General features: G+C 38.4%; 3 protein-coding genes across 3 annotated transcripts; all 3 read right to left on the bottom strand.

The window, feature by feature from the left end:
- Positions 1 to 8,739: 8,739 nt before the first annotated feature.
- Positions 8,740 to 13,011, bottom strand: LOC122201743 (serine protease inhibitor Kazal-type 9-like). The gene is made up of 4 exons (XM_042907701.1): positions 12,935 to 13,011; positions 12,170 to 12,198; positions 10,055 to 10,182; positions 8,740 to 8,808 (listed from the first exon to the last, which is right to left on the bottom strand). The coding sequence occupies exons 1-4, from the start codon at positions 12,987 to 12,989 to the stop codon at positions 8,763 to 8,765; spliced, it is 258 nt and encodes an 85-aa protein (XP_042763635.1). The 5' UTR covers positions 12,990 to 13,011; the 3' UTR covers positions 8,740 to 8,762.
- An 11,346-nt stretch (positions 13,012 to 24,357) lies between these two features.
- On the bottom strand, positions 24,358 to 27,989 carry SPINK7 (serine peptidase inhibitor Kazal type 7). The gene is made up of 4 exons (XM_042907715.1): positions 27,929 to 27,989; positions 26,624 to 26,649; positions 25,783 to 25,907; positions 24,358 to 24,427 (listed from the first exon to the last, which is right to left on the bottom strand). Exons 1-4 carry the CDS (start codon positions 27,987 to 27,989, stop codon positions 24,382 to 24,384), a joined length of 258 nt encoding a protein of 85 aa, XP_042763649.1. The 3' UTR covers positions 24,358 to 24,381.
- An 18,015-nt stretch (positions 27,990 to 46,004) lies between these two features.
- On the bottom strand, positions 46,005 to 49,186 carry SPINK13 (serine peptidase inhibitor Kazal type 13). Its single transcript, XM_042907728.1, has 3 exons — positions 49,117 to 49,186; positions 46,798 to 46,835; positions 46,005 to 46,136 (listed from the first exon to the last, which is right to left on the bottom strand). The coding sequence occupies exons 1-3, from the start codon at positions 49,184 to 49,186 to the stop codon at positions 46,005 to 46,007; spliced, it is 240 nt and encodes a 79-aa protein (XP_042763662.1).
- Between the last annotated feature and the right edge of the window lie 22,903 nt (positions 49,187 to 72,089).

Genomic DNA, 72,089 nt, shown 5'->3' on the forward strand with positions numbered 1-72,089 from the left:
ATATGGAATGGGAAAATAAATGATATATTTTTACGTTCTTTAAATCTTATGTCAGTCATAAATGACAAGCTGAGTCAGTGCTGATTTCTACCCAGCAAAGTAAGAATATTCTATTGACTCAAATAGGTCGAGAATTGACTCTTTTTTGACAAGAGCGGTTTTGCATCAAAGCAGAAGGTACATGGTGATCACTTGTCAGAGATCTCACAGGAAGCTTTCTTATAGTTGTGTTAGGTGAGCTTTATGGCCACTCCAATTCTGAGATTATGTGAATCAATGATTTCTCGATGAAGAGTAAAAAATGCATTAAAACAAAAACAGACTTGTTTATCTTTAAGATGAAAAATTCTCAGAATTTCCTGGGGCACAGTTTCCAGGTTCATAAAGGGCTATTGTTCTCATGCTGCTGAAAGCAGTAAGGTGGGAGTCGAGAAGTGACCTGCTATTACCAGCTTAGCCCATTTGAGACTTGCATCATATCGTTAGATGTGTCATCTCTGTTAAATGTTACTTCCCAGAACAGTGCCCTAGAACAGGCTTAAAACATTCAATGAATCATGCGAAAAGTTTCCTTGTGAAAGGATTACTAATAAAACCTAAGTTAATGCTAATTTACATTTGGGTGGTTCATCAACAATTCCTAGTGCTTTCACATGTATTATTTGATTCACATATATGTCTGAGATGGATATTTCCATCTTCTTTATTTCATAGAGGAGGATAGTAGGTCTTAGCAAAGGTAGTAACTTGTCCAAGATCTCAGAACTAGTAAATGTTTAAAATAAGTCTTAAAGAAAGGTTCCTGGGATCAGGACTCATTTTTGCAAAAAATGCATTTTCATGTGAGTCTGATGCAGTGATCAGTATGGCTATCAGCACCAACTGTCTTAGCCCTTTACCCAGGGTTCTCATCAACTGAAAGCTTGCCAGATCTGGTTCCAGACTGAGCAGAAGAATCCATTCACTGATCTTGGTTGGCAAGGCTTATGCAAAAACCCGCACTCTGCAGTGATGTATGGCTTTCTTGGGAGCCCCAAATTTTATGGTACAAGGAGAGCTAATGGGAGAGTTAGCTGAATGTCTATTGGGAATATACCTGTTCTCTGTTGGAAGCTTCTTATTCAAGTTTCCTAAGGAGAAGATCCCCAGCATCCTCACACTGAAAATGAGGATCCATGAGGATATCTTAAGAATCCATTTGTGCAGAAGCTGGGCTGTCTCTGATGCTTTAGCCACGATTGCTTTGTCTCCAAACATAGTTTAGAGGCCAAGTAGAGCTATCTGGATCAAGAACTAGAGACCTCCATTGCAGTCAGTATCAGGGGCCTACTTAGCTAGTGATGCCATCAACTTCACACCATTGTCCAAGGGAAGGGCAGCATTTGCACTTCTTATTATGCCAAATATTAGGAAGTAAACTACGAGTTTTCAACCAACCATTCTTTATTTATGCTGTTTGCTAACTGCTTCAAGGACTCTCGACTATGCGAAACTATGGTTTCAAAGAACCATTCTATGGTAACAAGATCACTGGCAGCTCCTCTTGCCTTTGGAGTTCATGAGCTAGCAGGCATTCTCTACAACACCAATGGACATAGTACCCTTGACCCGGAAAGAGGTGCAGCAGAGAACTGACATTTATCTTCCTGTAAATGAATAAAAACAGCCAGAATCTATTCCAGATGGACTGGTCTGGGGACAGGGATTATGATATTGCCCAGGGATCTGAACTCTAGGGTCAAACAGAGCTCTTATCAATCATAACTCTGCCATTTCCTACTAGTGTTGGACCACATATCTGTCTTCATTAAACTTTATTTTTCTTAAGTGGGAAAAAAGCGGATTCATTCATTAACTTATTACTTTTTTTTCCCTGTAATACTCTAGAAATAAATTAGGTGCTAGATTTACCATGGTAAATACTATAAACACCTCATTTATATTCACATAAATTTATTACTAGGGTTGTTTTGTGAATAAAACCGGATCATGATGTAAAACAGTTAGTATAGGGCATGGTCCAAGGTTTTTTTCAACTAATATTAGTAAACTCAGAAGGTATAAAGAACTATCTTAAAAATACTGAAAGGGTTCTTAATTACACTTTTTCTCTAGGGATATATTTAGGACAAATGAGGGGGTAAATAGGATGGGAGTAAATCTGAGCTTGATAAAAATAAGAGGTTTTAATAAAGTTCCGCATTAGTGATGGCCTTCTCACTCAATAGGTCCAAGAAGCATGAATACCCATTAGGTATCCTGCAGAGGCAATTCCTCTATTGAGCGTAAGGATTATAGCCATAACTGTCTTATATTTTTTAACTATAATAATAATTCTTACTGAGTTCATTATGTGTTATGATTATGTACCATACCATGAACATTGAAAGCATATATTATCCATGAATTCATTGAATCCCTACAAAAATTTGAAGTGGGTAAGCAGAATCCTAATGTAACTAATGAGGAAGGGAAGATAAGCCAGAGAAATTCAAAACTTGCCCAAGTTCAAACAGGTATCTGGTGAAGGAGCCAGAAAATCTTGCTGTAGCCCCAAATAAGAAATAAAAGAGAAATGTCTCTGAATTGAAGAGGGAGTAGAGGGTTCTCACTTGTTGTGCCTGCTTTCGTGCTGTTCAGGCAACCCGGAGAACTTCCCAGAGTTCCTTAGAATAACATTTAAAGACCATTTAAATGCTACTACCTACTTCAGATGAGACTTTTAAGAAAAAATAAGAATTATTTAGTAATAAAAACCGTACATGGTTACAACAACAGCTTCGTGTTCTGAAGTAATTATGAAAGTAGATTATGATTTTTATTAAAGTTTTTATATAACAAAATTGGCAATGCTGTTAGTCTTCCAACAGTGACTTTCTGTTTAAAGGTTGCTGTGTAGGGGCACCTGGGTGGCTCAGTCAGTTGAGCATCCGACTTCGGCTCAGGTCATGATCTTGCGGTCTGTGGGTTCGAGCCCCACATTGGGCTCTGTGCTGACAGCTCAGAGCCTGGAGCCTGCTTCTGATTCTGTGTCTCCCTCTCTCTCTGCCCCTCTCCCACTCATGCTCTGTCTCTGTCTCTCTCTCTCTGTGTGTCAAAAATAAATAAACATTAAAAAAAAATTTTTTTAAAAAGGTTGCTGTGTATGCTGGTTACTTCAAGAGATTATGGAGGAAAGAAAAAAAGAAAAAAATACATATTCTTATGGCATAATGGAGCAAAATGGAACACAAGATTATATTTATGACATTACTGCCAACATGTGAAACTGCATCAATGTGTATGGGTAATGGATAAACTAACGAGAAGTTTCCTGAAAATTGTGGGTGACAGTTTTTGTTTTGGATTTCTATGGTGATTCTTATTTTATTTTTCAATAAATAATTATTAAAAAGCAATGTAATTGGCCTGTGATGTCCAGAAATCTCTGAATCACTCATTCAATATGTGACACTTTTAACCAATGGTTTCTGTCACAAGATGCCCTTGATTCTGTGCTTTGTTCTTCATGGGAACTTTCAATGACAAAGTGGAAATGCTCAGGACAATTGAGTAAATGCCCTCCAGCCTGCATCCCTTTCTCTATGATTTGGGCCTGTATATGGGCTAGTTTCCTGGTCAGTTTAGGACTATTTTAGGAGAAGAGTAAGTCTCCATCCTTGAGGAAAATGTGTCAAAGTGACCTATAGATATTGGAGAAGGAAGAGAATGCCCTAGAGGCAAACTTATTGCATTAATGCTTTTCACTTAGCAAATCTCAAATTCATGGCCAGTTTATACCTGAGAACAACTACTACTTCTCTCCTTATCCACCTTCTTATTTTTTCTCTATTTTGTATATCATACATACAAAAGAGTATATATAATACACATGTACAAGTTAAATAATAATAGCAACACAAATGCTCATATGTCTATCAGATAGTTTAAGAAATAGCACAAGCTCTGTCTTTGAAACCTTTTATGTGCCTCTTCCCTAGCTCCCATTTTTTTGCTGCAGCTTAGGCTGCCTGGTCCCACCTACTGCACCCCCTTTTTCCTCTCCTCCTGCAAAGACCCTCATGCAACCACAGACTAGGCACATTTCTTCAGCCGTGGAGGAATTACATTTGTTCTTCCATTCTCTGCCCTTTGCTAAATAACACTGTTTTCTTTTGTTATTTTCAGGCAATCCAGAATTTAGTGTGGGACTCTTAGTGCCATTAGGATGTTGAATACATGGTCTTGAATATATTCAACCTGTTTGTTTTTATTTTTTTCTCTCACAGTTTAAAAGTTACATATACATATCAGGCCGCCCACTATATGTCAAGCAATGGAGAAACAAAGAAATAGATATCAATATTGTTCTTTTGAAAGAATGGAATCTTGCCATTTGCAACGACATGGATGGAGGTAAGGAGTATAATGCTAGGTGAAATGAGTCAGTGAGAGAAAGACAAATACCGTGTGATTTCGCTCATATGTGGAATTTAAGAAACAAAACAAACAAGCAAAGGTAAAGAGAGAGAGAAAGGGAGAGAAACCAAGAACCAGACTCTTAACAATAGAGAACAAACTGGCGGTTGCCAGAAGGGAGGTGGGTGGGGTTTTGGGTGAAATAGGTGAAGGGGATTAAAAGGGCCCTTATCACGATGACCACGGAATGATGTGTAGTATTGTTGAATCACTATATTGTACACCTGAAACTAATATAACACTGTATGCTAACTCTACTGGAATTAAAATAAAAAAAAAAAATTGAAAAAACCCAGATATCCATTTTAGACACAAGGATCACCAGGACCCAATTCTTTGCTCTCAGGGGGCTCCAAACCAGAAGACATATATTTTTTTCTTTTTTTCCCTCCTTTCTTTTCTTTTCTTCTTTCTTTCTTTTTTTTTAATCCTAAAATGAGCATACCTTCAAAAAACTCTTTCCAAGGTCCCTGATGGGAATATATTTTCGTTGCATTGTGATCAAGCCACTCTGCTGCCTTCTGTGGCTGTAAAAGTGATGGTCTGCTCTAACAGGAGATTTATAACGCTCTCTCAGGACCGGGTCAGACAGGGGTCAGGCAGGGGTGGGCTAGTGCTCGGGTGGAATTGGGGAGAAGACAATGAGAAGCTAGAACCTAAAATAGAACTACCCATTGTGCTTAGGGAACAAAGTTAGAATGACCACAGACTTTTGTTGTTATTGTTTTTCCAATCATTCATTTACTGTTTGCTAATTATGTGCCAGGCACAGCGTTGTGTACCGGATGTATACGTAGACTCAGGCCATTCCATTAGGAACTGTTGCTGCCCCCATTTTGAAACGTCAGAACCAAAACTCGGGCTCAACCCGTAACTCAAGTTTACTCAGAAGCTGCAAAACTAGGTTTAATCCCAGGACTCTCTATCCCCAAAGCCCCACATCGCTCTCATTTTAAAATTTCTTTAGGGTTTTTTTGCCTTCAGTTTTTGGAATTTAAAGAATTTGAGATATAATTGACATATGACATTAATTTCAGATACACAACATAAAGATTTGATAATATATATATTGCCAAATGATCGCTATCTTAGCCATTATATTACGAAGGCTGCACAAACAATTTCAGCTGACACGAGGACATGTTCATGTCTCAAGAGCGTGGCAGCAAACAGATGGTGGTTCAGGCAACCCATGGACCTCATAGATAAACATGGAAGAACTGAAGCCCAGACAGCCCAAACCGAGGGCAACCAGCGATATGACCGACACAACAGACGTACACCAATATTGTTGGGTGTCTGCCACTGGGCTCCATTTCTGGAACAGGTAGGGTTGAGAGGAGGAGAGCAGCAAAGAGCATACCCCACTAGGGCAAGGCCAGAGGGTTGGGCTACTGGGCAGGTGACAGGGTGGGGGCCTCAGGCTGGAGAAGCTGCCTTGGTCAGAACAGGGATCTTGGGCTTGTGGAACGAGATTCAGGAACAATGAGGTACAAGAAGAATGAAACCCAGAAGCCAGTCTTATTCTTTGATGAGTCAGTCACCCAGGGCTGGGCTGGGCCACAGAGCCTATTTTTAAGCATTAAATGGCTCACATCCCAGGAAATCAGCGCCTGGGAGTCTGGCAACTGGAAGGATCGGATAGTTTCCTGAGCTCTCTAGAGGCATCTTTCACAACTTCGGTAGTTCTCTTCCAGTGTTGAAACAGGTATTCACAAAAAGCTTAACTTTATATTGACTCAGAGTTCCTTTTCTTAAGAAATTCTGAAAAGTTTTCAGCATGTGTCCATGTGGATGTGTTTTGTTAAAGGAACGTTTTTATTGGTCTGGCTTCCACTTCCTTGATCTGTACTATTATTATTAATTAAAATTGCAAAGTCAATGCCTCAGCTTACCTTTGTTCTCTCAGAGAGACAGGAGTGACCTGCCCCAGAAGGACTGGGTATATTGGCTATAGTAATGCCTACATTGCTGAAGTATGGAGAAGAATTTAAAATGAAACAGGGTGAGATTTCTTAGAATGTGAGTAGGCCTCAGTTCTAGAACAGGTTTTGGCCACATATTTGTTTTTATTTTATTTTATTTTATTTTATTTTATTTTATTTTTATTTTTTATTTTATTTTATTCTATTTCTTATTTTATTTTATTTTATTTTATTTTATTTGTGCATCTTTAAAATTTTACAGCAATTTTCTTTTCATGCTACAAACGACAAGCACTTACAATAGTGTTGCAGGAGATGACTGTAGAGGAAAGGAAAGTGGTGGGGAGTTTCCAGCTGTAGGTAAGCAAGGTACCTGCCGTGTAAGTCACTCCCCCACAACCTCTGAAAAAGCAATCATTGCTCTCTATTATTTGTGTGTCTGGATCCTTTTCATGGGAACTTGGAAAAGCATTCAGAGTTTGGGTTAGTGAAGAATCCAAACAGTTGCCATACACATTCTAGTGCCAGAGTTGGATCAGGGAGTGACACCCGACTTCAGGCTTATCTGGGGTAAGACACCATGGTTTCCTTGCTTACTTGTTGATAGAAGTCAAATTCAATTCATTTTCATTTAATTCAGCTCGTTTATTAAGCATTAACCGAATACCCGCAGCATGTCAGCTATGAGCTCACAATGTAGCAAAAGAGATGCTTGCAAATTAATGAGAATCCAATATGATGTATGATAATCTGGGAGGATTACATGAATGAATGAATACATAGGAGAAGCTTTTTAGAGAATACGTAGTGATGTGGTTTGAAGTGTTGGAGTTTGGAGTAAACAGCCAAGAAAGAATTCTTGAAGACATCGTCAGTGCAAAAAGGTAGTTTTATTAAAGGACCCATGGGCAGAAAGAGCTACACTGGGGTTGTGAAGAGTGACTGATTATATACCTTCAGGTTAGAGGAAGTTAGGGATAGTGTAAGTCTCTAAGGAATTTTGGAAACAAAGGTTCTAGGACCTTGAGGGACTAGCTGCAGTTAGGAAAAGGTCATTTGTTACTGTTCAGTAAAAACTCAGTCATGAGACCCTTAATATGTATATCAGGTGGCCATAAGCTTGGAATATGATTGCCAACATATATCTTGGGGGGTAAAGATAAAGGAAGTTTCCAAAGGAATTTTTCAATGTTAAAGTAGGATCCTGGGGGGTCGGGATAATGTTAAGCTAAGATTCCCTTTTGCCCTTAGCAAAGTGTCATCATTGAGGCAGTTGAGCTCCTAGAGGAATGTCACTTTGCCTGTTACAAGGACTTGTCAATGGACATAGGCAGTAAGGAAATTTAATTTTTTTTTCTTTTGCCTTTGGTTCCCATATAATTCATAGAAATTGTCACAAAGTAGGCATTAACAGATATGTGTTAATTGCATAGATGCACAAATGGATTACAAGATGTGCACAGGCATACTCTCTGTTCTTTGGAACTGATAGTATGATCTTTGGAACATATAATAATATTTTTGGAACTTAGAATGTAATAGTGGGGTAAGGTAAGCTTGGGGTCCTAGACCTGAGATCACACTTTAGCGGGGAGAAAACCCATGGAAGACATCAACTAATTCATGGGAATTTGCAAAACTTTACCGGCCATGTTTGACCAGCCACATTTTACAGACATGTCTTCTGGTAGGAAATAGTTACACAGCAGTCTCAATCCAGGGCAGCTTTCAATGTCTTAAACAAGAAATATCTAGCAAAACAGTATTTCCTGATTCTTGTGCTTGAAGGCTCCCCCTCTTTTTCTGTTCATGTTTTAGGAATACACAAGAACTAAGTTATCCACTGGGTGTTTTTCTAGCTTGGGCAAGAAGAAGGATCTGCTTCAGTTTCTTTGCTTTTCTGATTCCCACTACTGTTCTTTTTTTTTTTTTTTTTAATATTTATTTATTTTTGAGAGAGAGAGCGTGAGAGGGGGAGGGTTGGATGTAGGGGTACAGAGGATCCAAAGCAGGCTCTGTGCAGTCAGCAGAGAGCCTTATGTAGGGCTCGAACTCACAAACCATGAGATCATGACCCGAGCAGAAGTCGAAATTGGACACTTAATCGACTGAGCCACCCAGAAGCCCCACTACTGTTCTTAATCAACACTTTTCTCCCAAGATGTGGCCCTAAGATGGTCTATGAGACATCATCAAAAGTAAAACAAATCTGGAAGATTCAACTCCTGAACAAAAAATGTCAGACCTACATTTATTTCCCATATGTCTACTTTATTTCGCAAAGAAATCAAGACACACTGGTGACAAGATTAGGCAGTATGGCATAGGTTATATGGGAGAAGAAATATGTTTCATGTGCCTTGGAATCAGAAGATAGATTCAACACTTTCCAAAATGTACAAATTTCAGTTTGTTGTTAGTTTTCCTGTGGAGAGAAAATAGCAACAGATGAAAATTGCTGAGGCCGTAGACGTTTTATTAGCATCCAAACTTCGCTAATGAACCCCCCAGTAATGTACCCAAGTCTCTCCACTTATTGGTGTTTTTAAAAGGGGTGGGTGACTGCAATTTAGAAATACTTGAGCAACTGGTGCTGGTTATGTGAGGATGATGCTCAAAATATGTCACAATCAGTTTATATCCCTGAAAACATATTTAATGAATTTCTAGTAAAAGGAGACTCGCTTAGAAACCTTTTTTCCATAAATGATTTTGTCTTAAAGTCACATTTTGCACTTTCCATCAAATGTAACTTTTCATAAAACTATTTTTTCTGATAAGAAAAAAACCAGGACAGTATGCCACATATATTAGGTGTTTGTTTTCACTCATGTATGTTTTGAAAATACTTAAAAGGATGTATATGTTTCTATACATTCTAGTATATCATACACCATCTTATATTAAAAATTTTTTTAAATGTTTATTTTATTTTTGAGAGACAGAGACAGAGCGTGAGTGGGGTAAGGGGCAGAAAGTGGACACATAGGATCGAAAGCAGGCTCCAGGCTCTGAGCTGTCGGCACTTAACTGACTGAGCCACCCAGGCACCCCTTATATTTTTTGATCTGACACTAACACATCTTTCAGATGATTACTTTGTTACCTTTAAGCTAATTTTGGCTACCTGATTTTCAAATTCAATTTTTATTATAGCTCCAAAATATATTTTGTTGAGAAGTCACCCTCTGAAACAGAACAATTTCTTCAGGATTTTTAGTTATTGTCGCCTTTTGTGCCAATAATTAGGGGGCTCTAACATATCTAAACTTAATGGTTAAAGCTGAACAAGTAAATCTGGTTCATTCTAACATATGACTGGACTGGCATGCCTAACAGGAGGGATGTTCCTTGTCCCTGGAAATAATCAAGCATAGACTCTGAGATGACGTGAATTATTTGCAGAGGGAGTTCAAGCAATAGATTAGTAGGTGGAAGTTGAATGAGGCGCCCCTCCAATTTCCTTCCAACTCAAAGATTCTCGGATTCTTTGCTTTACTCTTAGTGCCAGAATATGTAGAGATCCAGTGACACTAGCGACCCCAAATTTTACATATTCATCATATTCACACATTCATTATTCCCCAAACCACTTTCTCTAGTGGACATATATTTGTCGTAACACACAATTACACCTTAAATACAGAAAAGAAAAACATTTCAGTACTTACCGAACTTCAGAACAAAAGAAGCAATCATTGGCATAAGTTTTGCCGTCAGATCCACAAATTGGTGCATATATTTCATAACAAAATCCCTCTTCTCTCCGTGGGAACTTCTCATATTTACTGCAGTCAACCTGGAAATACATATTAAAAGCCTTCAACTGAATCTTTATTCCCAAGATTTAGGATTTCCCAAGCAAGCTTAGAGGGCTCGCCAATCGTTTGTTTCCTAGTCTAATGGTCATTTGTTTCCTATTCCTCATCAAACGCCTTTGAGATATATCAAGTGTGAAGATTTCTTACATCAGATATAAAATCATGAGTGATAAACTTCTTTATGGCAGCTTGTAACCAAATCACTATTTATTTAAAAATTAAAATTTAAAAACATCCACGGCCAATTCACAGATGTAACCATTCCCATGGGGTTAGTGTTCTACACATCCTGCTATTCCTCTCTTTCGCTTAAAAAATTCTATCTGAATGCAACAGTGAGATGTATTATAGGGATACCTACTATAGTTTTAAGAACTAGCACATCATTAGTGACTTTTACCATTAATTATTGGTAACAAATGACTTGTTATACACTTAACCAGCACACAGACAGTCACATGTATTTTACTCTTGTAGTTGAGAACCACTGTTCTATATGCAGGAGCAAAGCCAGCGTATAAAGCTCTCTGCAGGAGCAAGGATGCAATCACCAAGAAAGAATGTTCTGGGTTTTTCATCTATGAGCAAGCTGAAGAATGTGAACAGTGAAAGTCAAACACATCAGGATTCAAATCCTGATGTGCTCTGGGATATGACTCTGGGACAATCATTTTACTTCTTTAAGCTTTGATTTCTTTACCTGCAAAGTGAGGACAATAATAACTACAGTGTAAGGTTAAAGCAAAAAAAATATATATAAGCAAGAAGATACATGTAAAATGCTTAGCACTTTGTGACATGGAAAATGCTGAGTAAATAATAGCTATTATCTTTATCCCTTGGCCTACACAAACTCCAGCTCTATTCAGAAGACTCTACATTTCCAGTTTTTCTGACTCTGAATTCCACATGTAAGATTTTACGATTTGATTGTCTCCACTTGGATAGCATGAAATATGGTCAAACTTCAAGTTAAATTCATCTTCCCCTTCAGCTATGTTCCGTTAATTAATCATTTCATTCCTTTGGTTGCTTTACACCACGCACCTTCTAAGTTTTAGGGCTGAGCTGAGAGCTGGCAATACAGAGATTAGTATGCGTGACAAAATGGCAGAAGGACCACAGGGCCTAGTGGAGTATGGTGGAGAATGAGAATTACAGGGCTCCCTGGTGAGTATATTTCAGCATGACTTCACTTCTTGCCTGCTCAAACCCCAGTACCAGGACTCAATGTGATATGTACAAGGAGACTCCCAAGGCTTCCTCTTCATGAATCTTTTTCATTCTCAAGCAACCAGTAAATCATGAGAATAGAATAGAGAATCCTATTATTCTCTTTAATAGGTAAAACAAAAGATTCAAAGAGATGAAAGGAGCTGCCTGGGCCCCAGAATCACACAGCTGAAAAGTCACGGAGCTTGGTCTAGAACCCAAAATGCTTGACTCCTGGTTTAAAGTTTTTACCACCACAGCTAGAATTTCTCAACAATAGTTATTACTTAATATGAGTCATAAAGGGAAGGTTCAATTAAAATCTTCATTCTCTAAGATAAAGAAGAAAGATGTGTCTGACCCATTTAACAATTACAACAATCATGACTTGTCCTTATTGAGCTTTACTACGTGCCAGGTGCTTACGCTCACCTCTCTTCAAGCGTTGTGGCTTTAAGTCTCACAATAAGCTTATGAACCCAGTATTAGTGCCCATGGCCACACAATCAGGGAGCTAGAATACAAACTCAGGACTTTATAACTCGAATGCTAGGTATCTAACCACTTTGTTCTATTATGTCCCGTTCAGAAAGGTCTCTTAATAGTTTTTTAAATAAAACCAGTTTTGATACTTAAAAACTTCTTCAAACATGTAGCGATTTAATTAATGTATAGTAGCAAATGTTTCCTTATTGATACTGGCTTTAAAATTACATAGAAGTAGGACCTTTATATCAAGATGGATGTACTGACCTGTTGAGGGCGTGTGGCACATTCTACATCTGTAAGAAAAACAAAGACAAGAGAAACTAAATTAAACTTTGGAAGAACCTCATCTTAGTAGAAAAATGATCTTTTATTTATGTTTCAGCTCTCAGACTGTCAAAAATATGACTCTCTTCAGAGCTGTGTATCAATATAATATCAAAGGTTGAAGCTTAGCACATATTTTTTTTTCTTTTTTTGGAGTGGGATTAGAGCATAGCCAACTACTATAATAATGAAGAGAAACTACTATAATACTGAGAAGTTCTTTCCTACATCATAATCAGAGTTTAGGAAATATTGGGGGAAAAAAAACACCAGAGAAGTGGTTTTATATTTAGGGAATGTCTGCTGTTATGTAGCAGGAATACGTGGCAGTTGAAAATTCTAGGGAGGCAAAGTTCAACTCAATGAAAAATAATAATAGTTCATGTTGCCAAACAATGGATGAGACTGTTTTATGAAGAAATGGCATCCCCATAAATGGTGATATCAAGTCAAAGCAAAGTCTGGATGTACACTTACCAAAGAAGTTATACAAAATATTTATATGGATGAGACTTTGGCCTTAGCTAACCATTTAGCCCCAGAGATAGTATCATTTAGTGATTTATTGGTAGAGACAAAATAATGCATTTCAAAAAACCTGCCTTACTATCTATGTATCTGTGTTTATCCCAGAATTCTGTGAGCAGAAGACAACGTGAGCTATTAGTATCGGGGAAGGGTGGGTATAATAAGGGAGATACTCACTGAAGATGGATGTCAAAGCCAAAGCCAAGAGCAGGGCAAAGGCTGTTGCTTTCATGCTGCTGAAGTGGCCAAGGGCAGTCAGAGGGAGGCAAAACAAGTAACTTTCTGCCGTCTGCTCTGCCCACTTGGGTTCTACCTTATATATTGACAAGAGTTCCTGCCTCAATTGTGAAGTAACTATTTCCAGAAACAGAATCCTGGGAGGAGGTCAGAGACATATGCTAGTATGGGAATTCTTTTATTGTGAAATCAGATGGTTGCTCATGTTTGCTCATTTTAATAGACCATAGAACCCAATAAAACTGTTATTTCTTTGTTTCTTTACATACTTGAAAGATGGAGTGCTTTCACAGCTGTTATATGATTGGATCTTCATAACAAATCTGTCAGTTACTACAATTTTCTTTGTTTTACAGATGAGAAAGTGAAGTCAGAAAGAAGTTAAGTCATTTCACCCAGTTTACTACATATTCTTGGTTGCCCTACTTTTCCAGGAACACTCACCAGCATGGCAGCTTTCTGTGTTTCCCCTCTTTTGACACTTTCCCAGTTTCCCCTCTTTCCTCCTATCTTCTCCAGCACCAAATGGGAAATATTGCCAGTTGAGACTCTAGACTGGGCACAGAGAAAAGGTATCAACACCCAAGTCTTTATTCAGCAGTAACAAGCAATGATTTATGCTCTTAGCAGGGGGATCATTTCTCCAAGATTCTAAATTTGAGGAGATGGTAAGATGGGTGGACTTGTTGAATAGTCACTCCTCATTTAATGCCAGATCTCTGGTGGAATTTCCTTATCAAGGAACCTTGGAAGAAGGGATTCCTCAAAGGCAATAATAAAGAGCTATGTGACCATCTTAACCAATAATGGATTTATTGGCTGCAGTGGCTTGACTGTACCTGAAGCACAGGCTCAAGGTTCAAGAATGAGATGTTGGGGTGCCCGGATGGCTCAGTCAGTTAAATGTCAGACTCTTGATTTCAGTTCAGGTCATGATTTCATGGTCATGAGATTGAGCCCCATGTTGGGCTCTGCACTGGATATGAACCTGCTTAAGATTCTCTCTTTCCCTCTCCCATCTCCTGCTCATGAGTGAGTACCCTCTCTCTTTCTCTCTCGAAAAAAAAGAATGAGATGTTGACTTTTCCATGGGCTGTAGGTACATACAAGTCCAGTGACATCTTATGCTAATACAATAATTTTTAATAGACAAGCCACCAATCATTTGGTCGTGGTTTAAATACATTTAATTGCACTTTATCAAACTATTTTTCATTTGAAATCTTTGATAAAGGCTACAAGGACACTTATTTTGAAATGTGCCAATTTTCAAATAGAGCAACTCTATGAGAAGACCTTGCAAGCAGCTCTTGCAGTTTTGGTAGACAGTTGTAAGACACTGTTTATACCACCAATGGAAGTGGTGTCAAAGACTGAGAGACTGAAATTCACAGTTGCTTCCCTTCAAAAGGATGAAGACAGCTGGAACCTATGCTGGTCCGGGGGGTCAGACATCTTAATACTGCTGAGAGTTGAAACTCTAAGAGTCTTGCAGAGCTAAATTCATTGCCAGCTTCACCATTCCCTACATGACCTTGGGCAAGTTCTTTATCTCCTAATAACTTTAGTTTCTTAATGTTCATTTAATCATTCAGTAAACATTAATGAGCATTTACTCTTAGAAACTATATTACAAATTAAAGAGCCCAAATGTCCATCAACTGACAAATGTATAAAGATGTGGTACACACACACACACACACACACACACACACACACAGTGGAATATTGGTATTCAAAAAGAATGAAATCTTGCCATTTGCAACATAATGGATAGAACTAGAATGTAGTATGCTAAGTGAAATAAGTCAGAGAAAGATAAATACCATATGATTTCACTCACATGTGGAATTTAAGAAACAAAACAGATGAACATAGGGGAAGGAAAGGAAAAATAAGATAAAAATAGAGAAGGAGGCAAACCATAAGAGACCCTTATATACAGAGAATAGAGGGTTGTGAGAGGGGTGTTGGGTGGGGGGATGGGCTAAAAGGGGGATGGGCGTTAAGAAGGGCACATGTTGAAATGAGCACTGGGTGTTATATGTAAGTGATGAATCACTAAATTCTACTCCTAAAACTATTATTACACTGTATGTTAACTAACTTGGATTTAAATAAAAATAAAAACAAAACAACAAAAAAAGAAATGGGTATATTTCAACTTGGGTATAGCATGAATAATGAGAAACTTCCCCACTGTCTTCATTATAGCTTAACAAGGACTCTCTTCTTCCAACCTTTTTTTTTTTTTTTTTTTTTTTTATTTTTGGGACAGAGAGAGACAGAGCATGAACGGGGGAGGGGCAGAGAGAGAGGGAGACACAGAATCGGAAACAGGCTCCGAGCCATCAGCCCAGAGCCTGACGCGGGGCTCGAACTCACGGACCGCGAGATCGTGACCTGGCTGAAGTCGGACGCCTAACCGACGGCGCCACCCAGGCGCCCCAAGGACTCTCTTCTTGACTAAACTTTAGTTAGGCTCCTCTGAGTCCTTTTCTTGACTAGGCCTTAACCTTGCTCCCCACCTCACCTCCATCTCATGCCTTTTGCCTTCCCCTTTCTTTTTTTTTTTTTTTTTCAACGTTTTTTTATTTATTTTGGGGACAGAGAGAGACAGAGCATGAACGGGGGAGGGGCAGAGAGAGAGGGAGACACAGAATCGGAAACAGGTTCCAGGCTCCGAGCCATCAGCCCAGAGCCCGACGCGGGGCTCGAACTCACAGACCGCGAGATCGTGACCTGGCTGAAGTCGGACGCTTAACCGACTGCGCCACCCAGGCGCCCCTGCCTTCCCCTTTCTGTATTAGCATAGAATCCTGCTTAGTCATTGCTCTACCCTTGATATCTGATCAAGTTATTTTCCCCACTTTTAATATATAAATTCTTGGCCAACCTTTAGCAAGAATCCTCCCCGTCCTTGATAACTAATGTTAGTAATTTTCCATCTACTGACTCCCTCAACTTGCTCCTTGGCTATAAATCCCCACTTATTATATTCGGAGTTGAGCACTATCTCTCTCTTTCTTATTGCAATAGGAGCATTCAAGACTATACCTTGAATGGCACCTTCCCTACCATTTTAATAAGTGCCAAATAATTTTTCTTTAACAAGCTTACAAAATAAAGTTAATGACACCATTATCATAAGCTTGTTGTAAGTTTCAAATGAGATGTATATGTAAGTACTTATCCAGGGTCTGGCACAAAGTAAGCTCTTAACAGATTTTGGTATTTGATGATGATCAAGATAGCGAAGACAATAACAGTGACAGTGGTCTGAAGAAAAGATCAGGAAGCACTTAGGAACTGTCTTAAAATATGCAGATGATGTATCTTTGTGGCCTACTGGAAATAATAGATTGGCACTGATAGCAAAAGAAACTTTGTGATGATCAGCAATGTTTGATAATGACTGCAGGTAATGAGGATCTTATCATTTTAATCGTCTCATTGGAAGTCAAGTGAATACTTGTCAGGGACCCTGTAGAGGTAATTCCTTTATTGAATGTGAGAATGATCTCTATCCACATTTTTGAACTTGTCTTTTTTAATGGCAAAATACTTTGTTTAATGACAATAACAATGACAGTAATAATATTTACTGAGCACTAAGTATGTGTCAGGTAGTTTTTGGAATTGTTGTATGAATATTAACCTATTTAAATTTTAAAACTATATGAGATAAACACTACTACTATTAAGACTTTACAAATAAAAGAAGTGAAGCTCAGAGAACATAAATAACTTGCCCAAGGTCACAAGAGTGCATAGTGGAACTGGAAAATATTATATGGAAGAATAATACACTAAACAGATCACAGAGGCTCTCTGTTACTTAAAGAAGGAATGTGGCAGCTTGGTTTCCTAATCCCCATCTTCCTATAGTGGCCCTCGAGTCACTCTCATGGAGACCCTAGGGCTCCACAGGATAATTTAAAGATCACTGGTCTAGGTGAGAAGTTCCCAAATTCCACCCTCAGGCTCCAGAAGGTGGGATAGGGGTTTAGTGAGGCAAGTACTATTTGAGGGAGAGTTTGTCTAGATCAGAGCCTGATACTTGGCTTTGGTTATAAGAGTGTGAATGCAGAAGGGAGAAGAGAAGGGAAAGAGGATGATCTAGAAGGAACAAGTTCACATACAGTTACAGGGCCATAAAGAGAGAATCTCTAGGGAATAAGGCAGTCATCTAAATTGAAACCCAAGAAGAGACTTGAATCTCAAGATTTTAGACACAAAATTAGAAGAGAACTAATATAGAGGTGACTCTGTGGAGGGTGTTGGAAGGCTGGGCTGGGTGGGATTATAATTGCTTAAACCTCTTCTGCTTCTGGGGAAGACTGGCCAGAGTTTAGGACCCGTTGATGTGCACACATGCACAGGTTAAGGGGTCACCTCTGGAGGAGAAATGTTGCAGGATCTGGGAATCAGGAAAGCTTTGACACTAAGTCACCTGAGCTTTTCAGAAATGTCTTTCAACACAATGGTAGTACTTTCCTCCTAATAAGCAAGACTGTTTAGGCAGCACTGAGTTATAGTGGAATAGAAAAAAAAAAAAAAAAAGACTAAAATGTCACTATGAAGTTGAGTTCCGCCCCCCACCCCCAAGGAATTCTGAACTATTTTCAGTATGTATTGGGGGTGGGAGAGGCGGGGAGAGCCTTACGGTTTATTTGAGAATTTACTTAAGAATTCAGCCCAGTGTAGCATATCCTTCCCATATTCTCTTGCTATTTCACATTAGGAAGTCACTTCTCTGCCTGAACTTTGCATTCTCAGAGGAACAGGTTTATCAGGTTACTGGTATCTGCTTTGCATAACAATTAGGAAGAACATTTTTAAATTTTAACTCTTTGTTTTGAAATAATTGTTGCAAAACTAAAACAAGGAACTTCTCGAGTACTCTTTACCTCAAGACTCCATTCAAATTTTGCCATTTGTGTCCACAATGCCTTTATAACAGAACGATCCAACCCAACCTGATTTAATATTGTTATCATGGCAGTAGTCTCTACCAAAGTCTTAGCTGCCCTTTTTGGAAAAATGAATAAGTCCATCCTAAAATTCCTATGGAAATACAAGTTACCTAGTATAGCCAAAACAATCTTAAAAATGAAGAAGGCTGGAGGACGCACACTTCTCAATTTTAAAATTTACTACAAAGTTATAGTAGTCAAGACAGTGTATAACAATTGAAGATCCAAAAATAAACTTTTTTTATTTATGGTCGGTTGATTTTTGACAAAGGCAAATTGCCAAGACAACTTACTGGAGAAAGAATAGTCTTCAAAAATTCATGCTGGGACACTAAGGTTGGACACTTACTTCATCTTGTATAAAAAAGTATAACAGAAATTAACACAAAATGGATCAAAGACTAAATGTAAGAATTATAACTTTTGAAGTCTTAGAAGAAAACATAGGCATGAATCTTTGTGACCTTTTAATGGGCAATGGCTTCTTAGATATGCTACTAAAAACAATAAACAAAAGGGAAAATAAATAAGTTGATTTTATCAAAATTAAAAACTTTTGTTCTTCATTAGACAGCCCAAAGAATGAGAGAAAATATTTGCAAATCATAGTTCTCATAAAGGACTAGTATTCAGAATATATAAACAGAATATATACAGCTCAACAATACCAGACAAATAATCCAGTTAAAAAATGAGCAAAGGATTTTGAATAAACATTTTTCCAAAGAAGATATACAAATGGCCAATAAAGGCAGGGAAATGCAAATCAAAGCCAAAATGAGTACAATTTCACATCCATTAGAATGTCTAAAAAAAAAAAAGACAAGGTGTTTAAGATGTAAAGAAATTGGAACCCTCATACATTGCTGGTGGGAATGGCAAATGTCATAACAGCTGCTTTGGAAAAGAGTTTGTTAGGTCCTCAAAAAGTTAAATGTAGAGTTACCCTATGGCCTAGAAATTCTACTTCTAGGTATTTACCCAAGAGAATTGAAAACAAAACAAAACAAAATCTTGTATGTGAATGTTCATGGCAGCTTTATTCATAATGGCTCAAAACTGGAAACAATCCAAGTATCCATTGATTGATAAATGTTGAATGTAGTCTAGCCATAGAATGGAATATTATTCCGCTACAAAAAGGAATAAAGTACTGACACCTGTTACCACATGGATTAATCGTGAAAATCTTATGCTAAGTGAAGGAAGTTAGACACTATATAATATGACTCTGTTTATGTATGATGTCCAGAGTGGTAAATTCATAGACAAGAATTAGATTCATGGTTGCCAGGGGCTGGAAAGATGGGGGAATGAGAGTGGCTGCCAGTGGGCTTGGAGTTTCTTTTTGGAGTGATGGAAGGTATTGCAATCGGATGGTGGTGATGGTTGCACAATTTTGTGAGTAGACTAGAAACCACTGAATTATACACTTGAAAAATGAGGGCGTTTATAACTAATAGAATGCTGCATGTTAATTATACTTAAATTTTAAAAATTAAAAAAAGTAAAAACATGAATTTTTTTATGTGGACTCTCAACAACAATAATAAAAGATGCATTCAGGATCATGAATTGTCATGTTCTTTAGTCTCTTTCAATGAAGAATATTTAAAAGGCCGGTTCTTGGTTTTTGAAGGTTGTAGATGAGTTATTTTACAGCAGGTTTCTGAATTTGAGTTTGTCTGACATTTCCTAGGGGCTATGTTCAAGTTGTGCATTTTTGGCAGGGAAATACGGAAGTTACTCTATATTATTTGCACTGTATACTTTGAGATAGTTTACGTGATGTTACCCCATCACTAACGATGCTAAGTTCGATCACTTGTGCAGGTTAGTGTCTGCCAGGTTTCTCCACTCTATGGTTACTCTTTTTCCTTTCAAAATTAGTAAATATTTTGTGATGAGGTCCTTGAGATTATTCGAATATCTCATTTTTCATCACAGTCTTACACTATAAAGTGAGGCCATATCCAATGGAGTAAACTATATACATAAATTCATGTACTCTTATTTGTTCACATTGTACATTTGCCTTTTCACTTTCTAGTATCAATTTCTATGGAACTGAAATGTTCCCATTTATCTCAAACCAAGAAAAAAAACAACCCAGAACGTTTGCTGATCATGGGCCTTTACTTCCAACATGCCAGACACATTTCCAAGAATGTGGTCTATGTTTTGGGCCTGGGTAAATGTTGGAGAAGGAAGGCATACAGGTCGTAATCAACCCTTTCATTTCTGTAGGACTTTTCAGTTTACAAAGCGTGTTTGCATGCATATGTCACCTGACTGTCACAATAGACAGGTTAAATTAGGGATTATTATTCTCTTGATTTTGTCAGTAAGGAAAGTGCTATCACACACATGAATAACCAACCCACGGCCACACACACCAGTGAAAGTTCAGGTTCGCATAAACACATAAGTCTCCTGTCCCAAGTTTTGTTGTGTTCTCCTGAGCTGTTTGGTGAAGTTGTATAATGAAGACAGAGGACGAGGATGCCAAAGACCTCAGTGATGCAAATGCCGATGAGTACACAGAGAAGCAAGTTAAACTGAATAAAACCATTTTCTCTTCCAGGTCTAAATTTGGAGAGGTAAAAATTTAAAAATAAACCTCCTTTACATTTGCATTTATGGTTATCAGCTTCCCTGTGGCAAAGATTTACTTTCCCTGGCAGGGAAAAAGGGAAAGAAAGGAAATTAATTACATATGTGATAGTAAGATACATATATATATTTAGTCCATTGATGTTGACTAGCTTACGATGAAAACCAAAGTCTTCATTGCCAATATCACACTTCAGTGGGAGATAATTTTAACCATTTCTATTCTAAGGTTGCTACCATAATAATTCTCAATAGTATACTTGTAACCTTGTTTCTTGATTTCTTAACTAAAAAGAGTTACTTATTGACCCCCATCTGTGAAGGAAAAATTGTTAATTTACATTACCTTCCCATCTTTAGTTCTTCCCAATTTTTGATGACTATATCATGACTTTTAGCTCTTCCCAATTTTTGATGAGTATATCGCGACTTTTCAGTCTTCATATTACCTTTATAACTTTAAATAATATATTTTAGTCACGTTCTATTATTCTCATCCTTAGATAGCATCTCGTAATTCTGCAAGAAAATTACTTGCCTCCACACACTTACCCCAGCCAACTTTTTTCTCTAAAGATTTGTCACCTCTATGTTAATTTTTACATTTCATACATTAAAAATATACACATTCCATTCTGTATACTGTAATTCATTCTACTACCGGTTAACCATAGATTGATTCTAAAATTTAAAGAGCAATAACTGTTTTTAAACATCATTTATAAATATTAAAAGGATTTTACAGATGTATCAATTGTAGGCCAAATCTAGACTTCAAATTAAGAAAGATCAGAAACCTCCTTTTAGGTGGTAAGTTTTGGTGAATGTTGGCAGAAAAGGGGGCAGTGTCATCAACGGTTAGCATCTGCTTTGGATGCAGTATAGACTGAAGAACTAATGTGGCTCAGGTCTGCAATAAAGCGAGATGTTTCCTAACTTTCTTTATGCAGTGTGGTGTGTACAACAGACGCTAGATAGATCCTGAGCAAGCAGAACCATCCACCATTCCCGGTTTTGCAATTCTGCCCATCATTTTACTTTGGGAGCTTCTTTTATATCACCTGAAAAGTTTGGCTGATAACGTTTACCTTATGATGTTATGTGGGGATTAAACGAGACAGGAAATATGAAAGTATTTTGTGAACTCTAAGTGCTTTATAGATGTTATTATACATTGGGTCATTTCATGGTAGAAGGAATTTGATTCTCAAGAGTATTGAGGTATAATGGATGAAATCCTGGAAACACTGTTTGGGCCCTGGATTGGGAGTAGCAAATCTGGGTTCTTGTCCTCGTCTTCCATGTGAACAATGAGACATTTCCAATTCTGGGAATTCAGAGTTTCCATCCATAAAATGAGGCGGTTGACTGGCTCTCTTTCATCCTTGACGATCAGGAATTCTAGCGTAGGTGTGTATTTGCCCATGTTTTGTATCATGGTTTTTTGATATGTTTCCCTGACCTTCACGCACAGTTGGCAGGGATTGTCATAGGTTTTTCTATCTGTACCATACACCAGGGTGAAGATGAGCTCACGGGGTAGGGGTATGCCCATGCCTTGGTCTTTATCACAATCCAACTTCAAGGAGAAGGGAGCTTTTGTGTACTCAGAAATGAGCTTCTGAGGATTCAGGTCAGCCGAGAAGTTGTGAATGAGATCAGAGGAAGAATGGGAAGGACTGAGGTAGCCAAAAACTTGATAGCAGCAGAGGAGAAAGGGGTGAGGCAAATGGAGAAATACAGAAATCAAGGCTCCTAAGAAGGTAGAAGCAACTGAAGATACGTAAGAAAGATTGGTGAGGAACACCAGGAAAATGCAGGTGTTTGTTTAAGACAGAGCAAACAGTGTTAGATGCAGGGATAAATCAAAACTGGGAGAAGGAAAAACAAGAGAAGCTGAGGATATGAGAAGGTGGGAGGAACTGGCATGATGAGAAGAGCAGCACAGACTGGGAGACTGAGGGGGTGTGTGCCACTCAGGTGAGGGGATGCTCTACACACACCAGCAGGTGTGAGCAGTTCAGGAGAGGATCACACCGGTGTGGGAGGGAGCTCAGAACCGGGAGGTGAGAGCTGCTGAAGGTGGCAAGCAACTCAAGAGAGCTAAGCCAGCAAACCCATCTGACCACCTGTTCTAAGCCCTTCACTGTCCAGATCACGACTTCTCCCTATCTGCTACTTTTACTTCAGCAGCTCTGTTTTTTTCTGAGATACTTCCCTATCCTTGCTCTTCTTCACAGTCTCCGTAGTTGACTTGACCATGATCTGGCTTGGCTTTAACTTTGAACTTGATGTTGAACTTGACTCTGGTTCAGACCCATATTTTATCCCAATCATCTCGACCATGTTACGTGTGTCATGATCATGGGGACAGAGTCTGTACTTAATGTGATTATATAGCAATTTAGAGGTAGGATATAAAGGCGGGAGTCAACTGCTTATAAGCCTTTTTTATACCACTTTTATGGAGTCACCAGAACTATGAATTCCCTCTCTACTTGAGTTTGTAAGGAGATAAGGTTTCCAAAGGCCTCCTTTTATCTTTAAGGCAGCCTATAGGTGGTGGGCAGGACTATCCTCTTTCAATCTCTGGGCCAAGAATAGTTCTGGAGCAAGTGAGGGAAGAAATGAACATGGGGACGAGAAAATGACCCATGAAAGTACACCAAGGCCCAAACTAGGTCACAAATGTTTTGTGAGCTACACGTAGCACTGAGACCTCCTCAAAGCGTAGTGGTCACATAAACAGCCTCTATGGAAAGAACTCCAGCTTCACCACTTGGAGGGAATTATATATCTCTGTATTTAAAGGAAAAATGCACAACTTGCCAATACTGTCAATGTTGTCTTGGTACATAGCAGTATCTACATATTACAGGTATGGAAGACAGGTGTTAGAGAGGAGCTCAAGCCATGTTGTAGTCAGTGCCAGGGATGTTCTATTAAGGCGACAGTAGGAGGTTAGTAAGGTGAGAGACAGGAAAAGAGAAATTATTGAATACTCATGGAAAGAAATGGGCAGGAAAGTCTTCCCTCCGGGGATGACATCTTTTTTTTTTTTTTTTAATGTTTCTTTATTTATTTTGAGAGAGAGAGTGAGGAGAGACAGAGAAAGAGGGTAAGAGAGAATCCCAAGCAGGCTCTGCGCTGACAGCATGGGGCTCCATCTCATGAACCGTGAGATCATGACCTGAACTGAAATCAAGAGTCAGACACTTAACAGACTGAGCCACCCAGGCACCCCATCAGGGATGACTTGTTACAACGAAGGAGTCTCCCTTCTGAGGCACTTTGGAAAAGAGACTAATATAAAGGACCAGTATGGTCCACAGACTAGTTCCCAGTGACAGGTACTGATTAAGGAAAGTAAAGACTCCAGGAGAGGGTAAGATGTTCACTGGTCTGTGTGTGGGGGTGGGTGTGCATGCGTGTGCGTGTGTCTTTTTGAAGTCACTTGGAATTCTTCATACAGGATTTTCTCCTAAAGGAGATTTATGTGTCCTTCAGTTTTATTTTTAAACTGATATGCGACATCCCAACCTAAGAAACAAATACAAGCAGAAGTAGAGGTAAACTATGTAAGGAGATTGTTTTACTGAGGTACAAAAGGAGGCCCGGAAATCAGTGAGGCATGAGGAGGACCGCAACAATTTTCTCTGCCCAACAAAGATGCGTCGCATTCCGTCTCTGCCCTTACCCAGAGCCCCGGCTGAGATGAGGGAGAGGGCAGTCAGAGCCCAGGGAAGATGAAGGTGATGGTGAAGATGTCATCGCTCTGTATCCATGTCTGCGGGGAAGTTAGCATGCTCCTTCATGAAGAAACTGAACTTTTCCGTTACTTTTCCTATGAGAAAACACACAAGATTCATTAAGCAAGAGGCCATGTTATATCATGTTAGAGCCAAAAGGAACTATAGAAATTAGGAGGCAGAACTTAACGTTACAGATGAGGAAACTGAATCCCTGAAAAGGAATGTCCCTGCCACAGGCAGTTTCTGACAGAAGCCAAGTTTCCCTAGTCCAGTGATACATCCAGCCTGCCCACGGCCCCCACTGACCCCAGAGCCTGGGGTTACCCTGCATCTTACAAAGAAGGAGGGCTTCTGACAAGGGGAGTTGAGGTGGCCTGCCCCTCAGCTTTTCTTGCTCAGCAAGGCCTGTGATGAAGCTGGATCCTGCAGTGGTAAGAACTGCCACCACATGTCCCCTTCAGTGTCCTTGAACACAAGCTAGTTGCTAGGCCAAAGGCCCAGTATGTGTGCATCTTCTCTTTTCTGAAGATTCCCTCTTCCTGAGTAGAAATAAAGATGCAGACATATCTTTGTGGGCTAGAGGCCTCACCTGCTATTCCAACTTGTGAGATAATCATGGAGATGAAAAATATTAAGATTGAAAATGGATGGCCAAAATCCGGTGGTCTAAAAAGACTTAACAATGAGCAGAGCGGACTTTGTGTAAGGGAATAAATGCTTAGGTGCCTGTTTTGCATTAAAGAAGTGGCAACGACCTAGTTATATTGCCTTCAAAAATACCATGCAGGCTAAACGAAATACCTAAACAAAACATGCCCGTGGGACCCAGGTGGAAGCACCGAGAGCTGCATTCCCCTCTTTTAGATAAAAGAAAAAAAATTGCCATAGCCTTATTCCCCTTTTCCCCCTTAAGGCTACAGATAGAGCTGCTAGGAATTTGAGGAGCGGAAAGGCTTTCCAGCCAGTTTGTCTAAGAATCAAGCAGTATGGCCATAAGTCTCTTAGAAGTCATGTGGGATAGTGGGTTTCAATGATTTCTTAGTGTGGGGTTTAAGATCCTTCTCTCTAACAAAATACTGTGTGGAACCCCATTACCGAAAACAGCCAAAAGCTGAACTTGGGGTTGGAGATCACCCCCAAATGATCCCCTTAGCTCCTCTGGTGCCTCTGGTGCCTCTGTAGAACCTCTAGGCTCCTGGTCTTATTGGACTCCCTCAACTGAGACAGGAATTGGCAGTTGGGGGATGGATGGAACGAGTTCAAGCTGGCAGAGCAGGGGGCCAAGCCTAGCCTGACCACAAGACAGTCAGTTTTCTCTCTCTCCCAGATGCTTCTGGGTGGGAATAAGCACAGCTTATGGAGAGTGAAACAGGCTCATAGAAAGAGGAGAAGTTTGCTGTGGAGGACACTGGCCGCAACTTCTTTTTTCTTCCCATGAGGTACTCACAAATTCTCAATGCATAGGTGGCATTCATTCCCATAGGTGATGTAATCAGAACCACAGACAGGCAGGTACATGATGGGGCAGGGGATGGCCACCACTGGGTACTTCTTGTAAATGCTGCAGTTCCCCTGTGTTGGACACAAGAGAATGTCCTGCTGTTTTCAGGCCCCCAAGCTAGGCTACGCTGGCCACTGTTGGGCAGGAGGCAGAATACCATCCTGGGAATCCCAGATCAGATATTCTGATGCTCCTGTGGCTACTTCTATTAGTAATAATATTACCACCATGACAAATACTCGTACTGCTATCACCACTTCTGTGACTGCTAGGATAGTCTGCTATTATTAATGCCTGAGAATTTCCATGCTAGGCATTAACCTTGAATTGTACATGAGTTTTTTTTTTTTGTTTACTGAATAAGGTAGGCTCGACTATGATGCCTGTTTATAGATGGGGGGAAATTATGGCTTCAAAACAAAGAACTTGTATAACATAAACGCAGTTAATAATGGGTTTGGGATTTGAATCTAGAGCCCACCCAATGAACCAAGGTAACTGCCCTGCCTCTCACATGTTGCCCTTTCCATGAAGACTTTACCAGTCTCTCAGCTGGAAGTCATCTCTCTCTCCCTTAACTTGGGATTTTTTTTTTTTTAGGCTACAGTTATTTATATGTATATCCCATTGCTTCAACTGCCTTCTGGAGAGCAGAGTTTTTAATCTCTGTCTGCCTCCCCCTTCTGCCCCCCAAACACGCTTAATTAATTCTACATATATATTGCAAAAATGTTTGTTGACTAAATGTCAATGGAAATTGAAATTAAACGTAATTCAATATACTCACTGTTGTTAAAGATAGGCTAGCAGCTTCTGAAAGAGAGTTAGAGATGGAAACGTTAAAAATAAAGCAAAGTCTTGAAGTCTCATTGATTAATGTAAAATCGGGCCTATAGATTAAGACTCTGTATTTGCTATGGCAAGAAATCTCAGCGCACGCTTTGTTCTTATATAAAACTCCAGCTGTTTGCTGAAGAAGCCAAATGGCCAATAAGGTAAGCCCTGTATTCAGTCAAGAGAATTAGCCAGTTTCTTCCCTTTATTGACCACGAGATATTTTCTGGAGCTCATGATGATGGTTCAAAGTCAGATAGCAATAGAAGGTATTGCAGTCACCCCTCCTAAGAGCATGAAGTGCTGCCATCATTGATATTCTCTCCTCCAAAGTGACATAAAAAAATGTAACAGAGGGGCGCCTGGGGGGTTCAGTCAGTTAAGCATCCAACTCTTGATTTCGGCTCAAGTCATGATCTCGTGGTTCATGAGATCGAGCCCCGCGTTGAGCTCTGCCCTGACAGTGCAAATTAGGATTCTCTCTCTCCCTCTCTTTCTGCCCCACCCCCGCATAAATAAATAAACATTAAAAAAGAAATGGAATGGAATATTGTTAAGGTGTTAGAATCTTAATTTATTTAAATAATTTTCACCATATAAAAGTCTAATTGTCGACTCCTGGGCTTTGGAGAATTGGGTTTTATTTTGATCCTCCTGGACTGATTTGGGGAGATATCCAAGTTTTTCTGTGTTGCTACACTGAGGAATCGTATCTAATAACACCAACCACTTCCAGTGTTCTTATGAAATTAGGTAGACTTATGAAGAAATTAGTTCTTTTTTTTTTTTTATGATTCCATGGATGAAAATAAAAAATCCTTAAAAGCAAAGACCCTGGAGCCAAATCCCCCAATACCAGCTAGTACACAAGATCCTCCCTTCCCAGGCCAGGGCTGTTTGTGTTAAAAACCAGTACACTTTATCTTTTTTAATATTTACTGATTGATTTTGAGAGAGAGGGAGAAAGAGCACAGGCGGGGAAGGGATGGCGAGAGGGGGGTAGAGAGAGAGAGAATCCCAAGCAGGCTCCGTGCTGCCAGCTCAGAGCCCAACGTGGGGCTCAAACTCACAAACCGTTAGATCGTGACCTGAACCCAAATCAAGAACCAGCTGCTTAACCAACTGAGCCACCCAGGTGCTCCACAAACCAATACGCTCTAAAACCACATGACCAGACATTTCTCTCAAATGCTGAGAAGGGGTTATTTGAGAAGACACGCTTAATGACTCTACAGGGTACTCTCTACCCTTAACTCACCTGAGCTGCTGAAGAAATGGGTCACTGTGCAGAACAGGAGCAAACTCCCAATGATCTTCATGGTGGAGAGGGCTGTGATGCGGACGCTTTCTAGGCTGTCACACCCGCTACATCAGCCATACCCCAGGGAAGGGGTCATGTTTATATGCCAATGCTTGGTTTCTCCACCTTTCCTGTGAGGTCACCCAGAGTCAGTGCTGGCTCTGAGAGGCTCTCAAAGTACAATGTCACACCCTGGGTGGTTGCGGTTCTTGTCACTTAATTGCTACTTAATACCTGACCGACAAATTGATTATTTGAGGTGAGAAGAATTTTCCTGTCTGCACCAGAGGTGGGGACTGTTATTTAGAATTCTAAACTTCACATAGTAGAAGAAATTAAGTATAGGCTGCTTGGCCTGGTTATGAAATAAGTTAACACATCAAACTTTTTTTCACCAAATGAAGAATATTAGACTCAGATTAAACCGATCACACTTAGTTTTATATTTTGCGTCCTCAGAAAATACTGATTATTTTTGAAGAAATGAACATCATAATTAGAGTTTCATACATGGTAGTTAGAATATGGAATGTGAGCTTCAGGACAACTCATTGAGGAAGGAATTCTTATTACCCTAATTTTACCAGTGAGTAAGTTGAGACTCAGAGTATTTAAGTAATCCTCACGAGATCATGAAACTAATTAATGGGGGAGCCTATGATGAGTTCAGTAATGGAAAAGGAGAGAAGCAAATGCCCTAATAAAGAGGGTTCCTTATGAGTTTTATTGTTTGCTATGAACATCTGAAGAGAATGAATACTGAGAAAAAGCCATTATGTCTCAAGAATGGGTGTCTTTGTTGAGGTTTGAAAATGCATTTAGCAAAGGAAATGAGAATGGGTTCAAAGGGAGATGAGGATGAAGTAGAGAATAGCATTATAATGTTTTTTGGACATTTGATAATCAAAGAGAGGAGGGGAGTGGAAGAAGCCAAAGCTTCAGTGAAGTCTAGGGAACACTGAACATGCCTCATAGCCAAAGGGAAGAAGAAGGAATTTAAGATAGATGGTGGAGGGTGGCTAATTGGAGCAGGATAGAGAAGTAGTAAATAAGGTTAAGAACACAAGGTGAAACACCATTCCCTCTGTCATAGGAGACAGAGAAGAGCAGGTAAATGTAGAGACATATTTCAAAGGGAGAGGAAGAAAGATGAAAGGGTACCCATTGTAAGGTTGGCTCAGACTGTTAAATTCTGGGGTTACCGTTTGTAGAAAAAACTGTGTTGGTCTGGAAGCTGGAGAAGGATGGAGAGGCTTGGTACAGACGTCCATGGGAGAATGTCAGACAGTCAACAATGGATATAAAAATTAATGGCCACTGGGGCACCTGGGTGGTCCAGTCGGTTAAGCATCCGACTTCGGCTCAGGTCATGATCTCACAGTCTGTGAGTTTGAGCCCCACGTCAGGCTCTGTGCTGACAGCTCAGAGCCTGGAGCTTGCTTCGGATTCTGTGTCTCCCTCCCTCTGTGCGCCTCCCCTGCTCATGCTCTGTCTCTCTCTGTCTCAAAAATAAAAACATTAAAAAAAAAATTAATGGCCAGTGAACAACACTAGCACTAGATTTTTGCAGCACTGGATTTTGTCTCCCAAAATATGTTACAACACTGAGTGAGAAATGAAAAAAAAAAAAATGACTTTCTGGATAGGAGGTGTGTACGTCAGAGACTGGAGGGGAACCATAAAGAGGGACATAGGCCCGGAAGAAAGTCAAGTGTTCAAGAAGGTTCTGATAGACTATGCAAGATGTGAGCAGTTATGAATTTAGAGGTCACAGTTCAGAATACGTGTGAACTTAGTAGTAGCAGTAGGTGTAGGAAATATGAACAATTGTTTACGGAGGCTATGGCTAGTGGGCAAAATGTCAAATTAATCTCTCAGGGGTGGGGCTGACATAATAATCCTCAAGGGTGTATCCAGATGTAAAGCAGATAAAAGATTGGTGAAAAAAAGAGTTCTTTGGATTTAAAAAGGTCAGGAAAAGTGAGATAAAATGATCAGACATGGGTTTCTTTGGTTTGGACAGCTGCTTACAGGAAGAAGAAAATTTTAAGTTGTACAATGAGCCATGAATTATAGAGGGAGGATCCTTTGAAGGTGAAAGATGAAGGCCAAGAAGACAAAAAGCAGTCCCTTTAGGCTCAGGGAAGTTTCTTTATTCCTCCTGACTTTCCTGTAAGGGGAGGGGAAACTTGAGGCCTTGTCAGACTATGACCATGGCTCCATTTTAGGGAAGGCAAGGTAGGACTAATGCAGAAAAACATAAAAATAAAACGAGAGAAAAATTTGAGAATATTAGGGCTCTTTCCCCAGTGGATGTAAGGAATCACAGGGAAGAGAAAGGTGACCCATTAGAAGGTTAGTGAACAGTGGTAGAATTCATTTGGATCAGGACCTGAATAAAGAGTTTCTGGGTCAGTTAGCTGGAGGGAACTAAGCAAGCCAGCACCATGGCTGGGCAGTAATCCAGGTATAGAATAATGGCTGTAGGAAGGGAAAGGTACAATAAGAAAATTAACCACATGTTGTGTACTTGCTATGTGCTAGAACTGTTGTTACACCTGGTATATGCACTATCTAACTCAAAATAATCTTATGATCTGTGTGGTTATTTGTCCTGGTATTTAGCTGAGGCAACAGGGACTTTGAGAAATACCTAGTTTCAGGTTAAAAGCCAATGTTTTTTTAATCACTCTGGTGTATGGCCTTTAAATGTACATCTAAGACAAATCAAAGATGAGTTGGAAATTGGAATCATAGGAGTGAAGCTGATAAAATCAGAGCAGTTAGGAACAACAGCTAATGTTTAAATGAGCAGGCAGAAGGAGCTGAGTGCTGTATCAGAGTACATGGCCTTTTCATGTGTGAGGATCAGATGGAAAGAAGGAGGCTTCCAGAGGGGACAGGGAACCTCTAGAGTCAAGGGACAAGGGTTCCTTCTCTGTCCCCTCATCCTCATCTAGCCAAGGTGCAATGCTGTGACAGTCCCTTTCCTACTTTATGCTTTCTGCTTCTCTCACATCTAGTGACGTTAACCTAGTTGGGGTTTCAGGTTTTCAAGTAAAACCCTTCCTTGAAACACTAATATGTACAACCGATAAATAGAGCTGAGGATTGGAGGTAGGTGAGAGGCACTTGGGACTCTACTATTTAATTCTGTATTTTCCTCCTAATTGCTGCATCAGCCCATTTCTAATCCCCAGACTCCCATCCTTCTTGGCATCCATCACAGGCTCCACCCAATACCCTTAAGGCCTTCTTGGGATAGTTTTAAAATCGATGACCTAGATTTGGGAGGACCAGTTCTTGCCTCTTGTCTGCCCTCCTCTCCCTTCCCTGTGTGGCTCCTTCACATCCTAGCTCTTTTTCTCCATCTCTCTCTCCTCCCTCTCCTCCTTCTCCTCCTTTGTCCCCCTCTCTCCCTCCTCCTTTCCCCTCCTTCTCCTACTTCTCCTGCTTCTGCTTCTCCTCCTTTCTCCTCCTCCTCCTTCTTTTTCTCTTTTTTTCTCCTTCTTCTCTTTCTCCTTCCCTTCTACTCTTCCTCCCTCCTCCTCCTTCTCCTCCTCCTTCTCCTCCTCCTTCTCCTCCTCCTTCTCCTTCTCCTCCTCCTCCTCCTCCTCCTCCTCCTCCTCCTCCTCCTCCTTCTCCTCCTTCTCCTCCTCCTCCTCCTCCTCCTCCTCCTCCTCCACTTCCTCCTCCTCCTCCTTCTATGTAGCCCTCACTGTGTTCATGCCCTTTTGTGCACTGGGGCACAGTGACATAGAGATCTGGCTATTTGCATTTTGATCTTGTGTCTGGCAGGACCTTGTTCCTTGCTTCTCATGGGAACAGGGAGTTATCACATCCAAGGATCCTGTGCTTTGGTTCTCTTTAATTTCCTTTGAATTGATGAGGTCAGATAGTTTTGATTATGGGACAAGATGGTGTGAATGAAAAGTAGCAACTCTTTTTCCTGTTGGTTCATGTTGCTCCTAGGTTATCTCATGCTATCTGGATTTAGATTTTACACACACATGGAGTTTCCAGCTCCTATTGACAAAATCGTGTCTACTGTGCTCAGTGCCAAAGGGAACACTATTTCTTTTGGGAAGATACACAATGAGCTTTATTTTATTAAAGACTCTATTAAAATTTCTGCATTACTCTAATTCAATTTTCTTCAAACTTAATTCTTCATAGTTATTATTTTACAAACATTAGATAACATCTAACGAGATGTTAGAGTTTTCTTCAACACTGAGAACTAAGAATTTACTCCAATTTCATATAAAGTCATGATGTCCAATATAAAGATTAGTTACCAAAGAAGATCACTGAATTTTTGTTCTGTTTGGACTGCTCAGGAGTTCTTTATCATATTGAATAGAACTCCACTTCTATATGACTTTCTAGTTCTTTATAGTGGAGTCTAATAGAATGAATCTGCTTTCTCTTTCCAAGTGTATCCCTCCAGATTTGCAAAGGCAGCTTTGGAGGAACTACTCAAAGTCTTTTCTCCCCAAATGATACAGATTAACTTCTTTAATGATTCCTTTACAGTATATAATCCCTTCAGTCCTCCATACCCCGACATATTAATGTTGCATTACTTAATAACAGTGAAACACGAGTCATAATCAAACTCACCTTTTCTGCTTGCTATTCCAGTCACTGTTATCCTCACTGGAGATACAGAGATAAATAAGGCAGACAAAAACACTACTTCTTAGAACTTATTTTCTTATATAGTAAAATAAGGAAACTAATAAATAATATAGAAAGACGATTTCATATTTTGACAAGTATTTCCAAGAAACTGTATCATGGTGTTGGAATCGTGAGTAGTATGGAAATAGGGAACAAATTGCATTGAGTGATTAGAGAAGGCTTCTGAGGATCTGAATGCTGAGGGCAGACACCTGAATGATGACAAGGAGCCATTCTGGGAAAGCCAGGGAAACAATGGCGCAGAGAGAAGAGCTAGATATGGCCACAGGCAACATCAAGCCTATTGAAGGATTCCATTTTCTCCAATTCCAGGATTACGTTAAATGGCTGCTTTTTCCTTGAAGCATTCAACATGTAAATCATTCAGGCTCTAGCCCATGTCTTCTGCGATTAGACTACACGACTTGATTTGCGCTGAATTCTATGTAAGCTAGAATTACAAAACTCTTGAATCTGTTTTTTTCTTCTTTAGCTGGTCTTTTCTCCATGAATCCCTCTTCTTATTAGTTCCTATTACAAACTTTCCTTCTCGTGACTTCACTTAGAGTCTGCGTCTAGGGGTTTATGGTCTCAAACATTCATTTAGTGTCTACCTGTTGAACTCCTATGCCTCTCTTGTTATTATATGACCTTGTTTTATTCATTTTCATCACAGAATTCATTGTTACCTGATATTTCCTGTTCCTTAATTTGTATATTACTCATCTCTCATCACTGGGATGTGGGTTCCACAAGAACAGGATCTTGCCTACCTTGTTTGTTTGCCTCTACTGGCCTCAAGCTCGGTACCTTGCAGAATAAGAACTACTCCACAAGTAATTACTAAATTAATGGTTTTAAGGTTCCACATCATTAGTCACAGGTAGAGTAACCACAGAATTCATCCAGCATTGGGGAGAAATCATCTGGTTTACATCAGTGAATTTAGAAAGAAATAAAGCATACCTCATTGGAACTTAGATGCAATTCATCATTTTATTTTATTTTATTTATTTATTTATTTTTTAAAAAATGTTTATTTATTTCTGAGACAGGGAGAGACAGAGCATGAGTGGGGGAGGGGCAGAGAGCGAGGGAGACACAGAATCGGAAGCAGGCTCCAGGCTCTGAGCTGTCAGCACAGAGCCCGACACGGGGCTCGAACCCACAGACCACGACATCATGACCTGAGCCAAAGTCGGATGCTCAACCGACTGAGCCACCCAGTCGCCCCCAATTCATCATTTTAGATTGAATTTAACTTCAGTAAGAAGAGGAAACTGTGAAATGTTTAACACAGTGTCTGTCCTCCACCTTGTTTCCTCTATGACTCAGGATCTTCCTTTCAGTTGAAATCACAGTTGTCTGATGGAACAAGGGCCCCTCTGCAGAGCTCCCTTGGGTGGAAAAGGCCAGAGGATAAAGGTACCCATTAGAGCTGAAAGAGAGCCTCTGCCTGATTCTTAGCTGCTACCTTGTAGTGCCCATAAATCTAGAAAAAGATTGATCAGCTAAGCAAAAGTCTCTATGACTTAAGGTTATACCTACATTCTTTAAGATGGTTACTACCTAAATGTAGCATGTCAGGATCAGATGGCCAGGCTAGCAGGAAATAACTATGTCCACATCTTGTTTCTCTTACCAAACTTGTCTCACTCTGGCTCTTCTGCCTAGAGGGTAATTAATTTCCATTTCTCAATTTTTATTTATTAAATAAATACATGTATTGTTCTCCTGTTCCATTTCTTTGGTTTGCTTTTTATTATTTTTGAAAGCAGAGATGGAAAGGTGAAATAACAAAATGATGTTAAATTACACAATATGTTCAAAATTAACAAGAGATCTGTATCTTAGGAGATTCTTTACTTTGAGTAAACAGAAAGACCAGAAACTATTTCCACAGCTCCAAAGAGAGTCACCCTAATGGGCCCTCCTGACCAGGGGTCCCGGGGAAGGGAGGAAGGATGATGTAAGATGCCAAATGCCCTGTTGCCAGCAGAACTGAGATGTGTAAGGTGGAAAGATTCTGGAAAGGTGATGGAGAAAGGTGATGGAGAAAGCGGAGCGGTGCGGACCCTTCCGGTTGAGGAACAACTGGTAGGTTTAAGGTAGAAGAGTGAGGCTGACATCTAGTGGCAGAAATAGGTAATGGCACAGAGCGCACATAAGCCGAAGGCTGATCACTGTTCTTTTTCATTTCCTCAGCCTCAAATACAGTAAGGGCTTCATCTCCCTGTGTTAGTCAAGAGCTTTCAGCTATAAGTGACAGCGTGTAAGACGGATTAAACAAAAAAGAAAAAAGAATTTATTGACTGATGTAATAGGGACGACAGAATGGAGTAAGGATTAAAATTGCTACAACTCAGGGGTCGTATGGTATCCACTCTTCCTCTCAAAAACATACTTACCCCCCCCCCAGAAGTTCTTGGTGCTCCTTCTCCCTCCTTCTCTTAGCACACGAGCATTTTTTTCCCTCTAATTAAAGTGAACTTCATTCATGAATATGAAGTAGAAAGGCTCAAACAGCTATTTATGTGTGTGTGTGTGTGTGTGTGTGTGATGTGTATTCACTCATTGTTCAGGTGAGATTAATGGGGCACAGTAAGATCTTGCAGGTGAACCTGAAATTTGGGGTGAGTTAATTCAGGAGCGCGTTAGGAATACCATTTGATGATGGACCTTAGACCCAAGCAAAATGAAAGCTCATTTTATTTATTTTTATTTATTTTTTTTTTTGAAAGCTCATTTTAAACAATCAGTACACAGAGATAAATGTCTACCACCTCTTTCATTATTATGCTTAATTGTAATAAATGTGACACTTGGTTCTCCATTAGTTTGATTCCTTTGTTTTCAGTTTTGTTCCGAATTTGGCTGTAGCACAGACGTGTTGTTTATTACATGCCCTCACATTCCGAAAGAAATAATTTTCAGAATTAAGTAGTGAAAAGAATAAGCAAGTATAGGACTCCATTACTTATTAGTCACACTTTCCATATTTATCAAAGTTAATATGAGAACCAAATTCCCTAAAGAGAAGAGATTAAAAAAAAAGGAGGTTAGTATCATAAGGAAACTGGGTATTGCTTCACATTCTCTCATCTTCCCAATGTACCCCTGAGAAAGGGAGCCGCTTTGCGATTCCCTCTATACCCATCTCTTTTCCTGCCCGTCACCCCCCTTTCCTCTGTATCTTAATTATTAAAAGAGGTGTTCCGTGAAGTTTTTCAACAAAGAATCTTCCATCCCTTAACTCATTCCCATTTTGATACCTTTCCATTCAACATAGCAATGCTAGATTTTCTTTTTTACCAAGAAGTAAAAGATAATCATAGGAAGCGTGTGATGCATGGTCATTCATATAATTCGCCCTGTTCAAATTTTCACTAGGTTTACACTGCTCACAGAATACAGTCTACTCTCCTTACTTGGGCCTATATTTTCCCCCAGAAAGCTAGCCTCTGGCTAACCTTCCACCCTTATGTATTACTGTTTCCTAAATACATAATGGGCATTTCAACATAATTTTTCACCTTATTATTTCCCTAAAGACACGGCACATTTTCTCAATTTCAAATGTTTTCTCAGGCAGAGAGCCTTGGATAAGTTGCCCATTCTATTTCCTGTTGAATTTTTCAAAGAACGCTGTACCCTTCGCTTCTTTCAAGAGACTCCTCACATTGACCCCTATCTCGGGTTTACCTTTGATGTATATCTGATCTACTCGCCTGGTTAAGGGACTGCAGACATGTTAACTTGTAAGAGGCAAGCTGGTAATGGAGTGGGCCACTTTCATCATAACGGAGAGGTGGGGCTGTCTGAAATGTCTGAACTCCATTTGGACGGGCAGCTACTACTCCGCAGTGTTGCTTATATTTTTCATGTGAAATCCTAGCTTACTATTAGCATAATCTTGACGTTTCAAAATACGTTGGAAATGTATATTTTTAGGTAAAATAAGATTTTTGAAATGCTGTCGACCACTTCAAGACTTACTAAAATACTGTTTTGATTAAACAAAATCAATGCTGTTTTCTGTTATCATGAATTTTCCTAGGCATATATTCATTTTGCCAAATGAGATTACAAACTTCCAAAGAGTCCGGGATCTATTTCCTACAACTCTCTCTTTTCTTGGTAGTTATTATATGGGTCCTGCACTGAGTAGCCTTGAGGGATTCTTCTAAGGATAGTGACTAGAATTCTGTATCAATTCTGGCCAAAACTTGCACTCCTTTCTTTCTTTCTTTCTTTCTTTCTTTCTTTCTTTCTTTCTTTCCTTCCTTCCTTCCTTCCTTCCTTCCTTTCTTTCTTTCCTTCTTTCTTTCTTTCTTTCTCTTTTTCTTCTTTCTTTCTTCTTTCTTTTTCTTTCTTTTTGCTTCAAGTTTTTACTTAAGCTCCAGTTAGTTAACATATAGTGTAATATTATATTCAGGATTTTAATTTAGTTAATCATCACTTTCATGTAACACCCAGTGCTCATTACAAGTGCCCTCCTTAGTACCCATTACCCATTTAGCCCATCCTTTACCCACCTCCTTCTCACAATCCTCAGTTTTTCTCTATAGGTAAGAAAGAGTCTCTTATGGTTTGCCTCTCCACCCGCCCACTGCCCCCCCCCACTGCATATTCATCTGTTTCATTTCTTAAATTCCACATGAATGAAATCATATGGTACTTGTCTTTCTCTGACTGAATTATTTCGCTTAACATACCACACTCTAGCTCCCTCCACGTTGTTGCAAATGGCAAGATTTCATTCTTTTTTTAATGTCTGAGTAATATTCCATTGTATATATACACCACATTTTCTTTTTTAAAAATTTATTTGTTGAGAGAGGGACAGAGAGAGAGAGAGAGAGAGAGAGAACGAGCAGAGAAGGGGCAGAGAGAGAGGGAGAGAGTGAGAATCCCAAGCAGGCTCCACGCTGTCAGCGCAGAGACCAATGCAGGCACGATCCCACAAACCATGAGATCATGACCTGAGCTGAAATCAAGAGTCAGACATTTAACTGACTGAGCTACTCAGGCGCCCTTCTTTAGCCATTCATCATCAGTCGATGGGCAGTGTGCTGTTGCCCTAATTTGGCTATTGTTGATAATGCTGCTATAAACGTTGGAGCACATGTACCCCTTTGAATTGGTATTTTTGCGACCTTTGGGCAAATACCTAGTAGTACGATGCTGGATTATAGGGTGATTCTATTTTTAACTTTTTGAGAAAATTCCGTGCAATTTTTTCAGAGTGACTGCACCGGTTTTCTTTCCCACCAACAGTGTAAGAGGGTTCCCCTTCCTCTGCATCTTCGCTAACATCTGTTGTTCCCCGTGTGGTTCATTGGAGTCATTCTGACGAGTGTGAGCTGAGGGGATATCTCATTGTAGTTTTGATTTGTGCTTTCCTGGTGATAAATGATGTTGAGCATCTTTTCATGTGTCTGTTGGCCATCTGGACGTCTTCTTTGGAAAAATGTCTATTCATGTCTTCTGCCCACTTCTTAACTGGGTTATTTGTTTTTTGGGTGTTCAGTCTGATGAGGTGTTTTTTGTTTTGTTTTGTTTTGTTTTGTTTTTAGAGATTTTGGATCCTAACCTTTTATCAGCTATGCCACTTGCAAATATCTTCTCCCATTCCAAAGGTTGCTTTATAGTTTGGTTGGTTGTTTCCTTCACTGTGCAGAAGATTTTTATCTTGATATAAGTACCGATAGTTCATTTTTGCTTTTGTTTCCCTTAACTCTGGAGATGTATCTACTAAGAAGTTGCTACAGCTGATGCCAAAGAGGCTGCCGCCTGGGTTCTCCTCTAGGATTTTGATGGTTTTCCGTCTCATATTTGGGTCTTCTTCCATTTTGAATTTATTTTTGTGTATGGTGTAAGAAAGTGGTCCAGTCTGATTCTTTTACATGTTGCTGTCCAGTTTTCTCAACATCATTTGTTGAAGAGACTGTCTTTTTCCAATGGATATTCTCTCCTGCTTTGTTGAAGATTAGTTGACCATATAGCTGTGAGTCCATTTCTGGGTCTTCTATTCTGTTCCATTGATCTATGTGTCTGTTTTTGTTCCAGTATCATGCTGTTTTTACCACTACAGCTTTATAACATAACTTGAAGCTCAGAATTGTGATGCCTCCAGATTTGCTTTTCTTTTTTAACTTTTTTTTTTTTTTTTTTTTTTTTTTTTTACTATTCAGGGTCTTTTGTGGTTTCATACAAATTTTAGTATTGTTTTTTCTACTTCTCTGAAAAATGCTGGTGTTATTTTGACAGGGATTGCATTAAATGTGTAGATTGCTTTGGGTAATATAAACATTTTAATAATATCTGTTCTCCCAGTCCATGAACATGGAATATTTTTCCATTTCTTTGTATCGTCTTCAATTTCTTTCAGAAGTATTCTATAGTTTTCAGCTTACAGATCTTTTACCTCTTTGGTTAGGTTTATTCCCAGGTATCTTATGGGTTTTGGTGCCATTATGGATGGAATCAATTCCTCGATTTCTCTTTCTGCTGCTTCATTATTGGTGTATAGACATGCAACAGATTTCTGCATTTTGATTTTGTACCCTGTAACTTTGCTGAATTCATGTATTAGTTCTAGCAACTTTTAGGTGGAGTCTTTAAGGTTTCCTACATGGAGTCTCATGTCATCTGCAAATAGTGAAAGTTTAACTTCTTTTGGGCTGATTTGGAGGACTTTTATTTCTTTGCATTATCTGATTACTGAGGCTAGGGCTTCCAGTACAATGTTAAATAATAATGGTGAGAGTGGACATCCTTGTCTCGTTCCTGACAATAGGGAAAAGTCTCTCAATTTTTCCCCATTAAGGACAATATTAGCTGTGGATCTTTCGTATTTGGCCTTTATGATGTGAGGTAAGTTCCTTCTAGCCTTGCTTTCTTGAGGGTTTTTATAAAAAATGGATGCTGTATTTTGTCAAATGGTTTTTTTCTGCATCTATTCAGAGAATCATATAGTTCTTATCTTTTCTTTTATTAATGTGGTGCATCACATTGATTGATTTGTGGATATTGAACCAGGCCTGCAGCCCAGGAACAAATCCCACTTGATCATGGTGAATGACTCTTTTACTATACTGTTGGATTTTATTTGCTGGTATTTTGTTGAGAATTTTTGCATCCATGTTCATCAGGAATGTTGGTCTGTAACTCTCTCTCTCTCTCTTTTTTTTTAGTGGGGTCTTTATCTGGTTTTGGAATCAAGGTAATGCTAGGCTCATAGAATGAGTTTGGAAGTTTTCCTTCCATTTATATTTTTTGGAACAGTTTCAGAAAAATAGGTATTAATGTTCTTTTTAAAATTTTTTTTTAATGTTTATTATTTTTGACAGAGAGAGAGAGAGAGAGAGAGAGACAGTGCATGAGCAGGGGAGGGGCAGAGAGAGAAGGAGACACAGAATCCGAAGCAGGCTCCAGGCTCTGAGCTGTCAGCACAGAGCCGGATGCAGGGCTCGAACTCACGACTGTGAGATCATGACCTGAGCTGAAAGTCAGATGCTCAACCGACTGAGCCACCCAGACACCCCTTAACTTTTCTTTAAATATCGGGTAGTGGGGTGCCTGAGTAGCTCAGTCGGTTAAGTGTCCAACTTTGGCTCAGGTCATGATCTCATGGTCTGTGAGTTTGAGCCCTGCATCGGTCTCTGTGCTGACAGGTTGGAGCCTGGAGCCTGCTTTGGATTCTGTGTCTCCCTCAATCTCTGCCCCTTCCCTGCTCATACTCTCTCTCTCAATCTCTCTCTCTCTTTCTTTCTCTCTCAAAAATAAATTTAAAAACCTTAAAAAGTAAATAAAAATAAATGTCTGGTAGAATTCCCCTGTGAAGCCATCTGACCCTGAACTTTTGTTTCTTGGGAAATTTTTCATTACAGATTCAATTTCTGTGCTGATAATCAGTATGTTCAAGTTTTCTATTTCTTCTTTTTTCAGTTTTGGTGATTTTATATGTTTCTAGGAAATTATCTATTTCTTCTAGGTGGCCTGATTTATTGGCCTATAATTTTTCATCATATTCTCTTATAGTTGTTTTTATTTCTGTGGTGTTGGTTGTGATCTCTTCTCTCTCATTTGTGTTTTATTTATTTGGGTATTTTCTCTTTTATTTTTGATAAATCTGGCTAGGATTTATCAATTTTATTAATTCTTTCAAAGAGTCAGCTCCTGGTTTCATTAATCTGTTTGACTGGTTTTTTGTTTGTTTTTGTTTTTTGTTTGTTTGTTTTTTGTTTGTTTGCTTCTATATCATTTATTTCTGCTCTAATCTTTATTATTTCTCTTCTTCTGTTGACTTTAGGCTTCATTTGTTGTCCTTTTTCTAGCTCCTTTAGGTGTAAGATTAGGTTACGGATTTGAGGTTTTCCTTGCTTTTTGAGGTAGGCCTATATTGTCATATACTTCTTTCTTATGACCACTTTTGCTGAATCCCAAAGGTTTTGGACCATTGTGTTTTCATTATCATTTGTTTCCAGTTTGTTTGTCTTTTTAATTTCTTCTTCAATTTCCTGGTTGACCTATTCATTCCTTAGTAGGATGTTATTTAATATCCATGTATTTGTGGTCTTTCCAATTTTTCTCTTGTGGTTGACTTCAAGTTTCATAACGTTGTGATCGAAAAATAGGCATGGTATGATCTCAGTCTTTTTGTGCTGGTTGAAGCTTGATTTGTGACTTAGTGTATGATCTATTCTGGAGAATTTTCCATGTGCACTTGAAAAAAAAATGTGTACTCTGCTGCTTTAGGATGAAATGTTGTGAATATATGTTAAGTCCATCTGTACAGTGTGTCATTCAAAGCCATTGTTTCCTTGTTGATTTTCTGCTTACATGACCTGTCCATTGATGTAAGTGGGGTGTTAAAATCCCCTATTATTGTTGTATTATTATCAACGAATAACTTTACATTTGTTATTCATTGTTTTATATATTTTGGTCTCTCACGTTGGGGGCATAAATATTTACAATTGTTAGATTTTGTTGGATAGACTGCTTTATTATGATATAGTACCCTTCTTCATCTCTTATTACAGCCTTTGGTTTAAAATCTAGTTTGTCTATATTCCATGACAAATATATGACTTCACTCATATGAAGACTTTAAGATACAAAACAGATGAACATAAGGGAATGAAAACAAAAATAATATAAAAACAGGGAGGGGGACAAAACATAAGAGGCTTTTAATATGGAGAACAAACAGAGGGTTACTGGAGGGGTTATGGGAGGGGGGATGGGCTAAATGGGTAAGGGGCATTAAGAAATCTACTCCTGAAATCATTGCTGCACTATATGCTAACTAACTTGGATGTAAATTTAAAAAAAAATTAAAATGATAAAAAAAATAAAAAAATAAATTATGTAAAATCTAGTTTGTCTGATATAAGTATTGCTACTCTGGCTTTCTTTTGGTGTCCATTAGCATGATTTTCCATCCCCTCCCTTTTAATCTGACAGTGTCTTTAGGTCTAAAATGAATCTCATGTAGATAGCATATAGATGGGTTTTGGGGTTTTTTTAATCCATTCTGACACCCTATGTCTTTTGATTGGAGCATTTAGCCCATTTACATTTGGAGTAATTATTGATGGATATGAATTTTGTGCCCTTTTATTACTTGTTTTGTCATTGTTTCTGGAGATTTTCTCTGTTCCTTTCTAATCTTTGTCACTTTTGGTCTTTCTTTCCTCAAAGATTCCCCTTTAATATTTCTTGCAGGGCTGGTTTAGTGGTCACAAACTCCTTTAGTTTTTGTTTGTCTGGGAAACTCTATCTCTCCTGTGCTGGATGATAGCCTTGCTGGATAGAATATTCTTGGCTGCATACTTTTCCCATTCAGCACATTAAATGGATCAGGCCATCCCTTGTAAGTTAGGGATTTCTTTTGTCTTTCTGCTCTTAGGAGTTTTTCATCTCTATATTTTGCAAATTTAACTACAATATGTCTTGGTGTTGACCTGCTTTTGTTGATTTTGATGGGAGTTCTCTGTAACTCCTGGATTTGCATGTCTGTTTCCTTCCCCAGATTAGGGAAGTTTTTAGCTATATTTCTTCAAATAAACCTTCTGCCCTCTTTTCCCTCTCTTCTCAGACTTCTATGATATGAATGTTATTATGCTTTATGGAGTCACTGAGTTTCCATAGTCTATATCCATGACCTAACATTTTTCTTTCTCTCTTCTTTTCAGCTTCATTATTTCCATAATTTTATCTTTTATATCACTTATGCATTCCTCTGCATCTTCCATTCTTGTGGTCATTACGTCTGATCAGTTTTGAATCTCGGTTATTGCATTTTTCATTTTGGTCTGACTAGTTTTTAGGTATTTTATATCTGTGGTAAGGGACTCCCTGGTGTCTTATACGCTTTTTTCAAGCTCAGCTAGTATCCTTATGATTGCTGCTTTAAATTCTGGATGAGGTATATTACTTATATCTGTTTCAATTAGATCCCTGGCCATGACCTTTTCTTGTTCTTTCTTTTGGTATGAATTCCTCTGTGTTGGCACTTTGTCTAGGTGTCTGTCTCCTTTTCTGTGTCAGGAAAGTGTGTTATGTTTCCTGATCCTGCAAGTAATGGCTTTATAAAGAAGAAGTCATATACTTACAGAGCTTGGTGCTTCAAGAAGTGTCTCTTCTGTAAGCTGTGTTCACTCAGCTGCTGTGTTTTGGCTGCTCTTTCTCTCAGGTTATTCCTATGCAGAGCTTCTCCTTGCTTTCCATGATGTGGCCTTTTCTCTCCCTCTAGTCGTATAGTTTGTTCTGTCAGTCTTCAGATCAATTTCTTGGGTATTTAGAATAATTTGATATTTGTCTAGTTGTGTTTGTGCAACGAGGTGGGTCCTCTTACTTCTCCATCATCTTAGCTCAGCCTCCTAAAACACTTTTGTTTTCTTTTTTTTCAAGGGATTTACATCATTCACAAATGGTGAGTACCTCTCAAGATTGTGAGTCCCAGTTTTTCAGGATTTTTCTTCACAATGCCACTAAAAGCAGAGATGGAGGGATTATTCTCCTTCTTCCATCACTCAAAAGAATATCAAGATGGTCCTTTTTGCCCCAAGAAATAGAAACAGCATGAAGACCAAGCTTATACATGCAAGTTGCATTGAGAATTGAAGCAAATACACAGGCCACTGCACCACACCTGCCATTGGCATCAATGTGTTTCAGAAGTAGATGTGTTTGGTAAGATCTGGTCTCATACTGGCTCTGACGTTACTGAACCATTTTTTGCTTTTTCAATCAACAAGGGCTTGTTATTTATTCTTAGATTAAGAAATAACAGCTATGGTGTTTGCAGTAAATTTAGGAGAATCACATGATGGAAGGGAGGAAGGAAGGAAGGAAGGAAGGAAGGAAGGAAGGAAGATAGTTTCTTCAGTCTTTTCCCATTTCTGTCAGAACAGGTCTGAGGCATGATTTTAGTGGTGCTGAGACTTTCTCAAGTCTTCTAGATGAGGCTGAAAGAAATCTCAGAACCAACTTTGAGAAGTCATTGGGTTGCCACCTGTGCAAGAGAGAGACATGCACTGTAGCTCTGCATCAGTCTATGCTAGTTTTAGGAAGCCCAGGCCACGGTGATTCAGTTCCTCCTACACTGCTCTTTTTAGTGGTATGTGTCCAAATACCACAGGTGTGGAAAAAGGATTATGTGGAAGAGCTAAGAAGGCACTTCTGAGTGTCTTGCCTAATTAGCCCCTGCCTGAGAAAGTGACAGCAGCTATTAGGAAGGAATGTTAATGTGATTTAATTATTCTACATAGTCTGGTGACATTCATGAATTCTCATTAATCTTGCTTTGAAACTGATGGTAGATACTTGGTTAATTCCCATTTTTTCAGTTCCCATTCTTTTCCTTTAAACGACATTGTAATCATCCTCTGAGTCTAGAACTTTCTCTGAAGATGAGAAAATATTTCCTTTATTCAATAATTTCTACAGCCATTTCCTTCAGTGCTCAGCAATAACATCCTCATGGGATCAAAACATGACACTGGAAGCCCATGAGATTGCTTTAAAAGGAAGATATGCATTAAAGAATTAGCTCAACAGACTTGGGATGTTCAAATTAGCTCCTAGGAAGTAGCCATAAGCCTTTAGAATATCCCTCCTGATGAGAGTGACTTTATAACCTGGTCATAGGCCACGCCACATAGTTTATACTTAAGTGAATGTCTGTTGTTGTTCACTGTGGTCCTGAGCCACCCCGTATCAATTTGACCTCTGGGAATGTGGGGTGGCTGGAGACTAAGTAATTGTTAGCTGTGCAGGTGCTATCTGCCTAGGTGACTGGCTTCTAACAAAAGGCCTGGGAACCAAGGCTTTGGTGAGCTTCCCAGGTTGACAGTACTTCATATGTGTTGTCATACATCATAGCTAGGAGAGTTAAACACTGCCTGCGTGAGTCCACTGGGAAAGATCATCTGGAAGCTTGTGATTGCTTTCTCTTGGACTCCACCCTAGGAGCTTTCTGCCTTTGCTGATTTTACTCATATCCTCTCATTGTAATAAACTGCTACCATGTGTGTAATAGCTTTTTGAGGTCTGTGAGTCCTGCTAGCAAATCATCAAACATGAGGATAGTTTTGGGGATTTCCAACAGAGAAGATCTGATAGGTCATGGAAAAATTACTAATAGTTACTAAAAGTTACTAATACTAGATGCAAATCTGTTTGTAAAAACAATTTCAAATGGAGTTTAAAATATATCACAAGGAATATTATTAATTTTAAAATCTAAATTTACTATTGAACTTACTTGAAAGGCAAAGAAATATATAAATCACTGTCAATTTTTATTGATGTAAGAGCACATAAGCATTTTTTTATGTGCTATAGACCTATAGACCTATATAGACCTATATAGACCTATATAGACCTATATAGACCTATAGACCTATAGACCTATATCTATGTCTGTGCCTATGTCTGTATTGATATCTATATCTATTTATGTCTACCATGAAAATTTATGAGTGCTAGTCATCGGCATGTCAATGTGACTTGTTAAACATTTCTGAGTGATTTGAAAAAATGGATTTCTATTCATTATTTGAATATAATCTATAGATATCTATTAGTATGATTGTTGTACAATTTTGCCAAAGCATCACATAAGCTTTTCTTTCTTTTTTAATGAGTAAACTTTGAATGTTAACTGAAGTTTTTCAGAAAGACTGTTCTCTTTATACATAGTCTGTCCCCAATCTTTTATCAACAATAGAGGTTATTTTCAAAAGTCTCATCCGTCAGTAAATCCAGCTCCTGGGCTAAGATTATTTGATATTTCTGTGAATAAGTATAGAGGAAAAAATAATGCTATTTTATTTTCAACTTACCACTGATCGACACAAAAGAAACACTCATTCTGGTAAGTGTGGCCGTTTGTAGCACAGACGTATGACGTTATATTCGGACATTTTGAATCATACAAAGGACCATGTGGGTAGTACATTTTACATGGGGGCTGCAAATATCACAAAATATCATACGAATAACAATTGGTAGATTCTCCCTCATCTATTCCTTGCCTATCACTTCTGCCCCTAACAGAAATAATATCAAATATTACTAGTGAATTGATTCTTTTTCAAGAATTACAAAGACAGGGCTTTGGTCAGGCAGGTTTTTGGTGGACTGCCATGTCAGGAAATGCAGTGACCCATCCATCATCTCTTAAAGTCATAAACATTATCACATACCCACTTAAATCCTAAATACAAACTTTTTATTTAAACTTAGAGTCCCAATGCCAGTAACTCATTCTAAGAAGTTTGTGAATAGAGACATTTATGTGTTTGTGAAATTCTAGGGGAAGGGCTCAAATGAAATTGATAAGAGTGAGGATTCTGTATTGAGGCTAAGAATAAATTCTGTATTTACCACTGTTTAATTTTATGACCTTGAGCAAGTGACAGGTGTTATTTCATTTAATGCTCAGAAATGTATTTTACTGTTATAATGTTTGTGCTGCATGGGATTAAATCTAAGTCTGGAAAGGGTAAGATGCATGTCCAAGGTCACATAGAAAACTTTTGTTCTATTTACCCCCATGAAGTTTTCGGTCTCTCAGGTCAAGTGAGTGATCAGATTAGCATCAGAATTGAGAACAAGAAATTTAAATTTACCTTAGGCCATTTATCTATATTTTTTGTCTTGAAGATTTCTGCAGATAAAGTACATACACAATAGGTTAAAAAAAATAGTTCTTCATGGAATATGATTTCACCCACTGAAGTTACTAACTGAATGAAGAAATGTAATCTAATTACTCCTTTGCACAAAAGTATACAAAAGAACTTGTAGCGATGGAATTTGTGGGTGGCATTCTTTTTGTTAACTACTTTATCCATTTATTCATTCTTCCATTCATTTTCACAGTCCTTTATTTATAAGTTTTCTATGTCACTGAGAAAAGAGTAAAAACCACTTGGGGTTGTATGCATAACTTGCAAACTATGTTATTTTCATTAAGTTACTTGACTTTTGTTGGCTTTAGTTTCCTTTTCACTACAATTGGGATGAATATATGTACTTTAAAGTTATTTAAAAATATTTTTTAATATTCATTTATTTTTGAGAGAGAGAGAGAGACAGACAGAGCGTGAGCAGAGGAGGGGCAGAGAGAGAGGGAGACACAGAATCGGAAGCAGGCTCCAGGTTCTGAGCTGTCAACACAGAGCCTGACGTGGGCTTGAACTCACGAACTGTGAGATCATGAGCTGAGCCAAAGTCAGACACTTAACCAACTAAGCCACCCAGGCAACCCTAAAGTTATTTTTTAAATTAAATATGATAAAGTAAATAAAACATTAGGCTAGTTTTGCCCAAGATGCTGAGCTAAAGAGGATACTATGGGTGATGGTCAGAAACTTTAGAGATTCCTTGGCTCTGGAGAGACTGACTGGCTCTGGGAAACCAGTTTGTGTGAAGATGTTAGTGTCGCCAGGGGATGCAGGGTGGCCAGCTGGCTGTTGGAGAGGGAAATAAGAAAAGGCATCATAGTTCTGCTCTTCCTTATCTCTCATTGTGAAATGATCTTTTAAATATTCTAGAAAATTCTAGCTTTCTAAAAGCTGGAATTTCTAAAGTTTGAAGAGAAAACTTGAATTGTGTTTTACAAATTTTCCCAAAGGAAACACGAAGCCTACCAACCTTCCCAGGAATAGACTATGCCAGTTGCATATACAATCTTTTAAAGAATAAAAAAGATGGAATGCTTCTCTATAATTCTAAAAAAAACCAGAATCTTTTAATGACAAAAGTGACTGGATGTAGTGAAGAGAAAAGAAACATAAAAACTTTCATCTAGTAGAAATAAAGTGAAAATACATACTGCATATCACATATGAAAATAAACTTCAAATGCATCTGAACATAAGAAACAAAACCATGCCAGGATCAACTGGATTTCTCTTTAATCTTGATGTAGGAAAGGCTTTCTAATAAGTGAGAAATGGTGTTTTAAGATAGTTTTGGTTAGCTTTTTTTTTTCATAGTGAAGTTGAATATCTTTTACAGATTTAAGATCCATTTCTGTATTTCTGGGGTATGTGTATGTGTGTGTGTGAATGTCATATGCAAGCGAATTACTCATTTGACAATTGGGTTTTTATTTGTTCCCTCAGTTTTAAGTATTCTTATATATTAGGTATATTAGTCCTTTATCTGTGATATGTGTTGCAGGTATTTTCTTCCAGTTTATCAGATACCTTTTAGTTTAAAGAATTTACCCTGAAGCTGTACCTCCAACAATACAAAAACACATATGCATAAGATTATTGCAGCATTGTTTGTGATTGAAAAATATTGGAAACAAACTAAACGCCCATACGTGGAAGACTGGTTGAGTAAACTTTGATACACCCACCCAATGAAGTTCTATGCAATTGTATAAAAGAATGAGGGAGATCCCTGTGAGTTGATATGTATTAATATTCAAGATATTTGTAAATTGAGAAAAGCAAGTTGCAAACAGGTATTTGTAGTGTGCTGTCTACTATTCAAGAAAGTAGGAGGAATGACACAATGTTCACACATATGTTTATCTAAGCAAAAAGTAACACAGGAAAGATAGAGACCAATGAGGCTGGTTCCATAAAGATGACTATGGGATGGAATCAAAAGAAAAGGGATATGAAGGTAATGGCACTCCTTTGAAGCAAACCTTTCACTCATTTTGTTTTATTTTTCTTGTGTTTAAAAAAATTTTTGAATTGCCTTTTGGATTTTTCTTGACCCGTGCATTGTGTAGAAGCATGTTGTTTCATTTTCAAATTTTGGAAGGTTTTCCAAATAACTCCCTTTTCTAACAGTGATACCCAATTCATACCTACTTTGCATTGTCAAGTCTAATATTCCCCACCCAGTCACACATGACTATTTTTCTTTTCTACAGCTAAGAAGCTGTCAGATATCTCTCTCCCAAGACTTGTAAGTTTGCTTACCTGAAAAAACAGTATGTGCCAAAGTAGAGGATACCAGGAAAAATATGGTCAGGTTGGAAAAGGCAGCCATTTAATCTCGTCCAATGTCCTGCTCTGGTGAAGCCTGGGAAAAAAAGGCTTGAGACAGCTTATTCCTAATATCTTGCACAACTAGATTTCCAAACATGAGAGAACCTATTACCCTGAGGTGCTGCCATTCCTATAAACTTGACATGGTGGTCTCAATATTGGCCTGATCCCCCGGGATTCAGACCTGAGAAGGCCCTTCTGCTCCAACTAGAGAAAGTAAACCATTAAAATAACTTTTTTCCCCCTTCCAATAGCCAATGTGTAATCCTAGTCCTGGTTAGAAGGGAAACTGGGCTCAGGGCTCTCATCAGGGCTGTCCCCAGACCTGTTACTTTTACATAAGTTCACCCTATAATAGATCATCTATACCAGAACATACATGTCAGTGAATATGGACATTCTAAGAATTTATTAAAAATTCTGATAAAAAAGATGCGGACTGACTGCTGTCCTGCATTATCAGAGACATGTCACCTTATAATGTGAGTCGTTTGATTTCCTGGGATAGACCAGCTTCTGAAGAATAAGGATATATATTCCGATCTAGAAATAATTTTTGTAATTTTTTTGATTCTTAGATAGGTACACACAATTTTTATGTATATGTACACATAATTTTTATATATATGCACCAGAGAGATCTGAGTTCAAATTCTAGCTTCAACATCTAAAAGTTTGAGCCTCAGAAAAAATATGAACTTCAAAGCATATTGAGATGGTCAACACATAGTAAAGAGTTTAACTATATTAAATTTCCAGTTTCTTTAGCCAAACTCTTCTTTTGTAGGAATGGGGATATTTAGGCCCAGAGAGAAGACACTTTCCAAATCATTTGCTCAACTTCCTCCTGTCCTACTCTGTCTCTTCTGTCTCGTCTCCAAATTACAGCTGGTGGGCATGAAAAGAAAAGAAGGAGAGCCCTGTTAGTGGTGAAATTTTCCCTACTTTCATGTGCAGAGGAAATAAAGAGGATACTGGAGGCCAACAAACATATGGGAAAACCTACGGACAGAGAAGAAAGCCAGAGATCCTATCACTGATTTGAACTAAGGATAGAGGAGGTGAAGAAATATTACCTGAATGAGGTTGCTGCAGAATGTGAGCCTGCTCTAGTCACTCTGAGGTCACAGCTAGGTTTGAGTAAAGTTGCTATCCCATGAATCTGTGGACAGGGACATGCTGAGCGCAGGGAGAAGCTGCCTTGCTCAGTTGAGTGACCACTTATTTGGCATGAAATTGCTGTCATGGCTGTTACCTGCTTTGATCGCTCTCCTGAACCACCTCCTCTGGTATTTCATGTTCCAGCAGGCAAGGACAGATCTGGAGGTTCTGTACTTGTGGTTTCTGGTTGCAGATCATGAGAACAAGAAAGACTGGCATCGTGAATATTTGATGACCTTTACAAAGGTCAATTGCCTACCACATTCCCGATGATTTGGTAGGCTTTCTTGCTAACTCAAGGCAGATTCGTGTTCCTGGTCTCTTCTGCCCCCTGAGGTCACTTAGTCCATTCTGCTTCTCAAAAGGTTTATCTGTTTTGTCTTTCTAGGACGTGATTTCTGACATCCACCTGGGAAACTCGAGCACTGCAGCCAGTAATCTTCGCAGCGCTCAAGCCTCCCAGTTTCTCCGTTTGTTCCCCTCCACTTCAACTTAGAAGAGCCTGAAAATTTGCCATTAACTGGAAAATATCTATCACATAGACCTTAAACTCTCCTCGAGTAGTTAGCAATCCTTTTGCTGCTTTGTCTTTTCTTCTCAGCCTGAGTTTCATAGTCTGCCATTTATATTTAGCCTCTTGACATGATGATGACATTTACCCTTTATTCTCTTCTTCCCTCTTCTAAGCCAGGTTAAACCCAGCTTCCTATTTTTCTACTCCAGACCTCGGTTAATATTGGCGGGTTACCTAAGCCTGCTAGACTCCTAAGAAAACCTCTTATGTCATGTTGCTAACTATGCCACCCATATCCATGTCATTTCTTTTTTTTAATCCATTTTTTTCAACTGTTTGACCACACCTCCCCTATATTACTTTAAGCAGGAGAGTTCACTTCTTCTTTATTAAGTAGGGAAGCTCCAGGATGAACCAATTCCACTTTTTTTCCTCTTTGCCTTGTAATTCTGGAAATTTTATCATCTACCTTTCTAGTTTTATGCTTCTCTCCATATCCACTTACCTAGGGATCCACACATTCATGCATCCCTTTCTTTCTGCTAGTATCTGGTTATGTGGTCTACACTCGTCATCACATTTATTCCTTACAATAACCCCATGAGGTTTCTATCATTGTAAGGCTTGTATAAGAGGGAAAAAAAAAAAAACAAAAACCCTGAAGGTTAGGAGACTAAATTCATTTGCTGAAACTAACTAGCTACTAATGAGTAGAAATGAAATACCTAGCTACTAATGGTCAGAGATGGGGTTCAAAACACAGGTATATTTAACTACAACGCCCATGTTCACGTATTTTTTCCACATTTTCTTTCATCTTAGAGAATGAATCTGCCCTTTAACTTATCCATCAATCTTCTTAGGCCAACACCATGAGTGTCTTGTGTGATAGCTTATGCTTTCTGGGCAGCATCTTTGATTTTCCCCCTTTTTGTCCCTCCTTCCAAAGCCAGGACTCTTAATCTTTATCTAATACCACTTCCTAGGTAATTAGATTGTATACCCCACAGAGGAAAAGATCTTATCTGTACCTAATATCAACCTTGTAGTTGCAGTGCATTGCAAAGGTTATTTTTTAGCCACTTAATAGGTATTCAGTAATATGTGCACAAAGAAAAAAAGAAGGAATCCATTCATTATATTTGTTTGTTTTACTTTGTTCTTAGATATTCTTGAGAATGTTTTCCCAGATGTATTTTGGAAATGTTGTGTCTAATCCACTAAGATATAATCCGACTGGAATTTCGATTGTAGCCACCTAAATTTGATGAAAGTAACATGTTTCAAATGTAGTCTTTTCGGGGCATCTGGCGGGCTCAGTCTGATAAGTACCCAACTTTGGCTCCGATCATGATCTCGCAGTTCACGAGTTCGAGCTCTGCAACGAGGTCTGTGCTCGCAGCCCGGAGCCTGGAGCCTGCTTCGGATTCTGTGTCTCTCTCTCTCTCTTTCTCTCTCTCTCTCTGTCTCTCTCTCTCTCTCTCTCTGTCTCTTTCTCTCTCTCTCAAAAATAAACATTAAAACAAAAAAATTAAAATAAAATAAAAAGTAGACTTTTCACGCATGAATATCCTATGCCTTATTTTCAACTTGGCGGGTAATTTATCTACTTTCTCAATATCTAGGAATTCCAAGAATGCTATTTTTAAAACACAATCTGATCTTGTTGCCCAATTCAAATCTTCCATTGACTCTTCCTTGGTTATGTTATGGGGTTGTTATTTACGGTAAAACTTGAATGTGAAGAAATTTAACATCTTATTTTGTATAACCGAAACCAACTTGCTCATGAATAGGCAAATTCTACTGACAACAGGCAACAAGTATCTTGGGGATCTGTGATTCTGGGGACAAGAGATGGAGACTGAATGAAGAGCGAAGATAAGGGAAGGAGATCATTAGAAGGTTTTTGGATAGACTCAGCACTGGTGTCATCCTTTCCAGTGTCTGTACAAGTACTTACTTTAGAAATTAAATTCAAGCGAGAAAAGAAAACTGCATGCACCTTCTAACTAAAGACAGTTATTTTTTTAATTTTTTTTAACGTTTATTTATTTTTGAGACAGAGAGAGACAGAGCATGAACGGGGGAAGGGCAGAGAGAGAGGGAGACACAGAATCGGAAGCAGGCTCCAGGCTCTGAGCCATCAGCCCAGAGCCCTACGCGGGGCTCGAACTCAGGGACCGCGAGATGGTGACCTGAGCTGAAGTGGGACGCTTAACCGACTGAGCCACCCAGGCGCCCCAAGACAGTTTTAATTGTTGAAGATTCAGAGGTTTTTGGCCGTTAAGTACCTGTTGCTTCCATGGAACTCCATTTCCCATGTTTTCAGAAACGTAAGAGATCCTTTGTGTACTAGCATAATTTTAGTTTTTCCAGATAGAAAAGGCACTAACATTAAGAAGAAGACCTCCTGGGGTGACTGGGTGGCTCAGTTGGTTGAGCATCTGACTCCTGATTTAGGCTCAGATCATGATCCCAGGGTCATGGGATCGAGTCCCGAGTTGGACTCTGTGCTGAGCATGGAGCCTGCTTAAGATTCCCTCTCCCTCTCTCGCGTGCACACGCGGTCTCTCTCTCTCCCTCTGCCCCTCTCCCCCGCTTGCATGCTCTCTGTCTCTCTTTCACGTTAAAAAGAAGAAGAAGAAGAAGAAGAAGAAGAAGAAGAAGATCTCCTGATCTTTATAGGAAAATGGTGGCTGGCAAAATCAGATATCTTCACACATCTTCCCCCCAAAAAGAAAATAGAGCTTAATCTGGAGGGTACATAAAATTGCCCAATGCTGGTGTCAGCAGTATAACTGGAAAACGGACAATATTATCCACTTTGCAATTCCATGTGATTGGGGAAGTACACTTCCAATACCAGCAGCATTAGCACAAAGAAAGAAAGTTAGAAAGGTTACAGATGACCCAAATAACGCTATTTACCAACTTGACATGACTGAAAATGATAAAACACTACAGACGCTTCTGGATATACGTGGTAGGTATACTTTCCCTATTTTCACCACTAAATTCAAATGAAATACATATAAAACAAACATAAGACTGTAAGGAGCAGAGAAATCAGATTGGCTCAGGGACCTGGGAACTTGAAGAATAGCATGGTAGCAAGTTTCCTGTGGGTTTGTTTTTGTTTTTGTTTTTGGCCTTATGTATCCTAGATTTTGAGGTGAGGAAGATAACAACTTGGAAATACCAGGAGGCACAGACAAAAAAAAAAAAATCCCTGACAAAAGGCTGCTCTCTGTAGCCAAAGGACCAAGAAAGAAACACAAATGACTTTTCGCTTCGAAACATTATATCCGAGAAGCTATGGTTCTCACCAGCCTGGGGTTGCAGCTGGGTTTCTTGTAGGATCTGTTTCATAAATGGTAAAAAAAAGGCACTAATGCCTTGTCAGCATATTTATCCTTTTTTTTGTTTAACTTATAAGGTCTTTTTCCTGATGGAACTAAGTAATGCATTCGTTATTACTATTTCTATGTAATACTGTCCTGTAGGTCAGGTCTTGTCATTGACATTAACCAGGCACTAACAGATAGAATAAAGGAGGGCCAGAATTCGATTTGACTCTACCAATTTGAATTTTATTGATTCCCTATTAAGTGTCAGGCTTTATGCTAGGTCATAATGATGGCATGACATCCATTAAATTACTGCTCTCATAAATCTTAGAGTTTTATTAAAAGCAGGTGACAAGCAGGAATCCAAACAAGTAGAAAGTCAGTCAGCTAGGAGATGTGGCAGTTGGTGAGGAAAACCTGAGTCATGTGTGGAACTAATATCAGAAGAGAGAGAATCCGCCCAACCCGAGATAATTAGAAGAATAGAACACTTTCTTCTCTTGGCCTGAATAAAAACTGGGGACATCAAAGGCTCATGTCTAATAACATAATTGAGTCCTTACCAAAATGGTCTTTTTATTAAAATATATTTGATTCTTTTTTATTTCTGGCAGGATTGAAATAGTACGCATGTTTTTGAAGCCTGAAATAAAATAAACAATACTCTACTTAATAACGTGATATCTCTTAGGAAAAGATGAGAATTTTGCAGTTAGAAGTTTTTAAAACTTCCTTATACGTTTATATGTTTCTTCACATTATTTTTAATGCAGCCCATAGTACGAAATAAATTTCATATTATAACCAAAACACAAATACACATTCACAAAATTATAGTTATACTGTGTGCAGTGCACTATGGTATTTTCTATCATATTGTTTTCTTCGAGTTTATTCCATTAAGATGCAAGTTGTAACCCACTTTGATTTCACAACATATTTATGAATCAGATCCTTTAGTGTGAAGGATATTGGTTTAAACTGTGAGAATTAATAGAAGAATTGATACTTGATCTTGGTAGGTGTGTGTGTGTGTGTGTGTGTATGAGCCCACACATGTACACATGTGCTCATTCCTGGTAAATAGGCAACTCACATTGACTAGAATGTTGAAAGGATAAATTTCCCAGGAAGACCACATCAGCTCTGGACTTCCTCTAGTCTGTGGGATATTAATGGTGGGTGGAAATTCCGAGGGAAGAAAAAATAAACCAGAGGGAGGAAGAGCCAGGTTAAAAACAGTGGGCATAAATCTACCCTGGTGAAGGATCTTCTGGTTTTCTCTCTGAGGAAACTCATGTATATGCTATAGTTTTAACTTTAACCTTCTATGCTATATTTTCTTTTGAACAATAAATCACCCTTTTATAAAGAAAGGCATTTATCCATGTGCCTCCAAGTGTGATGGGTAGTATGGGGCTTAAAGAGACCATGCAATGAAGTCAAAGGATGGCCTCATCTGAATCAACTTGAATGGATAGTGGGGCAGCAGGGAAGTTGGAAAGGCATGCTCTGTGCTGGGTTTCTGGGCAGGGAGGATTGGTGAAGTGGGTGGGTATGGCAGCATAGGGATGGAAATGATAGGAAAGGACACACAATAATTTAAGAAAGCATTGAGGCAAAAATACAGACGTTTTCCTTCTCATTTTATGCTAGAGAAAAAATGACCTTTGAAAGTTAAAGGAACTGGGTTCCACAGTTTCATGGAAAAGGGGTTCCTGGTAATGTCAGCAAAGCATGGATTCTATCCCGAGGAAACATAGTAAGAAGGCAGCTATTAAATTGTATGTAATTTGGACCCTAAAGCAAATCAGAAACATGGCTATCACAATCAGGACCCATAACCAGAGCGGAAGAATCTGCAAATCTAATTTGGAATCATCTAAACTGCACCTAGCAGTTTTTCAAAATCCATAACTAGGATCAGTCTAAGCCTCTTTATGTTGAGTGGAACTAAACTAAATTAAGGAGGTTTAACATCTTAGCTAAGGGAAGGGAGCAGTTATTTGGATGAGCAGTCAGGATTGTGATGGTCAATTGAATAGGTTCAGACCTTGAAAATTCCAGACATTAAGCCAGAGTCAAGAGAGCCATAGGCCGATCTTATGATTTAGAAGTTACCAGCAACCCTGATGATAGATGGTGAGGAATGCTTTGGAGAACAGGATGAGTTTTATTTTGAAGATATTGTTTGAAATAACATGGGAACATCCAAGTGGATGGAGCTAATCACTCTAATGACTAGAGAGGGTTCTGGGGTGCTGAGAATGTTTGATGACTTGCTCAGGGTGATTTTTAAATGGGTATGTTGATACTGTGAAATTCCTCAACCTATTAACTTCTGATCTGTGCGATTTGCTATATGTATGTGAAACATCAATGCTATTTGACATTAAAAATCTTAGAAATACATTGAGATAATAAAGATTAGTCCAAAGAAACCTTAACAGTATGCCAAAGAATAGTTTACAGTGAGGTAAGTACGATTTATTCCAAGAATGAATACATAAAACCCATAAAAAGGGTATTACTATAATTTATTATATCAGTAGGTGAAAAGAGACTAATAACTAATTGATAAATGTTGAAAGTGAATTGAATACAATCTCTATCCATATTTGAATACTCTTTGTAATAGGAAAATTGTGAAAGATAAAAAAAAAAAAACTGTGAAAGATACCGTAAACGTTTGAAGTTGGTAAAACGGCCGGCGAGTGCATAAATCTGTAGAACTTATGAACTCTCCCAAATGAGAATTCATCATAAGGTTGTTTCCATAAATATTCATAACAGGACTTTTTGTGATACTGAAAAATGGAAATCAACTTACAGGGGGTTGTTCATATTTTGGTTTATCTATGAGTGAAAAAACAAGTAACTATTACAAATAACATTGTTATGTATGTATTAAAAACAATATTACGTATATCTAAAAGTTAAAGGTGACTTTGACGAGAGGGGGTCTCAGATTTGGTGGTAGCAATGGGAATGGATAACAGAGGTTTTGTCTAGGCCTCTCTGCCTTTAGATTTATCTCCTCCTCTTTTATAGTCACCAGGAAGAACTCACATGAGGGCCTGACTTCAACTCCTCCTTTGTAGACATTATCACATAGAATTCATGGAAACCCGGGTTCCCACACCAAATCACTTAAACTCCTAAGAAGCATAATCGCTGTAAAAAAAAAAAAAAAGACAAAAACCAGAATACAATAAACCAATAAAAAACATTTATTCCAAAAACCAAACACAGCTAAGAACAATTTAAATGAATATAGTTAGCTTTGATTTTTAATTTTATAATACATTTTATTATATAAAATTTTAGATAATAAAACTTTAGATAAGAATAGACTCTCTTTTTATTTTTTTTTAAATTTTTTAGGTTTCTTTCTTTCTTTTTTTTTAATATGAAATTTATTGTCAAAGTGGTTTCCATACAACACCCGGTGCTCATCCCAACAGGTGCCCTCCTCAATGCCCATCACCCACCCTTCCCTCCGTCCCATTCCCCATCAACCCTCAGTTTATTCTCAGTTTTTAAGATAGACTCTCTTTTTAAGCGCACAGGGAACACTCATAAAACTAGACTATCTTTTAGGTCATAAAGGAAGCCTCAATAAATTCCAAGGCATCACAGACCATGTATTCTGAAATACATATGGTAATATGAGTTATCCATATGCTTGCAAATTAACTAATTATATCCTCTGCGTTAAAAAGAGAATCTTGATGGGAATTGCACAATATTTAACACTTAAGGCAATGAAAATATTCACATTAGTGTAAGCAAATCGTTGTAAAAAATAATCCTAAAATATGCAATGACTCAACATACACAGTAGACATAGGTTCTCGTTCATATAAATAATCAAAAATGTTTCCAGAAGTAGTGTTCTCTTCCACACAATTATTCAGAGAGATAAAGTGGAGTCTCTTCAATCTTCAACAGGTGGCGTCTACAGTAATCATGAGAAACACACATGATTAATTATCAGAGACACAAAATTTAAACCACAATGATGTATCACTAAGACTCACTAGAGTGGCTAAAATCCAAGACTGATAAAACCAAAGCTCCGTGAGGATATGTGCAAACTGGAAAACTGTACATTACTCTTAATGAGTGCAAAGGGACTCAATTCAGTTGGAAAGACGTGTTAGCTACTCAGGCTGAAAAATACATCAGGGTGATGCAATCCCACAGCAAACCTGAGGCATATGTGCAGTAAAATACATGGATAGCAATGCTAGTCACAAGTTTATTCACAGTGGCCAAAAACTGCAAACAATCTAAATGTTCTTCACCGTAAAACAGATAGATACATGCGGTATACTCAGTTAGTAAATACAAAATAGCAGTAAAAGATGAGCCATCGATACATACAACAGCGTGACGAATCTTACAAATGCAATGATGAGTAAGTGAAACCAGAAATAGGCGAGGACATGGTGTATAATTCCTTTTATAGAAAGTACAAAACAGGTGGAGCCAATCTGTGATATTTGCTGCCAGGATAGTTGTTGCCTGGGGAGTTAGTGACCAGGAGGGGATAAGAGCAGGGAAGGCTTTAGGGATTATGGTAATGTTTTGGTTGTTGAATAGGTTTTTGATCACAAGAATATTGTAGAGGACACTGGCATACTTCACCCAGATTCCTTTTACCAATTAAATCTTTACTCCTCTCCCAGATTTTGTATACTTTGCTCATTATGACTTGGACGTACAACTTTCTTGACAGTACTACCCTTAGTGGCTACTAGTTCTGTTTTTTTCTAGATGTTCCCCAAACTGAAAGTGCTAAGAGTTTACATTACCTTTCAGCAACCTCTATCTACTGAGTGAGTGGTGCAGGAGTAGAGCAGCACAGATTCCTTGCTTTGCAGCAGAACAAACTGTGGCGTAACTTACACTCCCCATGGAACGAGGCTGTATCTGGAAATTCACATAAAATTGCACCTTTGCTCGACTTGTTTCTCCTCCTAATTCAACTCCTCCACTCCTTAACTAATCTCTTCCAGGAACATGTCCTCAATAAACCTTAGTACGTAAATCAACATATCAAGATCTTCCAGATAAGCCAGCCTAAGATAGGTGACATCCTTAATCATAGGGAGTAGATTATAAGGATGTGATTCTGGAGTTGGACATCTAGCCACCAAATTGCAATGACTACCTCATGACCTGGTAGTAAGTAGTGTTGATGTCCCATAGCATGCTGTCACAATGCATTTTTAAAAAAAGTGTTTATTTATTTATTTTGAGAGAGAGAGAGAGAGTGGGAGTGAGGGGAGGGGCAGAGAGAGAGAGAATCCCAAGCAGGCTCCCTGTTGTCAGTGTGGAGCCCGATGCAGGGCTCAATGCCATGAACCGTCATATCATGACCTGAGCCAAAATCAAGAGTCAGATGCCCAACTGACTGAGCCACCCAGGCCCCCCAACAGGGCAATTTTTAAGTTTCCTCTGAGCTGAGTGTGACCAGATATACATGGAAGGGGTCCTCTGGCTTATGCAATATCTCTGATATTTGGGAAATGTAGGAAAATGGAAATTATAATGACTCTGAAATTGGGTGGTGGTTGTTAAGACTCATTGAATACTTGAAGGGAGAAAATGTTAGGTTTAGGTTGATCAGTGACCAACTTGATGAAAATAGGGTCAGATGGCATCCACTGCCTCTTTAAAGAAAACTTCATCTCCTGCAACTGGAAGAAAGATGAAGATAATAACCAGGCATACAGCTTAATTGTAACAGAGAAGGCAATGTGACATGGTAGGGCCACAAGCACTTACTCATGGAATTGACTTGTGCCTTCAGGACCTGCTCAAATCTGATCTCGTATATACAGTCTGCATGTTTTAATGATGGGGAGTCCTCCACTCCATGTTGAAGGCATTAATATTACTTCATGGGATGTTAATTTGAAAAAAATATATGTTTTTAATTTTTGTTTTGTTTCTGCCCCACCCTCTCTCCTCCACTCACGGTTAGCCTAATGTCTCCCTATATATACAACTAGATGAAGAGCTTCATTGCTCAGAATGAAGTCATCATGTCAGTGATAAAGCACACAGAGATGAATTTTTGGTTTCATAAAATCACTTCCCAAATATTGTTTCTAAGGAACAAAAATTTAAGATTATATTTGTTAAAGCCACTACTTTATGGATTTAGCGGAGAGAAGTTTCAGGGAAGAATGATCGACTTCATGCTGGTGATAGTTCAGAAGAGTGACTATGGCTCTTCTCCGTCCCATCAACCATGAGGAGGGGTTAATATCAAGAGGAAATCTGCAGGGTGCCTGGGTGGCTCAGTTGGTTAAGTGGCCGACTATGGCTCAGGTCATGATCTCACAGTATATGAGTTCAAGTCCTGCATTGGGCCCTGTGCTGACAGCTCAAAGCCTGGAGCCTGCCTTGGATTCTGTCTCCCTCTCTCTTTGCCCCTTCCCTGCTTGCACTCTGTCTCTCTCTCTCAAAAATAAATAAATAAACATTAAAAAGATTTTTTAATTTTTTTTTAACATTTATCCATTTTTGAGAGACAGAGAGAGACAGAGCATGAGTGGGGGAGGGGCAGAGAGAGAGAGGGGGAGACAGAATCCGAAGCATGGTTCCAGGCTCTGAACTGTTAGCACAGATACCGACGCGGGCTCGAACTCATGAACCGCGAGATCATGACCTGAACTGAAGTTGGATGGTTAACCGACTGAGCCACCCAGGTGCCCCTAAAAAGATTTTTTTTAAAAAAACAGGAAATTTGCTGAATTCAGACATGTTTGGGTATTGAAGAGTATTGAAAATCTGTGTCTCAATTTTTGTTCAGGGTGCTGGAAACCAGCAAGTCCTCACAAAATTCCTGAGCCCAATATGACACAGAAGTGATGGGTAGACCTTCATGCATGGAATGTCTAGATTGATGAACCTGAGAATGGCCTTAATGTCTACATAAGACATCTGGATATCAGAAGCAGTCAAACGTAGTCTCCATTTGGTAAAGAGTGGTGAGGATTAGAACATGAGAGCCAGTGGATATGGTCTCAGACCAGGATGAAGGTATAACCCCCATTTACATAATATAATCTTTTAGAATACTTTTAGGCTCACAACAAAATTCAGCAGAAGGTAGAAAGATTTCCCGTATACTCCCTGCCTCCACACATGCCAAGCGTCTCTCATTCTCAACATCCTCCACCAGAGCAGTATGTTTGTCAGGAACCTACACTGACACATCATTATCACATAAAGAGTACAGTTTACTTAATGGGTTCACTCTTGGTGTTGTGCATTCTATGGGTTTGGACATCCGAGTGGTATCTCGCTGTGATTTTAGTTTGTATTTTCCTGGTTTTTGCTAATGATGTTGAGTATTTTTCATGTGCTTATTGGCCATTTGCAGATCTTCTTATTGAAGAAATGTCTGTTCAGGTCATTTGCCCATTTTTAAAATAGGTTTCTTTGTCTTTTTTTTTTTTTTTTTTTTTGAGACTTTATTTTCCAGAGCAGTTTTAGGTTCATAGCAGATTTGAGAGGAAGGTGCAAAGATTTCCTATATATCTTCTGCCCCTACAACATCCATAGCCTCTTTCATTATCAATGTCCCTCACCAGAGTTGTGCATTTGTTATAGTTGATGAAACTACACTGACATGTCATAATCACCCAAAGTCCATAGTTTACATCACATTTATTCTTAGTGTTTTATATTCTATGGATTTGGACAAATGTATAATGACATGTATCCATCATTATGATACACCGAATATTTTCACTCTCCTAAAAATCCTCTGTGTACCACTTATTCATCCCTTCCTTCTCCAACTCCTGGCTACCACTAATCTTTTCACTGTCTACACCCGGAATGTCATAGAGTTGGAATCATATAGTATATAGCCTTTTCAGATTGGCTTATTTTATTTAGTAATATACATTGAAATTTCCTCCATGTTTTTTCATGGCTTAATAGCTCATTTATTTCTAGATCTGAATAATATTCTATTGTCTGGATGTACCAATTTATCCATTCATCCACTGATAGGCATTTTGTTTGCTTCCAAGTTTTGGCAGTTGTGAATAAGGATGCTGTAACCATTGGTGTGCAGGTTTTTGTGTGGACATAAGTTGTCAACTCCTTTGGGTAAATCCCAAGAAGCATGGTGCCTGTATCATATGAATGACAGTTCTTTATTAGATGTGTCTTTTGGAAATATTTTCTCCCAGTCTGAGTCCTGTCTTCTCATTCTCTGGATATTGTCATTTGCAGAACAGCAGTTTTTAATTATCATGAAGTTCAAACTTATCAATTATTGCTTTCAAAGATCAAGCCTTGTGTTGTGTCAGATTTTTATCTCAATCATGACCAATCTACTAATAAGCTCACCACATTTATTCAACATGGAATGGGAGTCCTCACCAGAACAATTAGGCAAGAAAAAGAAATTAAAAAGTATCCAAATTGGAAAGGAAGAAGAAAACTGCCACTATTTTCAGATGAGATGATATTGTATTTAGAGAACCCTAAAAGTCCATAAAAAACTATTAGAGCTAATAACGAATTTAGTAAATTCATGGGATACAAAATCAATACACAAAAACTTTTGTGTTCTTATACACTAATAACAAAGTATCAGAAAAAGAAAATAAGAAAACAATCCTATTTACAATTGAATCAAAAAGAATAAAATACCTAGGATTAAATTTAAGGAGATGAAAGATGTGTATATTGAAAACTAGAAGACATGAAGAAAAGAAATTAAAGAAGACACATATAAATTAAAGTATATTCCATGCTCATGGACTGGAAGATTACTGTTGTTAAAATGTCCATACTAGTCAAAGCAATACATAGACTCAGTGCAATCCCTATCAAAATTCCAATGGCATTTTTTTCACAAAAGCAGAACAAACAATCCTAACATTTGTGTAGAGCCATAAATGACCCCAAATAGCCAAAGCAATCTTGTAAAAAGAAGAACAAAGCTGGAGGCATCATGCTTCCTGATTTCAAGTTTTATTACAAAGTTATAGTAATTAAAACAGTATGGTATTCTCTCGTCATTTCAAGATTTTTTCCTTGTCTTTGACTTTCAGCATTTTTACAATGATGTGTATATTTGTGGTCTCTTTGTAGTTTAACCTACTTGCTATTTGTTGAGCTTCCTAGATGTTTAGTTTTTTTTTTTTTTTTAAACAAACTTGGGTAGTGTTCAGATACTGCTTCTTCAAACAGTTTTTGTCTCCCCGCTCTCTCCTCCTCTATGGTACTGCTATCACACAACTGTCGAATGTGCTACATGGCGTCCCACGTTTCTCTGAGGTTGTGTTCATTTTTCTGTATTTCTACTTTTGTTCTTTGGCTTGCATAAAGTCAATTGATATATCTTAAAATTCACTAATCATTTATTCTGCCAGTTCAAATCCACTGTGCACTTCTAGTGAACTTTTTATTTCAGGAATTATACTGTTTAATTTCTAGAATTTCCATTTGCTTCTCGTTACTGATATCCTTTATTCAAGGTGGCATTGTTATCATACTTTCCATTACTCCTTTCGAGCTTTCCTTTAGTTCTGAAATCTTAATAATGAGTACTTTAAGATGTTTTCTGGTTAAATCCAACATCTGGTGTCTCTCACAGGCAGTTCTGTTGCCTGTTTTTTTCATTGTGATGGGTCATGCTTTCCTGTTTATTTGCATGCCTTCTAATTTTCTGTTAGAAACTAAACATTTTAGATAACCTATTGTAATGACTTGTAGCATTCCTGGTTACTGCTCCCCCCCATGAAGTTTGTCTTTCTTATTTGCCTATTTATTTGTTTAGTGATAGGCTGGATAGTGGTAGTGCCATTTATCCCCCCATCTCCTGCTAAATATTAAGGTTTTGATGCTGCTTTTTAAGGAGACACAACTTTGTGTATGCCTACAGTTGCCTTGAATGACAATGGCACAGACTGGGCCTCTGCTACTCTTTCTCTGAATTGTAAGCTCCACTGATTTCCAGCAGATTACTCTATTGTTTACAACGATGTCTTGGGACATAAATACAAACTAAACAAAATATTTCCTTGGGTGGAATAGTCTCTGAGGTCAGTGTTTTATGTTTGTTCTTATAATAGGAAGGCTCCTTCCAGCTGTCTTATTCCTGATTTAGCTCCTGCAAACTAGCTAACCTATAGTCTATGCTGAATCTTCATTAGGTCCATAAATCTTCTCCTAATTCCCTTTACAATAACCCCCATGGTTTTTGAACGAGCTCTGGGGTTTACACTTCTTCACACTCTGTTGTAAATGAAATCAGTTCTTTTGGGAAGACATCTGGAGCTATGTTTTATGGCCTGTTTCTCCTCCAAGGCAAAACCTCTGAACCAAGGTTCTGGAGCTGGGTGTGAGGACAATGACAAGCTTTTATCTGAGTGACACCCATTCTGTAAGGCTTGAGCACTCAGTGGAGGTATAGCAGTAGCCTCAGGTTCACTTAGCTTGCCTCTCCGGCATAGAACCATTTCCTCATGAGCTGGGAGAAGGACCATCGGTGTGCATAATATTCACTGTATGCCACACCAAAGGCAGAACCTCCATTCTACAATGGAATGGAAGAGTTGGGTAGAAGAAGGAAACCCTCAATCCTAGAATGTACTCACTCAAGAATTAGCCTTAGAAACAGGACAATAGAGGTGAGAAGAGAAATGCTGAAGTCCCGCTCTTCCTTGGAGAAAACCCTCCATCTTGGACCTGGGTAAAGAGATATTCCTGTGTTATCAGATAAAGCAGTCTGGAGTGGAGTCTCCACCTTATTGACTGGGCAAAGGGAAGGGGAGAAGCACTTTGGTTCAAATACTGTAGACACTTGTCTTTCTTATGAATTTTTATAGTAGAATTGTTTTGAGTAGATATTTCTTTATTTACTGTTTTCCCTTAAGACCATTTCCAGAGACTTGACTTAAAAAAAGTTATACCAGTTTCACTGAAGAATGGGTCAACAGAATTCCTCATGCTATCATTCCAGAAGCTGACTGCACTTTTTTTTTAATGTGGATACAAATTACTGTCAGATATTACTTGCTTTAATCCAAAAAGATTTCCATTAATGCTTCTTATAAGTCAAGACCACGGTCTTATAGCAACAAATTATCTTAGTATTTTTCTCTCTGAAAATGTCTTTATTTTGCCTTCATTTTGGTAAGATCATTATTCTGGGTATAAGGTTTTTGGTTGAAGGTTTTTTTTTTTCTTTTAGTGCTTGGGATACGTTAAGCCACCACCTTTGGTGTCAGTGTTTTCTGATGGGGAATTAGCTGTTAATTGTATTTTTGTTCTTTTGTATGTGATGGGTCATTTTTTTCTCTTGCTGCTTTCAGTATGCTCTCTTTATATATATATATATATATATATATATATATATATATATATATATATATATTTTTTTTTTTTTTTTTTTTTTTTTTTTTTTTTTTTTTTGCCAGGTGTGGAACCTAGGGAGGTAGTCCTAATGTATACTATTGCTATGAGTCTTGCTCCAGATTGATCCTCCCAAGAATAACTACTTCTATTTTTCTGAAGAAAATACTGAGATTGAACTGTGCATGTTTGCTTAAAATGTGGCCAGGTTCCTTGTGTGTTGATGTAAAGATATGGGAAAGTAATCAGCTTCTCCTCTTATGTTCACAGAGTACCTTCCATGGGATTTTCTCTCACATCTCTAGGACAGCCTTCTGTTGACATATTTCTTGTTGAATTATAGGGTTGGAAGAAGAGCAGAGCTAACAGTCCACCTTAACGAGGAATCTGGGGAGTTGGAGTAATTCCTTTACAAGTAAGACATTTCTAAAATGTACCCTAAATTCTGTTTGCCTATCCATAGGAGATGGGCAATGTGTCCCTGTGCCATTGTTGCAAACATCCTGAAGGTTTTCTTTCACAGACTCAATCAAATGACTTTGTTCTCATTATGGATCAAAGCTATTTTCATTTCATCTTGGCCTTTACTCTTTTATTCTGGTGCATAAATTTTCCATTCCTGGGTAAAACACTTTGCATATCCTAGAAAAGCAGGAAGCTTTCTGCTGTAACTTAAGAATGGAGTGGTTGTTTTATTGGTCTTTTAGTTCTTACTTGGTGAAATGACACAGGGCATATACATTTCTTTCAAATATCTCTTCATTGAGCTACTCTTTCTCATTTCCCACATTACAGAAGTTGAAACTGAGTGATGGATTAGAATGGGCAGTAGACCTTAGCTCTTTGTTCATTTGTATCTCAAGAACTTTAACCAAATTCTTTTCCCATTTGGGGCCCAGATTCCACTGCAGTTCAGTGAAAAATATAGAGGAGTGATCTCTTCTAGGTTTGGTATTCCTTGAAAATCGGATTTTTTTTTTTTTTTTTTTACTTATCAGCTCTGAGTCCCTGAAATCAAGACCTTGTATAGGGAAAGAACTCATGCATACCTCAGTTGACCAGTTGCCTTCCTTAAAGTTCAAGGTGGCCCCATAACATTTGGAAAAAAGTAGCTGTTAGGTATTAAATAGAACCCTGATATTAGAGCAGAATTGATTCATATTTACGTGGCTTCACACAGGCTTTGTCTTATGTCACAGTGAAATGTCCCTTTTATAAAGCTTTTCAAAATCAGTATTTTCAGACCCTTAACTCTAGAGAACAATCTGATATTTACCAGAGGGAGGTGGGTGAGGGGATGGGTGAAATAAGTGACGGGGATTAAAGAGGGCACTTTGTGATGAGCACAGGGAGTTGTATGGAAGTGTTGAATCACTACCTTGTACACCTGAAACTAACATTACACTGTATGTCAACTGACTGGAATTTAGATACAAACTTTTAAAAATGGTATCTTCAAGTATAGGAGTTATTAAAACTAATATGTAACACTATTTTTCATAGATCTAGATTAGTTTGGGGGTTAATTTTTTCTAAGTTTTGGATACATTTGAGAATTTGTATTTTTGTTACTGCCACCAAATTCTGACCTCACTAGGTGCAGTTCTCCTACTGATATATGTGTGGCCTTTTTATCTTTTAAACTGTTCTTTGGTTGCAGAAACTATTTTTTTAAATCATCACGTATCAGACATTTGGTAAGTTATTATTGGTTCCTTTGGATGTTGAAGCATGTAAATGTTTAGCCATTTTCCATTTTTAAAATCACAGCAAAACTGACCAAGCAAACTGTACAAAAAAACCCCCACAATTCTTCAAAATGTAAAATTATATATGTATTATTATTACACCAACGTTAAGAAATAGAATCTAACAGGGCACCTGGGTGGCTCAGTCAGCTGAGCATCTGACTCCTGATTTTGGCTCAGGTCATGATCTCATGATTCATGAGACTGAGCCCCATGTCAGGCTCTGCACTGACAGTGCAGAATCTGCTTGGGATTTTCTCTCTCCCTCTCTCTCTGCCTATCCTCTGCTCTCTCTCTCTCAAAATAAATAAATAAACCTTAAAAAAAAAAAAAGAAGCAGAATCTAACAAGCAGTACAAACGCATTTAGTGTTATCTATACAAGGTGATAGTATATTTATCCTATTGCGCCCAAATTCCAAATTGTTCCATAGGTAGTTATTTGTTGTACACAAAACTGAGAGAAAGTGTATTGAGGGTAGACTTATTCATCCAACAACACAATAGGAAAAAAGTATCACCCCAAGTATCAGTGTGTAGAAGGATAAATAGCAATGATTTCTATGTATCTACATGGTGGAATATTAGATGGGGTGAAAATAAATGAACTACATCTCTAAACATCAGTATATATTAAGGTCACGGAGAATGTAAAAGGAAAAGCGTGTGGATACACATAATGTATTTTACTATGAACATACACGTTGATTCTAGAGGAAGATAGGGACTAATAAATAGAAAATTTGGTTAGGTTATTTCTTCTGGTGTCTGTAGGGGGAAGGAGTGAGAAAGATATGATCTGGAAGGGCTGGAGGTAGGGAGTTGGTTACACGATAAAAATACACTCAGCCAGTTTCATGGCCTTTCTCAGATTTTATGACAATATTGATAATGTTTTATTATTTACTGGGATATGACTACATAAGTGTTTGCCTTTACACCTAAATATAGATTATATTTATCCTTTTATGGATGTATGGCATTTCATAGTAAGATTTAAGATCATATTCAAATATTCATTGTCTAATAAATGTGTATTGTCTGTCTGTTTTACACCCAGAATGTGGTCCACTCAGTCATCCAAAAAAATTGCACAAGGGGCACCTGGGTGGCTCAGTTGGTTGAGTGAATGACTTCAGCTCAGGTCATGAGCTTGCAGTTCATGATTTCAAGCCCCACATCAGGCTCTCTGCTGATGGCTGAGAGCCTAGAGCCTGCTTCAGATTTTATGTCTCCCTTTCTCTCTGCCCCTTCCCTGCTCGCACCCTCTCTCTCTCTCTCTCTCTCTCTAAGAATTTTTAAACATTTTTAAAATTTAACATTTAATTTAATTAACATAAAATTTAACATTTTTAAAAAATTGCACAAAAGGGGCACCTGAGTGGCTCAGTCAGTTAAGCATCAGACTTCGGCTCAGGTCAAGATCTCATGGTTTGTGGGTTCAAACCTCGCATGGGGCTCTCTGCTGACAGCAAAGAGCCTGGAATGTGCTTCGGATTCTGTGTCTCCCTCTCTCTCTCTGCCTCTCTCTCAAAAATGAATAAATACTTTTTAAAAATTGCACAAAAGAACATTTTCCAATCTGCAACCAATGGCCACACTTACTGCAGTAAATGTGATTTTTGCCTTGTATTCAAGTAAGAACACAATAGTAAATATTTATTCTTTCAAAGTAATGAAAAAAATCACAAAATAATTAAGATAATCCATTTGCTGATGATCTAGGCACAGCATATACAGAAAATAACTGTAAAATTTCTCTAAAAGCCAAAGAAACATACTTCCACCACTCCAATGATTTTTTTAAAATTTTCTTTATCATGTTTCTGTGTAATGCTTTGTATAATAATGCTAAGCCACAAAGAGCTTTCCTGTGTTCTCTTCCAAAAGTTTTATAGTTTTTCTTTTTACATTTAAATATATGCTTCATTTTATGTTAATCTTTTAATAAGCTATACATTTGCTAGTTGACTATTCATATTTAATTGTTTCAGCACCCTTTACTGAAAATACTATCCTTCCTGCATTGAATTATTTTGTACCAGTTTTTTTGTACCTGTACCACTGATCTACACATCCAACTCTTTTTTAGTATTTTTAATTTTATTTAAAGAATTTTTTTTAACATTTACTTATTTTTGAGAGACAGAAACAGAGCACAAGCCAGGGAGGGTCAGAGAGAGAGGGAGACACAGAATCCAAAGCAGGTTCCAGGCTCTGAGCTGTCAGTACAGAGCCTGACGCAGGGCTCGAACTCACTGACAGTGAGATCATGACCTGAGCTGAAGTCGGACACTTAACCGACTGAGCCACCCAGGTGCCCCTCCAACTCTTTTTTAATATCAAACTGTCTTGATTATCGTAACTGTAGAGTAAGACTTGAAACTGGATTTTGTGGTCCAATTTTACCCTTTTGTATGTATGCAGAGATATCCAGCTTTCTCTGCAGCATTTGTTGAAGAGATTGTCCTTCATCCACTGTGTATTTTTGCCACCCTTGTCATATTTTCCACAGAAAATGTGTGGATCTATTTCTAGGTTCTCTATTCTGTTCCACTGATCTATTTATCTGTCTTTATGCCAGTACCATACCATTTTAACTATTGTAGTTTTGTATTATATCTTGAAATCATGAAGTGTGATGCCTCTGGCCTTGTTTTTCTTTCTCAAGATCACTTTGGCTATTCTGAGTCTTTTGTAGTTCTGTATAAATTTTAGGACTGCTTTTTCTGTGTATGTAAGAAATTCTACTGGGATTTGAATAGGGATTGTCTTGTACCTGTAGATCACTTTGAGTTTTACGGATATTTCAACAATATTAATTCTTTCAATCCATGAACATGGAATGTCTTTCTATCTAATTGTCTTTTTTAGTTTCTTTTATCTATGCACTGTAGTTTTCAGTGTATAAGTCTTTTACCTCCTCAGTTAACTTTTCCCCCAAGTATTATGTTTTTATGCTATCTTACACCATTCACAAAATAATCAACTCAAAATGGATTAAAAAACTTAAAATGTAAGACTTGAAACTATATAATTCCTAGAGAAAAACATAAGGGAAAAAAGCTTCATGACATTGGTCTTGGTAATGATTTCATGGATATGATATGAAAGGTACAGACAATTAAAGCAAAAGTAGATGAGTTAGACTACCTCAACTAGAAAGCTTCTGTACAACAAAGGAGACTATGAGTAGAGTGAAAATACAACCTATAGATGGGAGAAAATATTTGCCAACCATATATCTGGTAAGGTGTTAGTTTTCAAAATAGAAAAGGAACTCCTTCAACTCAATAGCAAAAAGCAAATAACAAGATTTAGAAATGAACAAAGCACTTGAGACAACAGGTGTTGGCAAAGATGTGGAGACATTGGAACACTTGTATACTGTTAGTGCTATGTTTGGAATGTGTTCTCCCCAAATTCACACATTAAAATCCTAACTTCCGGGGCACCTGGGTGGCTCAGTCAGTTGGGTGTCCGACTTCAGCTCAGGTCATGATCTCACAGCTTGTGAGTTCAAGCCCCACGTCGGGCTCTGTGCTGACAGCTCAGAGCCTGGAGTCTGCTTTAAATCCTAACTCCCAAAGGTGATGATATCCAGAGATGAGACCTTTGGGATGTTCTTAAGTAATGCAGGTGGAACCCTCGTGAATGGAATTAATACCTTAAAAGGAAGGCTCCAGAGAGAACCCTAGCCCCCTGCCCCAGGTGAGGGCAGAGTGAGAAGGTGCCAGCTATGAAACAGGAAGAGAACATTCACCATAATGCAACCACACTGGCGCTTTGACATCAGACTTTGCAGCCTCCAGAACTGTTAATATTTTGTTGTTATAAGCTACCTAGTTTGTGATATTTTGTTATAGCAACATGAATGGACTAAGATGGTTGATGAGAATGTAAAATGGTGCAGCTATGGAAAACAGAATGAAGATTCCTCGAAAAATTGAAGATAAATCTACCATATGATCTAGCAATTCTACTCCAAAGTAAATATCCCAAAGATTGAAAAAAGGATCTTAAAGAGATACCTGCACTCCGGTGTTCACTGCAGCATTATTCACAATAATCAAAATATAGAAACAAGCCAAATGTCCACCAACAGACAAAAGGATGAAGAAAACGTGATATGCACGTACAATGGAATTGTATTCAACCTTAAATTGAAAGGAAATGCTACCATTTGCTATAACGTGAATGGACCTGGCAGATAATAAGGACACTTATTATGCTAAGTGAAATAAGTCAGTCACAGAAGAACAAAATACTGGCATGATTTCTTTTGTATGAGTTATCTAAAGTAGTCAAACTTGTAGTAGCAGGGAAGAAAATGGTGGTTTCCAGGCGACTGAGGGAGGGACAAAAGGGAAACTGTTGTTCAGGGTGTATAAAGTTATAGTTAGACAAGATGAAAAAGTTCTAGATGCCGACTGTGAAACTTAATGGCTAAGGTAACAATATGGTGCTGTGCACTCAATGTATTCAGGTTATATACCCAGAAATGGGATTGCCCAATTGTATGGTAATTCTATTTTTAATTTTTTGAGGAACCCCCCCCCCATATTACTTTCCATAATGGCTGTACTAATTTGCATACCCACCAACTTTGCCCAAGAGTTGCATTTTACTCCACAACGTTGCCAACACTTACTATCTCTTGTGTTTTTGACAATAGCCATTCTAACAAGTATGATACAATACTTCACTGTGGTTTTGATTTGCATTACCCTGTTGATTT

The sequence above is a fragment of the Panthera leo genome, chromosome A1 (assembly GCF_018350215.1).
Source record: "Panthera leo isolate Ple1 chromosome A1, P.leo_Ple1_pat1.1, whole genome shotgun sequence".
In the NCBI taxonomy this organism is placed as follows: Eukaryota; Metazoa; Chordata; class Mammalia; order Carnivora; family Felidae; genus Panthera; species Panthera leo.

Bases quoted from the DNA above. Each gene is read 5' to 3' on its own strand.
- SPINK13 (XM_042907728.1), bottom strand. From the start codon at position 49,186: ATGGCTGCCTTTTCCAACCTGACCATATTTTTCCTGGTATCCTCTACT. The intron at 46,836-49,116 runs GTAAGCAAACTT...CTTTATCTGCAG, and splicing joins GGCACATACTGTTTTTTCAG to AAATCTTCAAGACAAAAAAT. The intron at 46,137-46,797 runs GTAAATTTAAAT...TGATATTTGCAG, and splicing joins ATATAGATAAATGGCCTAAG to CCCCCATGTAAAATGTACTA.
- SPINK7 (XM_042907715.1), bottom strand. From the start codon at position 27,989: ATGAAGATCATTGGGAGTTTGCTCCTGTTCTGCACAGTGACCCATTTC. The intron at 26,650-27,928 runs GTGAGTTAAGGG...ACTCTCTTTCAG, and splicing joins CCATTTCTTCAGCAGCTCAG to AAGCTGCTAGCCTATCTTTA. The intron at 25,908-26,623 runs GTGAGTATATTG...TGTCCAACACAG, and splicing joins CTAGCCTATCTTTAACAACA to GGGAACTGCAGCATTTACAA.
- LOC122201743 (XM_042907701.1), bottom strand. From the start codon at position 12,989: ATGAAAGCAACAGCCTTTGCCCTGCTCTTGGCTTTGGCTTTGACATCC. The intron at 12,199-12,934 runs GTGAGTATCTCC...TTTTTCTTACAG, and splicing joins GGCTTTGACATCCATCTTCA to ATGTAGAATGTGCCACACGC. The intron at 8,809-10,054 runs GTAAGTACTGAA...TTCTCTCCACAG, and splicing joins TTCTTTTGTTCTGAAGTTCG to GAAAACTAACAACAAACTGA.